The following is a 66715-nucleotide window of genomic DNA, read 5'->3' as shown; positions in this document are numbered from 1 at the left end:
TCCTCGGTGCTTAGATAGTTCTCGGCGAAGGAGATGCACTCGTAGGTTAGAAACCCCTTGTCCATGCTTGCGTGCGGAGCGGGCCCTGTTGCCCGGCCGTATCGCTCGCGGCACCGTTCGCGCTTCGGCGTCATGTTGTGGGAGGAACGTCGGGCGGAACGCTGTGATGTCGCCAACGACACCTTGGAGAAGGAGATAAGGGACGCATATATCCACGGAATGCGGGGCGAGTAAATCTCGAGCTCACATAGTATGCACCACGATCTCATCCTGTCGCATCTTCCAAGGCACTTGCCTCACGCCGATCGACCTACACCGGCGTGCGTCAAAAAAGTTGCAAGAGGCCAAACAGCGTATCACGGACGTGCCTCGTCACGTATCCCTCGGATCGCAGCGGGAAGTATACACGTCGCGGGCGCGTGGCAATCGTGAAACTTCATCCCGGTGAACCTCTTCTTCGCTACATCCGAGATATCTTCTTATATTCCCCGAGTAGCAGGCGAGGAACTTCACTCCTAGGAGGCACACGGCAGAGCTGGCCGAGCTGCCTGCGGACTGCCGTTGTGAAGTAGGCGGCGGGAAGCGGCACCCGTTCTTCTTAGCCCTTTCCGGAGACGTTGGGTCCACTTCGAATCGATCATCATCATCATCGTCGTTGTCATCATCGGTATCGGGGCTTGAAGGTCTAACACGATGCCAAAATGTTTCGGATCATATCTTGCTTTCGGTCCATCCTTGGACTTTTAAAGCGAGTTACAAGGGGGTGCCGAGCGAGACTCTACCCGGTGACGTTCTTACGTAATGTGCATGACATCGAGGTTGTGGGGCGTGTGGAGGACCTTCCGGTACTCCGTCGTGGAAAACGAGACCTTGCTTTCCCGCCACCACGAGCAGCGGCTGCGGCCTGGTACGCACCTTTCCGGCGGTCGGCACTCCTTCCATTTTTTCGAGAAGATCATCGGTTCTACGCGCCGCTCCTCGGGCGCGGGGGTCCATCGGGCTCATCTTTACCATTGAGCAGAGATCCAACTGCGTTTTCTCCACGGAGTGATCCATGCGGCAACCACCGCCGAGCACACGGGTACACGGTTTTGAAGCCCGGGATCCCGCCAGTGAGCTTTGTAGATGCGGGGTCTCGTCCATGCACTTGGGCAGTAATTACTTGTTCTCCCCGTTGGTACCGACTAAGGGGTCCCAATTTTGGAAGACGATACAGAAGCTCAAATGGTACTTCAAGCTGGGGGCTAAACATCACGTCCATGATGGGAGACGGACGTATTTCTGGCAGGACTGGTGGACGGGGAGGGCCCCTTTTGCATCTGATGTTCCCGCATCTATTTGCCTGCTGTGACAACCACTTCGGTACGGTGGCTGGGGTTAGGACAGAGGGGGGTGGCACATCAGGTTCCGCCGGACCTTTGGCACGGCTGAGGTGGTAGAATGGGAAAACCTTTGTAGGATTTTTTATCTACACCCACACTCCATGGGGGAGGACCAGGTCTCTTGGGGCCTGGAGCCGTCAGGGGTTTTCTCTACACACTCCCTATACCTTCGCCAGTCGCAAGGGGTGACTGTCACTTTCTTTAAGGAGGTGTGGGCTACTAGAGTTCCCCCAAAGATCAGAGTATTTCTTTGGCAACTCATTAGGGGGAGGCTTCCGTCGGCGGAACGAGTGGACAAGAGGCATGGACCCTCCGACGGGAGCTGCGCGATGTGCGCAATGCTGGAGGATTGTGACCACATTTTCTTCAACTGCCACCTCGCGAGATTTTTGTGGGCTGGAGTTAGGGAGCTCCTCTCATGTACCTGGAACCCAGCAGGGGTCGGGGATTTCATCTCCTTAGTGCAAGGTCTGTCCGGGCCCCTACGTAGGCTTGCTTGGTTTGCCTTTGCGACGTTAGGATGGACGTTTTGGAATACGCGCAACAAGCTAGCTCTAGAGGGGAAAGTGATCGCACATCCGGCTGACGCTATGTTCACAATGTCTATACACATGCAGGAGGGTACTGGTCAGACAGCGGGACAGGGAGCTTCTGGACGAGGCGCTGGGAGAGCTTAGGCGACTTCAGGCGAGGACAAGGACCGGAGCTACTCGACAGGCGGCGTCCTAGTCTAGTCTTTATCTTTCCCTTTGTCTTGCCGCGGGCAGCCTGGGAGGCGTCGAAAACAGAGTATGATGTTCTGCTCCGGGGTCCTCCTCCCTATCGCTCGCGCGCTCCCTGTCGTATACTTCGCACAGGAATCCGTCGGGTGGGCTTTTTATTTGACAGCCCATTTACGTCAGACGGGTATCGATCGCTGTCTAGCAGCTAGGTAGCCGGATCTGCAGCGGTGGTGCTCGTTCTGTCGAGCCAAAGTTAGGGTGGAGCTCCAATCGTGGTTGTGGTTGTGCGGAGCTCCGGTCGTAGGTTGTGGTGGTGTGGAGAAGTCCTCCCAGATCTCAGCGAAGGCCCACGCCGGGGTCGACGTCGTCTGTGGAGGAGGGCTAGAATGAGGAGGGTGCCGTCGTAGTGGCCTTCTCAGCTGGAGGATGTCCACGGCAACATCCCCACGGTGCTCCCTGCGGCCACCATCAACTCCATCAGTCGCAGCAAGGTCTGCCTCAAGGGTGAGAGGAACAGCAAGATACGCACGGTGAAAGTGCATAGAGCCCCCATGTGTGGTTTTGGTAATTAATAACAATCCCTATGGACTAATTTTTGCATTGAGTCACTTGTGTAGGAGTTGTCCATATACAATGCTTAAACCATAAATTGGCTTCAAGGTTGCAATACGAAGAAATGAGGTGCAAGTTTAAGATGAGTCAACTCGAAGAGCTCAGATGCTTTAAACTTGCCATTCATATGTGCCCATGGATATGTGAAGTTGCACCGAAGAAGAAGCTCATCCATAGTGGAGTATGGGGGAGCAGTCCGCAAGACCTCATCTTCATTAAGCAAGCACAATCAAGAAAGGTGTTTCATCTTGTTGTGATCAAGATCATCATCATCGAGCTCAAATGGAAGGCGCAAGGTTAAGGTTTGCTCTTGATAGGGTTTCTTTCTTACCGATCGCATGGTTTAGCTGGGAGACCGGTTTATAGGATAATGGTCGTTCTATCAAGGTGCTCTCGAGTGAGTAACTCGATCGTATCGTTCGGAGTGCGGTCAAACATTTGCATCCTTGCATCATCTTTCTTGGTTGTTATTTGGATCTTATCCATGTGGTGTTTTAGAGCTTGTGATTATTTCCATGATAAATCTAGTTCATCGAAAACGGATTTCGTGTATATCACTTGTTGCGTCTTCGAGTTGAGTGATTTTCTCGGTTTCTTGTATTGAGGGGTTGCACCTCTAAAATGAATAGAAAATCACCCCCCACTAGTTTCCATATTTTACAAGATTGGTTTCACTCGATTCGGAGCTCCCAATTTTAAGTTCTTGATTTTACAAGATTGTCATTTTAATCTAAATAGAAAAATAGGGGTGTGTGGGCTGGCCGGTAGTACCGCCCTTGCTGGGCCGGTACCGCCGCCAAGCCCAGCCGGGAATTACACTAGAAGCTATTTTCTACGCATGATGAAGAATAAAACTTGTGTAAACATGCTTCCAAAAGCAAAAAAGAAATAAATTACTTTACGTTGGACAATTTAGAAATCTTACTGATCGCTACAAATATTTTTTCAAGATAATAAACACAACATATATCCTTTGCTCAAGTTCAAGTATACAATATCCTGTCAGGATATATAACAAGGCCATAAAAGATAAATTTTGCAAAAACTTGCTTGCGCGGGAGGGCACCCCACATCTTGATTTGCAGAACATTAACTTCAGTTCCTGACGCTTGGTACGATTAAATTAACAGAATAACATTTTCACCCTAGGGAGGGTGGATATCGCTAGGCTCAACTTTGGCATTATCTCGCTTATCCCGAAAGTGAAAGGGGCTGATGATATTAAACAGTTTAGGCCCATAGCACTTATTAATGTTATCTTCAAGTTTATAGCCAAAGCGTATGCGATTAGGCTTGGACCCCTAGCCAACAGGACGATCGACAGGAACCAGAATGCTTTCATCAAAGGCAGGAGTCTGCACGAAGGTGTGCTGGCTCTGCACGAGATCACTCATGAACTGCGAGTTAAGAATCTTAAGGCTCTGTTACTTAAGCTGGACTTCGAGAAAGCTTACGACAGGTCAACTGGGATTTACTGAGGGAAGTTCTGCTGAGAAAGGGATTCTCAGCAATGGTGGTGCACTATCTGATGCAATTAGTCACTGGGGGACAGACGGTGGTGAATGTCAACGGAGAGATTGGTCCTTACTTTTGGAATGCGAGGGGCGTGAGACAGGGGGATCCTCTCTCGCCTATTCTGTTTGACTTCATGGCAGATTCGTTGGCAGCCATTCTCTCGAGGGCCAATGAGGCGGGACACATAAAGGGTGTAGTGCCACACCTCATACCGGGAGGAGTTACCCACCTTCAGTACGCGGATGACACAATGATTATGATCGAACCTTCACGATTGGGTATCGCAAACCTGAAGTTCATCCTCTTGTGCTTCGAGAACATCTCGGGGCTCAAGATTAACTTCAACAAGAGTGAAGCCATTGTGACAGGGGTCTCAATGGATGAGCAAAGAAAGGTGGCACACGCACTCAATTGCAAGATATGGAGCTTTCCTTTTCGGTACCTAGGCCTCCTGGTAAGCGACAAGAGGCTGACGGTAGCGGACTGGTCCTTTCTGACAGAGAAGGTCGGGCATAGGGTTGACCCCTGGCAGGGTCTCTTCCTGGCATCGGCAGGTAGAATAGAGTTGACGAACCCGCGCCTCTCGAGTCTTCCGATGTTCGCTATGGGTTTATACCTTCTCTACGAATCTACGCATGGAGCAATAAACACCTCGAGGAGCCGATTCTTATGGGAAGGAGTTGGGAACAAACGCGAATACCATATGGTGGGCTGGGCTACGGTGTGTACGCCTAAGGAGTATGGAGGGTTGGGAATCCTTCATTCGAAGAACATGAACATTGCTCTTATGGTAGGCTGGATTTGGAAGCTCTACCAAAATGCGGAAGGTCTATGGGCGGACCTCTTAAGAGCCAAGTACTTAGGCAGTAATGACTTGTTCTCCCCGTTGGTACCGACTAAAGGGTCCCAATTTTGGAAGACGATACAAAAGCTCAAATGGCACTTCAAGCTGGGGGCTAAACATCACATCCATGATGGGAGACGGACGTATTTCTGGCTGGACTGGTGGACGGGGAGGGCCCCTTTGCATCTGATGTTCCCGCATCTATTTGCCTACTGCGACAACCACTTCGCTACGGTGGCTGGGGTTAGGACAGAGGGGGGTGGAACATCAGGTTTCGCCGGACTGATGTCTACGTTCCCCCTCCTTTCCTGTAGACAGTGTTGGGCCTCCAAGAGCAGAGGTTTGTAGAACAGCAGCAAGTTTTCCCTTAAGTGGATCACCCAAGGTTTATCGAACTCAGGGAGGAAGAGGTCAAAGATATCCCTCTCATGCAACCCTGCAACCACAAAGCAAGAAGTCTCTTGTGTCCCCAACACACCTAATAGGTGCACTAGTTCGGCGAAGAGATAGTGAAATACGGGTGGTATGAATAAGTAGTAGCAACGGCACTCGGAAAAGTGCTTTGCCCGGAACGATAAACAAGCGGTAGTAACGCAGCGAGTAGTAGCGCGATAAAACGAGTAAACAAGCAGTGATAGCAGTATTTAGGAACAAGGCCTAGGGATTACACTTTCACTAGTGGACACTCTCAACATTGATCACATAACAGAATAGATAAATGCATACTCTACACTCGTGTTGGATGATGAACACATTGCGTAGGATTACACGAACCCTCAATGCCGGAGTTAACAAGCTCCACAATAATGCTCATATTTTAGTAACCTTTAGTGTAAGATAGATCAAAAGACTAAACCAAGTACTAGCATAGCATGCACACTTGTCACCTTCATGCATATGTAGGAGGAATAGATCACATCAATATTATCATAGCAATAGTTAACTTCGCAATCTACAAGAGATCATGATCATAGCATAAACCAAGTACTAACACGGTGCACACACTTGTCACCTTTGCACACGTGCGGGAGGAATAAAACTACTTTAATAACACATCACTAGAGTAGCACATAGATAAATTGTGATACAAACACATTGCAATCATAAAGAGATATAAATAAGCACCTCACTATGCCATTCAACGGTGAATAAGTATTACGTGAAATATAGCCTAAGAGACCCACACGGTGCACACACTTGTCACCTTTACACACGTGGGACAAGGAGTCTCCGGAGATCACATAAGTAAAACTCACTTGACTAGCATAATGACATCTAGATTACAAGCATCATCATATGAATCTCAATCATGTAAGGCAGCTCATGAGATTATTGTATTGAAGTACATAGGAGAGAGATGAACCACATAGCTACCGGTACAGCCCCGAGCCTCGATGGAGAACTACTCCCTCCTCATGGGAGCAGCGGCGGTGATGAAGATGGCGGTGGAGATGGCAGCGGTGTCGATGGAGAAGCCTTCCGGGGGCACTTCCCCGCTCCGGCGGGTGCCGGAACAGAGACTCCTGTCCCCGGATCTTGGCTTCGTGATGGCGGCGGCTCTGGAAGGTTTTCCGTATCGTGGTTCTTCGCCTCGAGGTTTTTAGGTCAGGGGCTTTATATAGGCGAAGAGGTGGCGCAGGAGGGCTGACAGGGGGGCCACACCATAGGGCGGCGCGGCCCCCCCCTCTGGCCGCGCCAGGGTATCATCTGGGGGCCCTGTGGCCCCCCTCTGGTCCTTCTCGCGTGTTACGGATGCTTCCGGTGAAAATAGGAACACTGGGTCTTGATTTCGTCCGATTCCGAGAATATTTCGTTACTAGGATTTACGAAACCAAAAACAGCAGAAAACAGAAACTGGCACTTCGGCATCTTGTTAATAGGTTAGTTCCAGAAAATGCACGAATATGATATAAAGTGTGCATAAAACATGTAGGTATCATCAATAATATGGCATAGAACATAAGAAATTATCGATACGTCGGAGACGTATCAAGCATCCCCAAGCTTAGTTACTGCTCGTCCCGAGCGAGGTAAAACGATAACAAAGATAATTTCTGAAGTGATATGCCATCATAACCTTGATCATACTATTTGTAAACATATGTAGTGGATGCAGCGATCAAAACAATGGTAATGACATGAGTAAACAAGTGAATCATAAAGCAAAGACTTTTCATGAATAGTACTTCAAGACAAGTATTAATAAGTCTTGCATAAGAGTTAACTCATAAAGCAATAAATCAAAGTAGAGGCATTGAAGCAACACAAAGGAAGATTAAGTTTCAGCGGTTGCTTTCAACTTATAACATGTATATCTCATGGATAATAGTCAACATAGAGTAATATAACAAGTATAATATGCAAGTATGTAGGAATCAATGCACGGTTCACACAAGTGTTTGCTTCTTGAGGTGGAGAGAAATAGGTGAACTGACTCAACATAAAAGTAAAAGAGAATGGTCCTTCAAAGAGGAAAGCATCGATTGCTATATTTGTGCTAGAGCTTTTATTTTGAAAACATGAAACAATTTTGTCAACGGTAGTAATAAAGCATATGAGTTATGAAAGTTATATCTTACAAGTTGCAAGTCTCATGCATAGTATACTAATAGTGCCCGCACCTTGTCCTAATTAACTTGGACTACCGGATCTTTGCAATGCACATGTTTTGACCAAGTGTCACAATGGGGTACCTCCATGCCGCCTGTACAAAGGTCTAAGGAGAAAGCTCGCATTTTGGATTTCTCGCTTTTGATTATTCTCAACTTAGACATCCATACCGGGACAACATGGACAACGGATAATGGACTCCTCTTTAATGCATAAGCATGTGGCAACAATTATTATTCTCATATGAGATTGAGGATATATGTCCAAACTGAAACTTCCACCATGAATCATGGCTTTAGTTAGCGGCCCAAAGTTCTTCTCTAACAATATGCATGCTCCAACCATGAAGGTGGTAGATCTCTCTTGCTTCGGACAAGACGGACATGCATAGCAACTCACATGATATCCAACAAAGAATAGTTGATGGCGTCCCCGAAACATGGTTATCGCTCAACAAGCAACTTAATAAGAGATAAAGTGCATAAGTACATATTCAATACCACAATAGTTTTTAAGCTATTTGTCCCATGAGCTATATATTGCAAAGGTGAATGATGGAATTTTAAAGGTAGCACTCAAGCAATTTACTTTGGAATGGCGGATAAATACCATGTAGTAGGTAGGTATGGTGGACACAAATGGCATAGTGGTTGGCTCAAGGATTTTGGATGCATGAGAAGTATTCCCTCTCGATACAAGGTTTAGGCTAGCAAGGTTATTTGAAACAAACACAAGGATGAACGGTACAGCAAAACTCACATAAAAGACATATGGTAAACATTATAAGACTCCATACCGTCTTCCTTGTTGTTCAAAACTCAATACTAGATGTTATCTAGACTCTAGAGAAACCAAATATGCAAACCAAATTAGCAAGCTCTAAGTATTTCTTCATTAATGGGTGCAAAGTATATGATGCAAGAGCTTAAACATGAGCACAACAATTGCCAAGTATCAAATTATCCAAGACATTTTAGAGTTACTACATGTAGCATTTTCCAATTCCAACCATATAACAATTTAACGAAGAAGAAACTTCGCCATGAACACTAAAAGATAAAGCGAAGAACACATGTGTTCATATGAACCAGCGGAGCGTGTCTCTCTCCCACACAAGCATTTATTCAAACAAAAACAAAAACAAAAACAAAAGCACACAGACGCTCCAAGTAAAGTACATAAGATGTGGCCGAATAAAAATATAGTTTCAAGAGAAGGAACCTGATAATTTGTCGATGAAGAAGGGGATGCCTTGGGCATCCCCAAGCTTAGACACTTGAGTCTTCTTAGAATATGCAGGGGTGAACCACCGGGGCATCCCCAAGCTTAGAGCTTTCACTCTCCTTGATCATAGTATATCATCCTCCTCTCTTGACCCTTGAAAACTTCCTCCACACCAAACTCGAAACAAACTCATTAGAGGGTTAGTGCATAATCAAAAACTCACATGTTCAGAGGTGACACAATCATTCTTAACACTTCTGGACATTGCTCAAAGCTACTGGAAGGTAATGGAACAAAGAAATCCACCCAACACAGCGAAAGAAGCAATGCGAAATAAAAGGCAGAATCTGTCAAAACAGAACAGTCCGTAAAGACGAATTTTAAAAGGGCACCAGACTTGCTCAAATGAAAATGCCCAAATTGAATGAAAGTTGCGTACATATCTGAGGATCACTCACGTAAATTGGCATAATTTTCTGAGTTACCTACGAGAGAATTAGACCCAGATTCGTGACAGCAAAGAAATCTGGAACTGCGCAGTAATCCAAATCTAGTACTTACTTTACTATCAAAGACTTTACTTGGCACAACAAAACATAAAACTAAGATAAGGAGAGGTTGCTACAGTAGTAAACAACTTCCAAGATACAAATATAAAACAAAGTACTGTAGCAAAATAACACATGGGTTATCTCCCAAGAAGTTCTTTCTTTTTAGCCATTAAGATGGGCTCGGCAGTTTTAATGATGCACTCGCAAGAAATAGTATTTGAGGCAAAAGAGAGCATCAAGAGGCAAATTCAAAACACATTTAAGTCTAACATGCTTCCTATGCATAGGAATCTTGTAAATAAACAAGTTCATGAAGAGCAAAGTGACAAGCATAGGAAGATAAAACAAGTCTAGCTTCAAAAATTTCAGCACATAGAGAGGCATTTTAGTAACATGAAAATTTCTACAACCATATTTTCCTCTCTCATAATAACTTTCAATAGCAACATGAGCAAACTCAACAATATAACTATCACATAAAGCATTCTTATCATGAGTCTCATGCATAAAATTATTACTACTCCCAACATAAGCATAATCAGTTTTATTAGTTGTAGTGGGAGCAAATTCAACAAAGTAGCTATCATTATTATTCTCATCAAGTGTAGGAGGCATAGTATAATCACAATAAAATTTACTCTCCATAGTAGGTGGCACCAAAAGACTACTATCATCATAATCATCATAAATAGGAGGCAAAGTATCATCAAAGAAAATTTTCTCCTCAATGCTTGGGGGACTAAAAAGATCATGAAAACCAGCTTCCCCAAGCTTAGAACTTTCTACATTATTATCAACAATGGTGTTCAAAGCGTTCATACTAATATTACTACTAGCATGCAAATAAGATTCCATAGGTTTTTTAATTTTCGCATCAAACAATCCATGTTTTAAATAAGGAAATAGAATAAGAAGCTCATTGTTGTCCATTATGCCAAACTAGTGTAAACAAGAAACAAAAAGATGCAATTGCAGGATCTAAAGGAAATATCTTCGAGCACAAACACAATGGCGCCGAGAAGAAGTACTGTTACACGGAGCCGGAGTATGAGTGCCTTTTTACCTTTCCTCCCGCAGCAACGGCGCCAGGAAAATAGCTTGATGTCTACGTTCCCCCTCCTTTCCTGTAGACAGGTGTTGGGCCTCCAAGAGCGAGAGGTTTGTAGAACAGCAGCAAGTTTTCCCTTAAGTGGATCACCCAAGGTTTATCGAACTCGGGGAGGAAGAGGTCAAAGATATCCCTCTCATGCAACCCTGCAACCACAAAGCAAGAAGTCTCTTGTGTCCCCAACACACCTAATAGGTGCACTAGTTCGGCGAAGAGATAGTGAAATACGGGTGGTATGAATAAGTAGTAGCAACGGCACCGGAAAAGTGCTTTGCCCGGAACAGTAAACAAGCGGTAGTAACGCGAGTAAAACAGATAAACAAGCGAGTGATAGCGATATTTAGGAACAAGGCCTAGGGATTACACTTTCACTAGTGGACACTCTCAACATTGATCACATAACGGAATAGATAAATGCATACTCTACACTCTTGTTGGATGATGAACACATTGCGTAGGATTACACGAACCCTCAATGCCGGAGTTAACAAGCTCCACAATAATGCTCATATTTTAGTAACCTTTAGTGTAAGATAGATCAAAAGACTAAACCAAGTACTAGCATAGCATGCACACTCTGTCACCTTCATGCATATGTAGGAGGAATAGATCACATCAATATTATCATAGCAATAGTTAACTTCGCAATCTACAAGAGATCATGATCATAGCATAAACCAAGTACTAACACGGTGCACACTACTGTCACCTTTGCACACGTGCGGGAGGAATAAAACTACTTTAATAACACATCACTAGAGTAGCACATAGATAAATTGTGATACAAACACATTGCAATCATAAAGAGATATAAATAAGCACCTCACTATGCCATTCAACGGTGAATAAGTATTCGTGAAATATAGCCTAAGAGACCCACACGGTGCACACACTGTCACCTTTACACACGTGGGACAAGGAGTCTCCGGAGATCACATAAGTAAAACTCACTTGACTAGCATAATGACATCTAGATTACAAGCATCATCATATGAATCTCAATCATGTAAGGCAGCTCATGAGATTATTGTATTGAAGTACATAGGAGAGAGATGAACCACATAGCTACCGGTACAGCCCCGAGCCTCGATGGAGAACTACTCCCTCCTCATGGGAGCAGCAGCGGTGATGAAGATGGCGGTGGAGATGGCAGCGGTGTCGATGGAGAAGCCTTCCGGGGGCACTTCCCCGCTCCGGCGGGGTGCCGGAACGAGGACTCCTGTCCCCGGATCTTGGCTTCGCGATGGCGGCGGCTCCGGAAGGTTTTCCGTATCGTGGTTCTTCGCCTCGAGGTTTTTAGGTCGGGGGCTTTATATAGGCGAAGAGGCGGCGCAGGAGGGCCGACGGGGGGCCACACCATAGGCGGCGCGGCCCCCTCCGGCCGCGCCGGGGTATCATCCGGGGCCCCGTGGCCCCCTCCGGTCCTTCTCGCGTGTTCCGGATGCTTCCGGTGAAAATAGGAACACGGGTCTTGATTTCGTCCGATTCCGAGAATATTTCGTTACTAGGATTTACGAAACCAAAAACAGCGAGAAAACAGGAGCGGCACTTCGGCATCTTGTTAATAGGTTAGTTCCAGAAAATGCACGAATATGATATAAAGTGTGCATAAAACATGTAGGTATCATCAATAATATGGCATAGAACATAAGAAATTATCGATACGTCGGAGACGTATCACGGACCTTTGGCACGGCTGAGGTGGTAGAATGGGAAAACCTTTGTAGGATTTTTGATCTACACCCACACTCCATGGGGGAGGACCAGGTCTCTTGGGGCCTGGAGCCATCAGGGATTTTCTCTACACACTCCCTGTACCTTCGCCTGTCGCAATGGGCGACTGTCACTTTCTTTAAGGAGGTGTGGGCTACTAGAGTTCCCCCAAAGATCGGAGTATTTCTTTGGCAACTCATTAGGGGGAGGCTTCCGTCGGCGGAACAGTTGGACAAGAGGCATGGACCCTCCGACGGGAACTGCGCGATGTGTGGAATGTTGGAGGATTGTGACCACATTTTCTTCAACTGCCACCTCGCGAGATTTTTGTGGGCTGAAGTTAGGGAGCTCCTCTCATGTACCTGGAACCCGGCAGGGGTCAGGGATTTCATCTCCTTAGTGCAAGGCCTGTCCGGGCCCCTACGTAGGCTTGCTTGGTTTGCCTTTGCGGTGTTAGGATGGACGCTTTGGAATACGCGCAACAAGCTAGCTCTAGAGGGGAAAGTGATCGCACATCCGGCTGACGCTATGTTCGCAATGTCTATACACATGCAGTGCTGGAGGGTACTGGTCAGACAGCGGGACAAGGAGCTTCTGGACGAGGCGCTGGGAGAGCTTAGGCGACTTCAGGTGAGGACGAGGACCGGAGCTACTCGACAGGCGGCGTCCTAGTCTAGTCTTTATCTTTCCCTTTGTCTTGCCGCGGGCAGCGTGAGAGGCGTATGTATGGATTTATGGTGTTATCAGTGTGAGTGTGTTTGGTCTCAGACGATGTTTGTATGTGGTGAATTGTTCGTTGTCATTAGAACTTTATATATGAAGCCGGGCCGAGGGTCTTATGTTTAAAAAGATGCCATAGCCTTCCACCGAAAACAGAGTATGCTGTTCCGTTCCGTGTCAAAGCAAGCAGGAGGTAAAAGGGACAGTAAATTTTGGGCCATAGATTTAAGAAGGAAAAAGAACAAAAGGCTGGCCTTATTGGTCCGGCCTACTAGGAGAGATATTTACATGCTGTGTGCGAATCCAGAATTATCATCTTCATCGGTCGTTTGGGATAATAAGCTGTAATGTCTGGATTCGTTTGTCGGAATGTGAAATAGGACTTGGTTTGCTCATTCCGCTAGTCAAGTCTCGATTCATTTGCCCCTAGGCACTAGGCAGCAGCCAGCACTGAGAAGGAATCGAAGCGGTGAAGGCAGGGCTACACCAAATAATGCATCACCGGCCCTGCTCCAAGGTGCACTGCAAATAAGTCACAAATGTGTTGCATGAGAAGTCAGAAATGTGTTCCCTGAGGCGTTGTCTGCTCGCTCGGACCTGGAGTGGCGGGAGATGAATGGCACAGGTGGTGTTGCATCCTTCCATTGGCCAGTGCAGGGATGAGGAAGGAGACCGTGGAGCCCAAGAGGTAAGGATAGCGAGGATGGCAAAGAGATGTTGCTCATGGTGAGAGAGAGGAGAGGAGAGATGAATGGCACCTGACAGTTGTAGATTGGAAAGCGCATACATGGAGATCTTATTGACCACGGATGAATGGCAGTGCATATATCGAAGAGAGATGCGTTTGCGGAGTTCGATCGATGTGGTTGTCACTACGACGGTTCCCCTTCCCGCAACTGCGCCGTTGCTAGGCAGGCAAGGGTAGCGTCCGTCCGTCTGTCGCTGGCGTCGATCCCGCCACTCCTCGCCTCGCTTCTCGCTGTGTCCGACGCGCCCGGAGCGTCCCCTGTGGATCGGGGACGGACTCGGAGCGCCGGACGGAAAGGGCCTTTGGGACGCGCGGCTGGGAATGGAAAAAATATCCGGTGCGCCCCAAATACCTTTGGGGTCGCTTTGGGGACGCGGCTGGAGATGCTCTTATACTGTTCTTTTGTCAGCTATTTGCTGGTCGATATGGACCATCAGAAACAAAATTACCTTGTGAAATTCATTCTCAGATCTCATGTCACTATTGTTTTCACTGTGTGCTCGTTTCTGAAACACTGGCCAGGTCTCTACAGTGATGGAGAGAAAGGAGCTATTCGAGCTGGTGCTGATCAACTCATGAAGAAGGTGTAGGAGGTTGCTGGAGCAAGATCGGAGTGTTCTGGTGATGGGGGAACTGAGAGGTCCAAGCGCCTGATGCTCACTGCAGGTTATGCTGCACTTGATGTTGGAGGGCGAGCATTCGCAGCAGGTTTCTGATAGCACCTCTTTTTTCCAACTTCTATTTCCAGTCCCTTTCTTTCTTCCTGTCACTTGCCTGTAAAAGACTTGTTATTTCCGTTATGTGAGTAATGGAAAGGGGCTAGTCCAGTTGGAAAAAAATCAAATGAGCATAGTACTTCTAAAATGTCCAGAAAAGGCCAAACTGACTGAATTGTCTGCGAGATATAAAATTCGGAACAAAACATATCAGCAGAAATTATAATCACAAAGTTCACACCATGCTTTCCACCTACAGAGCCAGAATAAACCTAAATGAAACAATACTTTAGATAGCAGAATATCATTACTGACTTCAATCAAAACCACAGAACATTGAATGCTCATGCTTTGACAGAGATAACCTTGTCCAAACAGCAGAGACACCCCAAAACCGAAGCTTGTGGCCATCTATGAAAGTGTATAAGTGTATAAAATTGTTATGTGAGAGAGAACCAAATTGGGCCTCTCTTAAATAGGTTAGGTGGAAATCATATATCATCATAAAAGACCAAGGGCAAAGCTTAAGATATTATCATGCTTATACACATTTCAAACACATGTGAAATGGTCAACATGGCAAACATTGTTCAGCTCTCAAACAGCCCCAAAATGGTACATTGAGAATCTGAAGATACGAAATGAGATCTTAGAAATTCTACGAAATGCTAATGTCACTTGTGAAGAACAAATAAATAGGTTACCATTTTTTTAGTGCTGAACTAAACTATATAGAAAAATATGGATGGAAAATTCACCCAAGTAGAAAATAATTCTTACATCGGGTAATGCATTATAAGTTTATAACAGACATGTGGTGGGCAACCCTAGCTCAGATTCCATAGATTTGATCGTAAGACCTTTTTATTAGGTGACCCTGCTGAGCACTACAGACTTTTTAATTGCACATAGACACGATAAGCAAATATTCATAGTAAGTGAAAAGTGGTTTCCATTCCATAATGCAAAACTAAGTGATGACATGGCTTCTAGCTAAATGGAAATTATTCACGTATATACTGAATTTGACTGTACAATAAAGCAAAATATTTGGTATAGTTCTAACGACTATGGTGTTAAAAGTTAAAACTAAGCTGAAAAGAGAAAAGTAGATTTATCTTTCTTATTGATTTTGTTTTATTATCTCATATAAAACATCAAGGAGAAACTTGCTGTCCAGTTTGATTTCTTCAGCAAGGAGACAATAATACAATTTCTTCAGCAAAGTTTTCCTTGATATAGTGGATGAGAAGTGCATACAGTAACAAATTTGAGCGGCTGGTCATGGTTATTAACTTCTCTCAAAAGCATTATGTTATGTCAAGGAGTTTGCAATCATAAGACAGATTACAGTGCAAAAGTTCACATCGCTTTACAAAATCTATATGGACTTAAGAGACAAAACTGCTTTGCTCAATTAATTCAAACGTGAAGAAATGGAACCTTAATATGAAGATACCAACCATAACAAAACTTCAAACCTACCGCAATGAAAACCTGTAGTTCTGCAGTATCAGCTAATGTTGTCCTGTGCTCCACCTAAACACAAAAATAAACATATTCAGAATAGTGCACAGTGACAATCATATCCAACCTTAGTCATCGAGGAAGATTATGGGAAATATTATTCTGTTTTTGTTGCCAAAGGGAAAGTAACACAAACAAGTCACCTGCACCAACTGTGATTTGGTAACAGTATATGCCTGCTCCTGGAGACTGTAAACAACAACAACCAGCCCAAAGAGACATCAAACAGATGATGAATTTGAGTAGTCTGCAACCAACTCTTCCACATGATTATCAGAATCACAAGACGGTAATAGCAACAAGGTTGGTTTTAACTCGGTACATTAACAGACACCCAGAAGGTCGGTCATATTATGATGATTCCGAAGGAGATAATGCGAAGATCAAACATAAGCAGCTGCCAGTAGCACATCATCATGTGACCTTAACCGATACTACTACGGTGAGGAAAGGAACCAGGGGGCTACTCGAACTTCTTGATGAGCGATAGGTCGTTGAGCATCTTGTCGATCCTGTCGTCGCCCTGGAACCTTCCCCCGGGGACGAGCGACGGCACGAGCGCCCTGGCCTCGTCGGCGGTGTCGGGGCAGAGGTTGCCGAGCGTGCAGAGCTCGAACTCGTGCAGGCTGTAGCGCGAGAGCGTCTCGCGCACCTGGCGCACGGCGTCGGGGTTCTTGTAGCGGCTGAAGCGCTTGACGTAGCCCTGCGACTTCTCGAAGACCTGCGAGACCTGGTCCGCCCCGCCGTCCGACGACATGTGCTGCAGCTGCTCGTACTTGTGCTCCAGGATGATCGCCACCTCGCAGTTCATCAGGCACTTGGCCTTGAGGAACTCTGCACGCCCGGCGCGCGCGCGCGCGCGCGCGGATCAAGGGTTAGGCGGATCTCGCTGGGGGAGGGATTTGGGGGTGAACCCTAGGGAGGGGAGGAGGGAGGGGGGGTAGGGCGCACCTTCGCCGATCTTGAGCTCGGCGGCGTTCTCCTCCTCCTCGCGCGGCTCGCCGGACATGGCTCCCCGATGTGGACGGAAGGAAAGAAGCTGTCGTCGTACTCGTGGTCCTGCTGGAGAAACGGCGAACGGTGAGCAATCGCGCGGGGAGGAAGAAGGATAGCGAGGAGCAAGTAGACGGCGGCGGCGGATTCCGTCTCCGGCGAGGAGGGTGGTCACCTGAGCTGAGCTGAGCTGCGGGGAGTGGATTCGGGGACGGAAAGGGGAAGAGAAGAAGAGGAGGAAGGAGGTGGTGGAGATTAGTGGTGGGCTGGATGGGCCTGCGGCCGTTGGATTGGGAACGGGCTGGGCCGTGTGCCACCTCGATTGGCGACGATGAGCCCAGCCGTCTTCTCCATCGACAGATGCAAGTGTTTGTTATATATAGCGAGGCACCAAAATGTGTACGTCGATCGGGGGTGTAGCTCATATGGTAGAGCGCTCGCTTCGCATGCGAGAGGCACGGGGTTCGATTCCCCGCACCTCCACTTTTTCCTCACCTTTTTAATTTTTGCTGTAAACTTGCCGCCTGCTTGTCTAACAAAACTTGAATCTTGAAAACCGCAAATTTCACGTAATAAATGAGTGAAGCAATCCAGTGAACAATTTATTTTGGGGGCATGTCCAGTAAACATTTTTTATATGTTCTCACAAGATAGGCAACCCTTCAACTAGAATGTTGGTTGCAGATACAATTGCACAAAGTTCGAACTATATTTTTGAAGGAAGTGATGCACTTCCTTTCAAGCATTTCCCTGAAATCATTACTTAGAGTGATCGGTTCTACTAGATCGGACAGCCGAGAGTCGTATGAAAGAACAAGATTGTCATGGATTTCATCATGTGGTCGATGGGAGGCTCATTGGCCTAGTTTTCGTTCACGGGTGTATTTTCTAGGTTGGGTAGGCCCATTTTAGCCCCGTTTGACACTTTTTTTTGGTTGACGATCGTGCTATATGTACGTAGACCCCACATGTGTCATCCCTGATTTGTGCAATTGTGTCTCAATTCTCACGGTCGTTTCTTGAAAACCGCAATAAAATGTTTACTGGATTGCCGTAAACTTGCCGCCTGCTTGTCTAACAAAACTTGAATCTTGAAAACCGCAAATTTCACGTAATAAATGAGTGAAGCAATCCAGTAAACATTTTATTTTGGGGGCATGTCCAGTAAACATTTTTTTTATATGTTCTCACAAGATAGGCAACCCTTCAACTAGAATGTTGGTTGCAGATACAATTGCACAAAGTTCGAACTATATTTTTGAAGGAAGTGATGCACTTCCTTTCAAGCATTTCCCTGAAATCATTACTTAGAGTGATCGGTTCTACTAGATCGGACAGCCGAGAGTCGTATGAAAGAACAAGATTGTCATGGATTTCATCATGTGGTCGATGGGAGGCTCATTGGCCTAGTTTTCGTTCACGGGTGTATTTTCTAGGTTGGGTAGGCCCATTTTAGCCCCGTTTGACACTTTTTTTTGGTTGACGATCGTGCTATATGTACGTAGACCCCACATGTGTCATCCCTGATTTGTGCAATTGTGTCTCAATTCTCACGGTCGTTTCTCACGGTTTTGCTCGAGCCCATGACGAAGAAACAAGATCTATACATAAAATGTGTCTATTTACATCCAAATCAGCGACATCTAATATGGAACAGAGGGACTAATAAATATGGCACTTGCATACTACCATATACTCTACAATAAAACTAGCAGCCTTTTAGCTTTCATAGGTTCAAGTTCACCGGAGGGCAAACTCTCGTGTTTGAGATCCATATAATAAGGACATCCACCAGTAAGATTAATTGTTTGCTCCTGGAGATTGTAAGCAAGAAGCAGGCCAACGGATGATGAACTTGATCAAAATCACAAGATCGTAGCAATAACTCCATACATTTGAAATCAGTTCAGTTGTTTTTTTTTCTAATACACTGTAGCAAGGCTGTGTTTAAACAAAGAGACTCTTGAGAGAGATAGCCTAGTTTCAGGACGACTTGCTCCAAGTTGAAATATGGTTACTAGAGCTCCACACACGGGATCATAGGTGACCACCTTGCCTTTGGACGTGGCAATGAAAATCACCTTGTTCTTCTTTCCCAACACTCTGACATGCCGTGGCCCAGTCAGATCATCTATTCCAACATGCTGCGCTGCCAATGCCAAATCGATGCGAAGCTCCAGCGACCAGCAGTCACCACCATTGCCGTACTTCCAGATCTCCAGCAGACCAGCAGAGTTATGACGAAGGTCCCGGACCATGCACAGCCTGCCATCGAGTTCTGTCAGGTGCGCCGTTCCTCTGCCGTCCCAGTCGAAGGGCGGTGGCCGGACCCAGCAGCCAAAGGTCTCGTCCGCGACGGAGAAAGACAGCACCGCCACAGGCATGCTCTCAGGCATGGTCGGGTTGACGAGCCAGTGGAGAAAACCGTCCACGAAAACTGGTTCCAGGTTGTCCTTGGTCGCCGTCAGCAGCGCAGCCCCGGCGAGCGTGGAAGGCACGACGCCGCCGTCAGCTGCAGTGGGGAGGGTGGTCTCCAGCGGCGGTCAGCTGGGCCGCTGCCGAGGGTGTACAGCTCGCACTTGATCGTGGGGGATTTGTCTCCGGAGCGCTCGCCGGAACCGTTGAACAGCCGCACCACCTTGTGCGTCTTGGCCCTGGCGTCGAACCCGAGGCCGGCGGTCGATGGATAGAGCGCCACCCAGTTACCCCGGCAAGAAGGCGGCGGCGGTAACTTGGCGCTCGCTCGCGTGGTCGCGTTGAGGACATGGTAGGGTTCTGACATCGACAGGGGCTTGTGCAGGAGGCTGAGGCCGCCGCACGGCGCCGGCGATATGGCCGCGAAGTGCCTTCGCGTGTCATCGAGGGTGAAAAGCTGCGTGCCGCCTCCGGTGCGCACCTCCGTCGCCCCCCTGGCGTTGCACGACGGCAAGGAGAGGAACAGCAGCTGAGCCGCTGGCTCCATCTCCGTCGTCGTCGACTCGTCAAGCTTCATCCACGCCGAGCAGAACTCATCTGAGGATAGCAGCGCCGCCCAGCGGCGGCACACAGCGCTGAAGCGGAGGATGGATTTCGCGGGCAGACGCGTGAGCACCTCCAACTCCATCTCCTCAGGCAGCATGGACAACACGGTCCTTGCCGTCTTCTTGTTCCGCGTCATCGTCGCCATGTCCGATCGGCGTACCAGGGGATGCGAAACCGGCTATGTACTCTCAAAATCTTGTTAATGGTCGCAAAAGTTAGGTCAGAGTATATACCCTAAATATAAAAGATGGGTCTTACCTTACGACACCGGCCGTATTCCGATCGAATACGTATGCCCAGCCTGCCGCCATACCGATTCACTCCGTGATATTGGACCTTTTAGTTAGGTGTGTACCTTGCGAGAAATAATTGTAATTCTACGCAGAAAAAAGAAGAAGAGAAATAATTGTAAATTCTGACAAGGTAAATAATTGTAATTTCTGCTTTCTTTTTTGTGCCATGCTGTGTAGTAAAAATCATCGTGATTGTGTCTTCCATGCATGTATGGGCAACAGACACTGCGGCAAAACAAGTCTTTGTCGTGCAACTATTTGCACGGCAAAGGGCCCTATATGTACGGTAAAGGTTTTGCCGTGCAACGTCGTGCGATAAAAATTGCAGGGCAATGCCATTGAATGTAAAAGCTTCTTTACCGTGCGACTCGCCAATGTTGCACGGCAAAGGCTTTGTCGTGCGACGCCGCACGATAAAGATTCTAAACTGGTTGTTCTGGGAATCGAACCTAGGGCGCAGAGTAGGGAAAACATCTACAGCATCTTGCCGATGGGCATACACCATTGACACGGTTATGACACCGATACGCTCGGAGCGCCCTCGTCTTTTTTAGACTACCTCGGCACTTGACACTGTGCCGTGCTTGCTGAACAAGAATTGCAGCTCAGAGCTATTCACTCTTGGAGGCAGATTACGCACTAGCTATCACCCTGAACTGTAAGGTTCCTCTAGGATTCAACACAGGTTCACATGAATTCGAGATACAACTGTGGATTCAAGTCCAGAATGGGGACGAGGAAGGGAGCAGGAGGTGAGATTTCAGAGTCGTTCGTCGTTCTGATCCAACTGGATAACACCGCAGAGGAGCGTTACAGAACTTGTAGCTTCACCGAGTCCAGGCTGGGTCGTCATACTTCGAGTTGGGCTTCATGGGCCTCTTGGACCGTCGAGGTGAATTCGCATCTTCCGCGCCTGGCTTGACGAATTCACCTGCCACTCTGCCAGTGCCTTGCCTCGCTTGATCTGCGCCTTGTGGTCGTCACGTCTGACATGAACCAAGGCTCGTAATGCCTCGAGATGTTGGTCATGCATGCTAGAGCTTTCCTTTGTCGCTTCTGGTTTGGTTCCAGAGCCTTTCGCGACATCTTGGAGATTTCCTGATACAACAAAATATAAGTGTTAGCTTTGTAGCACTACAGGAATCGCAGAGTGTGCCGACGGCCCAAAGCCCTCGATGTCCCGATATATGAAAAGACTAATTCTAACTAGAGGTAAGTTTAAAATGTTTTAACAGTACATATTTGAATTGGAGACATGGCAGCGGGTTGGGGAAGGATCCAGGTGCACTTCTCGGTGTCCCACCCTCGAGGCACCCGCTCAACGAACTCCGTCTCGCCGTCGCCGAGGTTGTATCTGAACACACCGAACAGCTCCCCCGGCAGAGCCTTACTATGGTTGTAGTACACGAAGTAGACACACCCGGCGTGGCCACCCAGCTGCGGCGCGACGTCCATGGCGAAGTTGTTGGGCGATCCTAGGAAGAACACGCGATCGGAGACGCTAGGACCGTCTTTTCTCACCCATCGCATCTTTGCCGGCGCCGATGCATCTTCCTCTAGGTTCGTCGGCCTAGTTTTATACGATGTTCACGAGTGTATTTTCTAGGTTGGGCAGTTCCATTTTAGCCATGTTTGACACATTTTTTTTTTGTTCACGATCGTGCTATCCGTGCCTAGACCCCACATGTCATCCCTGATTTGTGCAATTGCGTCTCAACTCTCACGGTTTCGCCAAGCCCATGACGAAGAAACGAAATCTATACGTAAAACGTGTCTACATACATTCACATCAGCGACATCTAATATGGAACGGAGGGAGTACTAAATATGACACTTGCATCCTACCATCTACTCTACAATAAAACTAGCAGCCGTTTAGCATTCATAGATTCAAGTTCATCGGAGGGCAAACTCTCGTGTTTGATATCCATATAATAATGCGGACACCACCGGTAAGATTAACTGTTTGCTCTTGGAGATTGTAAGCAAGAAGCAGGCCAAACGAGATGATGAATTTGATCAAAATCACAAGATCGTAGCAATAACTCTATACATTTGATATTTACGTCAAGATCTTATGATCATACCATAGGAGGAGATAATGTGAAGATTAAACAACACCAGATTAAGGTACTAGAATCTATCTTGCCCCCCCCCCCCCCTTTTTTTACGAGTAATAACATCTATCTTGATTTCCTAACCTTCATTGGCTGGGTGGTAAACAAATCAGGAGCCTTTCAGCTTTGTTATCTTCAGATTCATCAGAGGGCAAAGGTTTGGATTCTGATTCTACTATGGCCTCAACATCTGCTCCGGCTATGGCGCTACAAGAGGTTATTCTCCTGTCTCAAAAAAAGGGATAGGTTATGTTCAGTCAGACTAAGCAAGACGAAAGAGTGTCTCATCACTTCGTACACATCGATCGGGGGTGTAGCTCATATGGTAGAGCGCTCGCTTCGCATGCGAGAGGCACGGGGTTCGATTCCCCGCACCTCCAAAATTTTATTCTGCTGGATCCCTGCTTTGCTTTTTTGCCTGTTAACGAAAACTCTGCAGTTTGTTTCATTCCTTTTTCTAAAAGTTAGATCTGTTGAACAAGCCGATAATATAAACACCGAGATGGAGTTTACGCCAATGAGCCATCAACGTCATCGCAGTTGATCTATTGAATAAACTTTGAAGAAGAATTATTCGCTAGTTGTTGTCGTTGCTGCCACCGAAGTGGAGAAAACCAGAACTACCATCTGGTAGATTGGGGCCTCCCCGCACTCCTACACCGGTGAAGCCCACAGAGGAGGAGGGAGGTGTTGCGGCACGGTGCACCTAGAAGAGCGCCTTCTAGGGTTTTCTCTACCTCGAAAAAGTTTATGTCTGACCTGTTTACGCATAGAAAGATTTTTTTTCTTTCGCGCAGGCAAGAGAAATAGTACATGCTTCCTACTAAATTATGTCGTACTTTCTCATTATTATACTAGTTTGATAGTTAAGTAGGATTTGTTGTGCTTTCTTGAAATACATTTCTTGAGTTCATGTTTGTCGTGCTTACAACTTAGAGCTGAAAAGAACGGATTATGAAAAAATATCAAACTATCTAATTCACTCTTCATGCACTACATTGCTTTTTTTTTTTGAATTGGCACTAACCTTTGCTCAACTATTTTTTTGAGTCAAAAGACATGTAGACAATGACTCATGTTGTGGCAGATCTGGTTTTGCTTCTTCTTACTGACGATATGATTATGCTAGTGGAAACTACACTATACCCAGCGAATACACAAAAAATCATTGAGAAAGTGTTCACCACAATGCCCAAGATGGTATCCTCCTCCTCTTTCTTGTTTCACCGTTAAGTTGTGGGTTCCAGCATGAAGGTCCTTAGGGGGGCGTAGCAGTCCTCCGCCAACTAATTTTATGATGCTTTTGTTATCACCAGATTTTGGCTAAATCAGGAGGTGGGCCGCGATCAAGATGGGCTTGGAAGATTACACATTGAAGATCTATGAAGCGGCCTTGCACGGAGAATTTGGGCTAGGTTGCCCGTGTATCTTTAATTATAGTAGATTGTATCTAGATTAAAAGTTAGAGTTTATCTCGTGCACGGTTTAGTGCACGACCACATTAGAAAGTCCGCTGGACTATAAATATGTACCTAGGGTTTATGGAATAAACAACAACCAACGTTCAACCACAAACAAATCTCGGCGCATCGCCAACTCCTTCGTCTTGAGGGTTTCTACCGGTAAGCATCATGCTGCCTAGATCGCATCTTGCGATCTAGGCAGCACAAGCCTGCCCACGTTGTTCATGCGTTGCTCGTATCGAAGCCTTTTTGATGGCGAGCAACGTAGTTATCTTAGACATGTTAGGGTTAGCATTGTTCTTCATATTACATGCTTTCGTAGTGCAACCCTTGCATGTCTAGCCGCCCTTACACCTATCTTAGGTGTAGGGGCGGCACCCCGCTTGATCATAGTTTAGTAGATTTGATCCGTTACGGTTGCTCCTTGTTCTACAAGGATTAGTTTAATATCTGCAATAGTTAGGCCTTACAAAGGGGGGGAGGATCCAGCGGCGTGTAGGGTGGCGTTTGCTAGCCCTAGAAAGGATGTTCCGGGGATCAACCTCGTGTTGGTTTTTAGGCCCTGTCTAGGATCGGCTTATGATCACCGTGCGCGAGCGCGAGGCCCAACCTGGAGTAGGATGATCCGATTATGCGGTGAAAACCCTAAATCGTCGTAGATCTCATTAGCTTTACCTTGATCAAGCAGGACCACCATATATTCGGACACCTCGTCTGAATCATGGGTGGATCGGCTCTTTGAGCCGATTCACAGGATAGCCTGAGAGCCGATCGAGGCTCGTATTTAATGTTTACGTGTGTGCCCTGCAGGAAACTAAGCGAGGCATCATCCACACCTTCCTGACCAGGTATAGGTCAGGTGGCACGCCCTTGTGATAAACATCGGCGCGTGCGACCAGGAGGCTTTGCGGGCCGTCGCTCAGAGGGACTGGGGCCAGCCGCAGCCCTAGTTGTTCCCGGCTCTACCGTGTTGCCCGTCTCTGCCCGCCAGGGGGTTTCTGACGTCAACAGCTTTATAATCAACTTTGTTGCATTCCATTTTAGACTGATGTAACAAAGTGATTTCCCCAAAAAACAGTAGAGGGTAGTTCATTCATCTTAGGCAAAAATAGGCAGCACTTGATCAACTTGGATTATTAAGTCAATAAGGGAAATATCAACAATAATTTGATCCATTATCTTAGGCAATAAATACACACTTGTAAAAATATAATGGATGTGTGTGTGTGTGGTGGCCTGGTGGGTGGTGGGGAGGGGGGGGGGGGGGGGATTGCCCCTGCCTCAATGAAGTTGCGCCAACAAAGATGTGAGTGCACTGGTCAACGTTATTGTGAGGAAGTCGGTAGATGAGTGGAGTAAGGACACTCGTAAACTAGGTCGATCTTGTGAAATTCAATGTTATTGGTTATTGAAACCGGTTTAACCACTACAAGATATTGCAACACAATTTGCAACATGGATTAGATGAGATTTTCCTCCGATATCTGCATGAAAAACATGAAAAACACTTCCACTTCATGTGATAGAGTCATAGAGCACATTACGTAATGATCAAGCGATAAAATGTTATTCCACTTTCCGTCGATAGAGCTCATTACATATAGATCAAGGCTTGTGGCTCCCATGACAATTTATTTGTATATTTATAGTTTCGTTGTGCCACATTTTTACCACCAAGTTGTGAGATGATGTTTTAGTTAAATACTCTTTAATACTTATAATACAATGTATCTGCGCACTTCTTTATGATGAAATATTTCCTCCCGTTAAAATAAAACTACTCTCATAATGTTGGCACGAACACATTACACAATTTTATCCGAATAATACTATGTCTTTTATATGTTATACTCATTCACGCCCTTATTTAACTTCAAGGGTGGCTAATTTGCCTGGCAATATTTTTGGGAATGAAAAGACACTACGCCTAGCCGAGTGAGGCAATGCAATATGTGGCCCATGGTTCATCTTTAGTCTTGCAGGTCCCATGGAGACACATTTACAAGATAATCTTGCTCTCATCTAATCATAATTCCACCGTAGCCACGTTGGCACGACCATGTTGGTAGCCCCTTCAGGTTTCAGGAGACATTGTCCACCAACAACAAGGCACGCCATGAACAAAAGAACAATCACGTACACGCAATGCCCTCGTTCATCGAAATGTTTTTTTTCGACGAACAAGATCAAATGCAATATGTTAATCAAGAACCGTGTATCACATGGTATCTAAAGGTATAATTGTTGCACCCCCATGGGGCATGGAGAGGCTATCCACGATAAGCACATCGCGCCGATGGATTGGCTGCTCGCTCCGCTCCATCTCTCACCGATTGGGCCACGTGTCGCTAGACAATTGGCCGTGGCGGTTGGGTGTGAGACAAAAGTCACAAAACCAGAGACCCCCAAGCCAAACCCTACCCATTTGCTTGCAGCCGCCGGGTCTGGCCGCGTCCTCCTCTCCCCTCGCGCCCCCTCCCATCCCCGCCGCCACCTCCCTGTGCTACGGCTCCTCCTCTCCGCCGGCCTCCTCCTCTGCGCCGGCCTCCTCGCTCCCGTGCGTGTTGATGTCGTCGTCGCTGGACTGCAGATCATGCCCTCTCTCGTCCTCTCCTCCTCCTCCTCCTTTACTGCCTCTCCCTCTTCCTTTCATCCTCCCTCCCTCAATCCCATCTCCAAGGTTGAGCTCGTTGTTGTTGAGCATGGGATGGCCAGGAGGGCCATGGCTGCCCGCATCTTATCCCTTCCTCCACCGTGAGTTCCACCCCATGGGTTCCCAACTTCTCTCCTCTCTCTCTCTCTACTCCTTGCCATGCCTTAGCTCGTCCCTCCCCAGAACAGTAAGAGTTTCTGGTCTAGGTGCTGGAGAAAGAAGAAGAGATGGCAAGAAGAGGAGCAAGCGGAGGAGAAGGAAGAATAGAAGATCAACACCTTCCCTGTCCGATTCCTCTTGATCCAGCTCCAAGGGTGAGTTTTCCCACCCTCCATTACCCTCCTAGGTTCTGTAAATAGTGTTTCTCAGGTGCTAATAGCAGGGGATTAGAAAGATCATGTGGAAATTAGAGGAACCATGTTTCTATATTCCCGTTTCTGGACATACAGGTTCATAGATCTTCAGTTTCGACTACCCAGTTGGCCGAATTAGAGGAAGCTTATTTTGAGAAATTTGTAGATCTCGTTCCTGCGATCGTTTTGAGTGGTCATTCGCTTAATTTGGTTCAGCGGTTTAGCTGCAGCGTTAAAAACAAGTTACTGGTCTATTTTTGGAAAATAATATTTTTGTGTATGGTCCCTTCCTCTCTATACCGTTGTTTTTTATGCAGAAGAGCGCCGACAAGCAAGGTATACGCAGAAGGTAGCATGGTCATTTCGCTCGCTCGTGCGACCTCTATGGCGGTGGGATTTGACCTTATGAGGTTTGCCACGCTCGAGTTAGACCGTATGAGGAAATCAGTGGGAATCAACCGTCGCATCCAAATCAGGAATCAACACTTGTGAAGGTGAGCTTGCCATATCTCTTGTGATACCATAATTTCCCACTGATACATTAAAAATATATTCTGCATTATTTCATTATTTGTGCTCCCTGAGGTGACACTAAGCGCGAGTTTAGTTGTTGATTCATTGCCTTGCCAACATAAGGCGGTGTTAACTTGTGTATGTTGGTTGGTAGAAAATTAGGCGAAGAATTATAACCTATCATTTGTCTCATGTTGTGCTTCAATCTCTTTCTTGTTAATATGATTTTTCTTTTCAGTTATTCACAAGAAATGACTGTGACTTTTGCCTACTCACAGCCATTAGAGGTGCTCCTTCGGCAAAAGTTAGCTCCATGGATCCTGCCAATTTTTGGTGGCTGTTGATTCAGGTAAGATTAATATTATTTATCTCCCTTCAGTTTTGCATATATTTACAATATCTGGAGGCCTCACTTTGGATTTTTACTTACAACACCAACTATTGCAGTAAGTGATTATCTGAAAATTACATTACATGCTTCCCTATTGTGTATTTGCAGTATTGGCTTTCAATAGATGATGCAAATATGCACTTGATTAATAATCAAACTATTTTCCAGTCAATAATGAATGTGGAAATATGGTAAGTTTAACTGATGTGCCCTGCCATTTCTTTGTTGTATATTTCTCTTATTATTCTTCTAACTTTTTTCTTCACCTACATCGACTTATTTATGTGCCCTGCCATAATCTCATTTCCTTACGATTCTTCTCCGATTTATTCACATAATCGATGGAAAATGACACACCTTGGTGGTTCTCTGTTTGTCTATATTCTCTGTTTGGAACCTTCTCTTAAATATGTAACTCTAGCAAAGCGAGTAGTTCAGATCTAGCGATAGCGATTCAAGTGTTTGAGGCTGATAGAACGAGCATCAGAACATGCACGTCCAGGTATTGTGGACGGCGTGGTTAGCAAGGTCTAGGCCTCTAGGGAGTGCCTTGCCATTGAGCAAGAAGGTTTTCGTGGTGGCTTGGTTAGTATAGCACCACGTGATGTCTACTATGTAGTGTCACATGTCAAAACTGAACTGGTTTGGTTGGTCAGATAAATATGTTCATTGTTTGGTCTAACGGTGTTAGAATGCATGCCTTTTTTTAAACGGAAACAGTTCATGCATTTTTTTCGTTTGAGATATGTGCTTCAGGCTTTCAGTAAACTTCTATTAAGTGGTTCATTTAGCTGCAATTTGTTTTGTTTGTTGCAGAGGTAGTAGCATTCCCTGGTTATATTTTGATCAATGCAAATTGTTTCTCTATGTAGTCTGGACTACTGCAGTTTGTGGAGCTATCAGCTGGTACAATGATGTTTGATCTTTATGTAGTCTGCTAGATAGAGACTGTCTAATATCGGTTTGTATGCCTTTCCTATGTGGTTGTTAGTAATTTGGTAATATTATGGTTTTCTGGCTTAGGATAAACTGGTATGGGAGAATTATGAATTTCACCTGCTGACCATTGTCCATTCTGTGGTGTTTAGTACGTCATATCACAATTGTAGGTTATTTTATATATATGCTGGATTAATAGGTCACTTCTTCAGATGATGCTCTCTTATATTATGTTTGCATTTCGTTTCAGAAAAGCTGATCTCATGTGGATTTTATGGTAAAGATTACAATAAATTTATAATATCTTGGCAGTATTAAGTATTAACTTCTACAGTATAGTAGCAAGCCGAGCCAGAAGGTGAGCTCATTTCTTCAATACAGAATCTCACATGTTTATGTTAGAATTTCGTTTTAAGATTTCCTATTTTCTTTGTTCTTGTGGTAAAGCTTAGAAAAAAATTATGTTCTCTAATGAATATTGCCTTCTATAATTTTCTCAAGGTGAAGCACCAGAAAGTAATGTTAGGAGATGGCCTAATGAATATTATTTCCGACGGCCTGCTCCTTTTAGTGGAAGGGGAATCTGTTTGATGGAGACGGATATGCGTTGTGTGGTAATATTGTCCTCGCTCTTCCCGAATATTGCCTTCGCTTTATCTCGCTCCTGTTGCAGTTTGCTGGTGAGGTCACCAGCTAGCGGTGGCGCATCGTCTTGCACCTCCGTATCCTCGCGAAGTAGAGGTCGGACCCTAAGGAGCGCGAGTGCCCACAGTGTCAGCTTTGCAAAGAGGGGGAGGAGAACTCCAAAGGTGAGGTACCTAGATAGCTTACAACGATCAACACTTACACAATTGGTAAGTTGCTGCAGCTAGCTATGGTTCTATTTGTAATTACTACTTGTGGAACTCTATTTGTGCATTACCAGGCCACCGGCCATGCCATGATTAGTTAGGATTGTACAGGTTTGAGAGACAATACAATTCACGAGTTTATCAATTGGTATAAATATCAACATTAGGAGGAGATGTATGCTTGGTGCCACTTGGGAATATTGCACCTCTGGCATTGTTTGACATTGTTCAGATTATTTCCGGGTTTGTATATTTGGCCACATAAAAGAGCATATGTATTCGGATAAACAATCACTATTGCCTGGATAACATCGTTGGCATGTGAGGAAAGACGAGCTGTCATGTAAATTGCACAATACTATCACTTTGCGGATTTAGTGTTTTTTTACTGAATATTAGGACAGTTTTGTATATTTTATAGTGTCACTATTAATTTGTTTGTTATCTTAGCTGGAAGCTCCTTTTTATCTAAATCAGGAAGGTATTAAGACTAACACATTCAGTTATTTTCCTCTGGTGGCTTTTCACTAATGACACTCTTTTATTGGTACTTCAGCTCATGGCCGGTCTTCTCAATATTATTTGCTTTCTTAATTCCTGTGATTTCCTATAGATGTTATATCTCATTGCAATGTCTTAAATCTACAGGTTTTGTGGTAGGAGCAAAAAAGACATAATTGATCTCACCGTGGGCTCTAAAAGGAAATCACAGGAATTGGAGAAGCTACTAGGACACTTCTTGTAGACTAAAAGGTATGGCTGATGAATGGCCATTATGGTTCAGAGTTGGATTTCTGTTTTTAGGCATTTTAGATTGTAGTTTTTAAATCTATCTCATGTCTCAAAAAGTTATCCTTTACTGATTGATTTTGATGCTTTGCTAGATTATGGACAATGATTATTGTAGCTAATAATATGTTTGTTTCATTTTTTCAGCATAGATGGAGAACCATTTTACCACATGCGGTGCCCGAGCAATGAGTTCCTCGCTTTACTATCTTCAGGTGCATGCCCAGACCCATCTTTTGTCTTCTTGGATAGATGGTCTTGTGGTTAAGCATATATTTTGTCTTCTTGGATAGATGATCTAGTAACTTTTAGAAGCATCGGCTCAATTCATCACCACATAAATGATCAGTGCACGTTAGCACGTATTGCACTGGGCAAGTATCTAAGGACTATCCTCCCCGGTCAGAACGAAATATGTCACAAAGATCCCAAGACTTCAACTCATATTAGACACAAAAATTTAGGTAGAGGGCACATGCCCCCCCCCCCCCCTCCACCACCACCACAAATTTATATGCTTTAAATCAACTAACCAATCGAGGGAGAAAGATCGGTCGCCTATCCCGCGCGCCTTTTCTTTCATGTGTTCCTCGTCTGCGCATGGAAGTGACTAGCTCCCTTCATACCTAGTTGTTGCTACTAGCTAGCTTTTCTACCTAGCGTCAGCGCCTTCCCGGGGAGTGGTCCGTGTAAGGGCATCTCCAACCGGGCGATCCAAACCGCGCCCGCGCATCCGGATGGGTCCAACCGGACAAAAATGCGGCCCAGCGCGCGGACCCATCCCTAAAACGGATGGCCGCGGCGTCCGGGACGACCCAAACCCGACCCAAATCTGGGACGAGTTTGCGTGGCCGCGGACGCCGAAGGCTGGTCGCTCGCGTCCTCCCCTTGTCCGCCCCTGGCCCACCTGTTTGTCTCCCAAAACAGAAACACTCCACTCCACTCACAAAACCTAGAGATGGCCGACGAAGTGACTGCCGCCGCCACCGCCACCACCGCCACCATCGGAGACGAGGCATAGCTCGCGGCCGTTGCCGCTCCTCCCGTGGCGGAAGCTCCTCAACTGGACGCTCCGGTGGTGGTGGAGCCCGGGCCGGCGACGAAGAAGGCGAAGCTCGACCTCACCGCGGAGCAGAGGGCGGTGGAGACCAAGAAGCGGGGCGACCGCCACAGGGCGCTCGAGCAACGGAAGAGGGATGTCGCTGCCGCGGAGGAGCGGCAGCGGGCGGCGGAGCAGCTCCTCCAACTCAAGACGGAGGCGAAGGCGAACGTCATGCAAGAGCATGCCATGCTCTTTTACGGCCACGCAGCGCTCGCTCAGCACTTGATCCTCCCGGGCGCCGGCACGGCCTCGGGGGGGGAGCTTGGCCTCGTCCGTGACCCGGCCCCTTCCTCCAAGGTCAACATCCCAGCCGACTGCCCCGTTTGGGTACTCGCCCGACGCGGTACGCGTACCCGTCACGGGATGGGTCACCGGAGGTGGGCGAGTCCATGTCACATTTTGTTTTACTTTTAAAACCGTGTGGTACAACCGTACAGGTGTACAAGCTAGCTAGTCTATGTACTAGCACTAGCTAGCTATTTTTGTCTTCTAATCATGCTCTACTAGCCAAGATTATTTTGTTAAAATAGCTGGTGATTTTGTTATCAATTAATCTATTGCAAAAGAAAAACTTTTCCATGCTACAACCATATTATGTTTGTTGTAATAATTTGTGATTTTTTTGAAAGTTGTTGATGATTTTTGTAGTAAATCAAACTACAGCAAAAAAATGTTTGTTTAACAACTTATTTTTGTAGCATTCATTTATAAAAATGTTTACACAATTTTTTTTGTAATAGTACATGTATTTTTATATGTGGGGTGATGATTTTTTTTCGTAATAGTATATATTATTATACATTGGGTGATGATTTTTCTGTTGTATTAGTATATATTTTTTATATATGGGGGATGGTTTTTTGTTGCAATAGTATATATTTTTTATACATGGGGCTGATTTTTTTTGTTGTAAAAGTATATATTTTTATACGTAGGGTGATGATTTTTTGTTGTAATTGTATATACTTTTTATACATAGGGGATGATTTGTTGTAATAGTATATGTTTTATACGTGGGGGTGACTTTTTTATTGTAATTGTATATTTTTTTTATAGATGCGGGGTGATGGTTTTTTGTTGTAATACTTTCTTCCCTAAGTAAACTACTCCTAAATATTTTATTGAAAAAATAATATAAATGTGATTAGTATTTTGTTCTTACATTTCCTCCTGGAATATATTGTGCAATATGAAATAAAGTTAGTGCAGTATCAATAAAGATTTTCAATTTTTTTTTGAGGTTAAACAGTAGGTTTCCCCACTGTGTATTTTATTTATTTTATAAAAAAACAAAGTATCAAAGTAACAGGTAACGAGGTGCTAGAGGAAAGCACCACATAAAATCACTAAAACAAAAAAAAAGAGCTAACTAAAGCAGAACTCCAAATCCAACTCATATAAACAATTTCACCCAATCTGCAAGCCCTGCATAAGATTTTCTTTTCGCCTTGTACACCAGAAGATCCAACTCCTCCTTGAAGAATTTCTTGCATCTGTATAAATTAGGGGTGATCTCCTTGAAAAGGGAGTCATTTCGAACTCGCCAAATAGACCAACATCCAAGAATAACGATGTCCAAAGAGAAAGTCTGCCCAATAGCTGTCAAGAGCGAGCTGATGGTTTCTTCATGATAAGAGGCCTGTCCTGAATCCACAGGAATAGACCACCCCGGGCAAATGTACTGCCAACACATGAGGGCAAAAGGGCACACAAAGAACAAATGAGTTCTTGATTCAAGCTGCAAGGAACCACACATAGCACAAGAATAATCTGGCAGAAAAAACCCTTTCTTTGGAGCAGATGCCTAGTATTAATGATGAGGTCTAAGACCCCGTTTGTGGCCCGATCTTGCGGTTGACCCGAAATCCAAGGAGGGAGAGAGGGAGAGCGCGAAGAACACGATGAACCTGAAGAACATGAAGAACTCACGCACGCACACCAACCCGATACAATCGATACTTACCCTCGTGGCTCGATGGACCACGCCAATAGAATCAACCCGGGAGAGACGCGGGGTAGAATCCCGGAGTGAGAGATCGGTGAGGGAGATGAATCAAGGAGTGGGAGAGAGAGTGGGTAGCACTAGAATCTCACACTCACAAATCCATACATCCATCAAGGGTTGCCTTGGATACAAAGGGGATGAAACCCTAGGGAGACAAAGCTCAAAGTCATCTCTAAGCCTAAATCTTGTCTAAAGAGGTAAGGGGCCGACCGGGGTGCTTATATAGGCATACAAGGCAGCTCGGGTCGAACGGTTACAAGTTGGTGGGTCAAACCCGTGAAATCCGGTCACAGGGCCGGTTGGACCGGGTCTGGGACCGGCCCATCCGGTCCAAACCGGATTCTGGACCGGGCGGTGACCGGGCGGGGCTCTCGGGGCCCCGGGACATGCTCCGGATGGCACAGGCGGAGAATCCGGTCGAAACCGGGTAGTCCGGTCTGGGGGCCGGTCAGACCGGGCCTGGGGCCGGCCTGGCCGGTCATAGGGCCGGTCGGACCGGGCCTGGGGCCGGCCTGGCCGGTCGTAGGGCCGGTCGGACCGGGCCTGGGGCCGGCCTGGCCCTTTTCCCCTCTTGCCTCTTCTTCCTCTTCCTTCTTCTTTGCACCATGATGAATGGCTCCTCTTCCCTTCCCTTGCTTCCTTGCACCATGGATGTTCCTCCTCTCCGGTCCTCGATGACTCTTGTACCTAATGACATATAACATGTCGACATGAGGTAGCATTCCATTCAAGGTGTCTACGAGGTCGAGTATCGAGAGGAAGGAGTTCACCTTGTCGCGTGTAGCGTGGGTGAGGGTTGAAGGTCCACTTGGGGGACTCTTTGGCCATGGTGTAGCGTCGACGATAGGCGGGGCTGTACTTGATGGTCTTGGTGTAGCGACGTCGGTGACCGGGGCTACATCATCTCCCCCCCCCCCCTTGGGGAAGAGTCGTCCTCGACTCTTGTTCCTCCTCACCGACGGTGTAGTCCATGGTGGGTGTCCCATGTTGTGGTAGAGGGATAAAGTCGCGGTCGAAGAAGAGCTTGGGGAAAAACAACTTGCAAATGGAAAGCTTGTGGATGCCAATTTTGTGATTGGCGAACAAGAGGCTCTCAATCAAATACGAAGCATCAAGTCGTTTCTCCAAGAGGCATTTGTCAAAAATGGGAAACAAAAGTGTGTCGATGTATCCAAAATTTGGAAGGGCAAAAATTTGTGCATGTAAGAGTTGTAAGGTGTCAAAAATGTGACGTGTGGCATTGTCCCACACAAATGGAACAATCAAAAGGCAAGTATTGGTGGCAAAATTTTGGGCAAAATTGTTATGTGCAATGGCAGAGAGGTGGAAACTTCTAGCTTGGGAAAGTATGGTTGGCGTGAGCCAAGTATGGGTATCCTCAAGTGTCAAAGAATCCATTTCAATTGCCAAAGGTGAAATGAGAAATCCAAAGAAGAGCAACTTTTTGTGTGACATGTGGCACAAGATGCATAAGGTGTCTCTCACATGTATGACATGGTCCTTGAGATTCTTGGAGTGTATGATGATAACATCAAGACATACAACAACCATTGTGCCAACAAGATGTGTCAAGATATGTTGCATAAGAAGCAAAAGAGGTGACGAGGCATTGGACCAAACCGGAAACTCGACAAGGCAAGTCGGAAACACATGAGGGCGAAGGCTTGTGGGAACATTCCCTTTGGTGTGATTCCCGCGGGTTAGGTCCTTGTTGGGGTAGCTCTCAATTGCGCGTTTTGTGAGCTCATGCTCCGTAGCGGTGGAAGTAGTCATTCGGGTACCTATACACACAAAAGAGAAAACAAAAAGCGTGTGTGCATGGTAGAGGAACACATCATCCATCATGATGTTCCATGTCTTGTGCACATCACCATTAGTGTCAATCAAGATAGTATGAAATGCATGGCGATGGTGCATATGGCAAGAAGGTGCATTCATGGCATGTGGTAACTCATGATCATCAAAAAGTGAGAAGGCTATGGGGGCCATCTCGTGAACAACGAAATAAGCATTCTTGCATACCAAGCATAAGAAAGAGCAATTGTTCACAATCATGGATGCAAGGATCATGGAATGGTGTAAGCATTTTGGACAAAGCATGCGGAAGCTAATGTCATCCTTGTCATTATCATTGCAAGCAATACATGGTAAAGGGCAAGTGGTCGACATATTGCAAGCAATGGTGGAAAATTGGAAGCTCTCATAGCATGGCATGGTCATGGTATCACAAGCGTTCACTTCCACATGATCAACAATGTTATCAAGCAAAGTATCGCATGGGAAAATGAAAGTAGCATGTGACGTAGCAAATGTATCATCAAGATCATGCATGCACTCATAAGTCATCATGTCCACTAGTGGGATCATGGCATCATCAACACCTATGTTGTTACCTTTGTAGGCCGACTCATTTGAGGTAGGTGTTGTGGAAGTAGGAGGATCCATGTGGTCGACATGTCCGTCTTGGAGCAAGCATGGTGAGATATCATCATCTTCATGCACCATGTACATCTTCTCCATGATCGGGAACTCGTCCTCCGTGGAACCTAGTGCAACATAAGAAGACACAAACGAGGGAGAGGTTAATGTGTTAGCAAAAGCGATGTCCTCCATGGACCTATCATCTACCTCTCTCAACTCACTTTGTGTATCACTCATGTCCTCCAAACGGAAGCACTCAAACTCACATATGGGGTGGAAGTCACTCAACTCACTATCACTCTCACTCAAGTGGGCTAAGTGGCTCTCATGCTCACATGGGATTGGTACCAACGCATCGATCAAGCATATAGGAGTAGGCTCGACTTTCTCATCTCCATGCGCCTCCTTGGTTGAAGGGAAATTCCCATGCTCAACCATCTCAACTCCATGCGCCTCCATAGGTGAAGGGAGAATCCCATGCTCACCATGCTCAACTCCATCGCCTCCCAAGTCATCCTCAAGCGGTGGCGCCATGGTGTTGATGAGAGCTAGGCTCGGCTCAACTTCACCCTTGAATTCACCTTGGCGATCTTCATCTTGAAGTGTTGGCGCAATAGGCATCTTGGGGACTTGTGCTTGTAGCTTGTCGAAGTAGAGCGTCTTGGCACTTGGCGTTGTGCATTGCCATGCCACGTGACCCTTGGCCTTGCACACCTCACATAGGAGATTGGGACATTCCCGTGGAGGGTGGCCTTGTTGCTTGCACTTGTAGCATCGGAGTCCATAGGCACGTGACGAGGTAGAGGCCATTGTGGTGGTGGCACAAGAGGTGGAAGTCGCCTTATGAGGAAGGTATGCTCGATGTGCACTTGCCATCCTTGGAGTGGTAGGCACCCTATCATGGTGTTTGTCGCCTTCACGTCGAGGCTCACGTAGTCGTGCTTCATCACCATGTCTTGATGAGTGTCGTCGAAGATCCTTGGGGGATGTTGGTCGATGGCGATCATGAAGTGGCTTGTGGCGGCGAAGCTCATGTGGTGACGTATGTCGATGTAGACCATGAGGTGGTAGAGGTCGACGACTATCATGAGATGGTGTGAGTCGATGACGGTCCTTGACGTGCCTAGATGATGGCTCATGCGGCTTGGCATAGTGCTTGTGGCGCCTTGTGGAGCTTGGAGAAGAGTGTCGATGACGATCATGTTGGGGACTGATACGTCTCCAACGTATCGATAATTTCTTGTGTTCCATGCCACATTATTGATGTTATCTACATGTTTTATGCACACTTTATATCATATTCGTGCATTTTCTGGAACTAACCTATTAACAAGATGCCGAAGTGCCGATTGCTTGTTTTCTGCTGTTTTTGGTTTCGAAATCCTAGTAAAGAAATATTCTCGGAATTGGACGAAATAAAAGCCCGGAGGCCTATTTTCTCACGAAGCTTCCGAAGTCCGAAGGAGAGACGAAGAGGGGCCACGGGGCGCCAAACCCTAGGGCGGCGCGGCCCCCTTGGCCGCGCCGGCCTGTGGTGTGGGCCCCCCGTGCCGCCTCTTGACTTGCCCTTCCGCCTACAAATAGCCTCCGTGACGAAACCCCCAGTACCGAGAGCCACGCTACGGAAAACATTACTGAGACGCCGTCGCCGCCGATCCCATCTCGGGGGATCCTGGAGATCGCCTCCGGCACCCTGCCGGAGAGGGGAATCATCTCCCGGAGAACTCTACACCGCCATGGTCGCCTCCGGAGTGATGAGTGAGTAGTCTACCCCTGGACTATGGGTCCATAGCAGTAGCTAGATGGTTGTCTTCTCCCCATTGTGCTATCATTGTCGGATCTTGTGAGCTGCCTATCATGATCAAGATCATCTATATGTAATTCTATATGTTGCGTTTGTTGGGATCCGATGAATAGAGAATACTTGTTATGTTGATTATCAAAGTTATGCTTATGTGTTGTTTATGATCTTGCATGCTCTCCGTTATTAGTAGATGCTCTGGCCAAGTAGATGCTTTTAACTCCAAGAGGGAGTACTTATGCTCGATAGTGGGTTCATGCCTGCATTGACACCGGGACGAGTGACGAAAAGTTCTAAGGTTGTGTTGTGTTGTTGCCACTAGGGATAAAACATTGATGCTATGTCTAAGGATGTAGTTGTTGATTACATTACGCACCATACTTAATGCAATTGTCCGTTGCTTGCAACTTAATACTGAGGGGGTTCGGATGATAACCTGAAGGTGGACTTTTTAGGCATAGATGCAGTTGGATGGCGGTCTATGTACTTAGTCGTAATGCCCAATTAAATCTCACTATACTCATCATGATATGTATGTGCATTGTCATGCTCTCTTTATTTGTCAATTGCCCAACTGTAATTTGTTCACCCAACATGCTGTTCGTCTTATGGGAGAGACACCTCTAGTGAACTGTGGACCCCGGTCCAATTCTCTTTACTGAAATACAATCTACTGCAATACTTGTTTCTACTGTTTTCTCTGCAAACAATCATCTTCCACACAATACGGTTAATCCTTTGTTACAGACAAGCCGGTGAGATTGACAACCTCACTCGTTTCGTTGGGGCAAAGTAGCTTGGTTGTGTTGTGCAGGTTCCACGTTGGCGCCGGAATCTCGGTGTTGCGCCGCACTACATCCCGCCGCCATCAACCTTCAACGTGCTTCTTGGCTCCTCCTGGTTCGATAAACCTTGGTTTCTTTCTGAGGGAAAACTTGCTGCTGTGCGCATCATACCTTCCTCTTGGGGTTCCCAACGAACGTGTGAAATACACGCCATCAAGCATCTTTTTCTGGCGCCGTTGCCGGGGAGATCAAGACACGCTGCAAGGGGAGTCTCCACTTCTCAATCTCTTTACTTTGTTTTTGTCTTGCTTTATTTTATTTACTACTTTGTTTGCTGCACTAAATCAAAATACAAAAAAATTAGTTGCTAGCTTTACTTTATTTGCTATCTTGTTTGCTATATCGAAAACACAAAAAAATTAGTTTACTTGCATTTACTTTATCTAGTTTGCTTTATTTACTATTGCTAAAATGGCCAACGCTGAAAATACTAAGTTGTGTGACTTCACAACCACAAATAATAATGATTTCTTATGCACACCTATTGCTCCACCTGCTACTACAGCAGAATTCTTTGAAATTAAACCTGCTTTACTCGAATCTTGTCATGAACAGATCAATTTTCTGGAATTAGTTCCGATGATGCTTGCTGCCCATCTTAATAATTTTGTTGAACTATGTGAAATGCAAAAATATAAAGATGTAGATGGTGATATTATTAAACTAAAATTGTTTCCTTTCTCATTAAGAGGAAGAGCTAAAGATTGGTTGCTATCTCTGCCTAAGAATAGTATTGATTCATGGACTAAATGCAAGGATGCTTTTATTGGTAGATATTATCCCCCTGCTAAAATTATATCTTTGAGGAGTAGCATAATGAATTTTAAACAATTAGATACTGAACATGTTGCTCAAGCTTGGGAAAGAATGAAATCTCTCGGTTAAAAATTGCCCAACCCATGGATCGACTACTTGGATGATCATCCAAACCTTCTATGCAGGACTAAATTTTTCTTCGCGGAATTTATTGGATTCAGCTGCTGGAGGTACCTTTATGTCCATCACTCTTGGTGAAGCAACAAAGCTTCTTGATAATATGATGATCAACTACTCTGAATGGCACACGGAAAGAGCTCCACAAGGTAAGAAGGTAAATTCTGTTGAAGAAACCTCTTCCTTGAGTGATAAGGTTGATGCTATTATGTCTATGCTTGTGAATGATAGGACTAATATTGATCCTAATAATGTTCCGTTAGCTTCATTGGTTGCACAAGAAGAACATGTTGATGTAAACTTCATTAAAAATAATAATTTCAACAACAATGCTTATCGGAACAATTCTAGTAATAACTATAGGCCATATCCTTATAATAATGGTAACGGTTATGCTAATTCTTATGGAAATTCTTACAACAATAATAGGAATTCACCCCCTGGACTTGAAGCCATGCTTAAAGAATTTATTAGTACACAAACTGCCTTTAACAAATCTGTTGAGGAAAAGCTCAATAAAATTGATATTCTTGTTTCTAGAGTTGATAGTCTTGCTTCTGATGTTGATCTTTTGAAATCGAAAGTTATGCCTAATGAGAATCATCATAATAAAATTGTTACTACAGCAAATGCCATTCAAGTTAGAATTAATGAGAATATAAGATTAATGGCTGAACTGCGTGCTAGGTGGGATAGAGAAGAAAATGAAAAACTAGCTAAAGAGAAGAATATAGCTAAAGTTTGGACTATTACCACCACTAGTAATGCTAATGCTACACATGTTGCTGCACCTCCTACTCATACTAATAAAAGAATTGGTGTTAGCAATGTTTCCACTTCTAATGCAAAGCGCGAAAAACTGCTCGAAACTGCTAAAGCTACTTGAAACTGCCTGCGATAAAGCTGCTGAAATTTTTTCCAACATTGGGGATGATGATCCCATTGCTTTAGATTATAATGGTTTGAATTTTGATGATTGCCACATCTCTGAAGTTATAAAGTTCTTGCAAAAACTTGCTAAAAGTCCTAATGCTAGTGCTATAAATTTGGCTTTCACGCATCATATTACAAATGCTCTCATAAAAGCTAGAGAAGAGAAACTAGAGCGCGAAGCCTCTATTCCTAAAAAGCTAGAAGATGGTTGGGAGCCCATCATTAAGATGAAGGTTAAAGATTTTGATTGTAATGCTTTATGTGATCTTGGTGCAAGTATTTCTGTTATGCCGAAGAAAATTTATAATATGCTTGACTTGCCACCATCGAAAAATTGTTATTTGGATGTTAATCTTGCTGATCATTCTACAAAGAAACCTTTGGGTAAAGTTGATAATGTTCGCATTACCGTTAACAATAATCTTGTTCCCGTTGATTTTGTTGTCTTGGATATTGAATGCAATGCATCTTGTCCAATTATATTGGGAAGACCTTTTCTTCGAACTCGTTGGTGCTATTATTGATATGAGGGAAGGAAATATAAAATATCAATTTCCTCTCAAGAAAGGTATGGAACACTTCCCTAGAAAGAGAATGAAGGTACCTTATGATTCTATCATTAGAACAAATTATGATGTTGATGCTTCATCTCTCGATGTTACTTGATACACACTTTCTGCGCCTAGCTGAAAGGCGTTAAAGAAAGCGCTTATGGGAGACAACCCATGTTTTTACCTACAGTACTTTGTTTTTATTTTGTGTCTTGGAAGTTGTTTACTACTGTAGCAACCTCTCCTTATCTTAGTTTTGAGTTTTGTTGTGCCAAGTTAAGCCGTTGATAGAAAAGTAAGTACTAGATTTGGATTACTGCGCAGTTCCAGATTTCTTTGCTGTCACGAATCTGAGCCCACTGCCCTGCAGGAAGCTCAGAAAATTATGCCAATTTACGTGCATGATCCTCAGATATGTACGCAACTTTCATTCAATTTGAGCATTTTCATTTGAGCAAGTCTGGTGCCATTTTAAAATTCGTCAATACGAACTGTTCTGTTTTGACAGATTCTGCCTTTTATTTCGCATTGCCTCTTTCGCTATGTTGGATGAATTTCTTTGATCCACTAATGTCCAGTAGCATTATGCAATGTCCAGAAGTGTTAAGAATGAGTGTGTCACCTCTGAATATGTCAATTTATATTGTGCACTAACCCTCTAATGAGTTGTTTCGAGTTTGGTGTGGAGGAAGTTTTCAAGGATCAAGAGAGGAGTATGATGCAACATGATCAAGGAGAGTGAAAGCTCTAAGCTTGGGGATGCACCCGGTGGTTCACCCCTGCATATATCAAGAAGACTCAAGCGTCTAAGCTTGGGGATGCCCAAGGCATCCCCTTCTTCATCAACAAATTATCAGGTTCCTCCCCCGAAACTACATTTTTATTCGGCCACATCTTATGTGCTTTTTCTTGGAGCGTCGGTTTGTTTTTGTTTTTGTTTTGTTTGAATAAAATGGATCCTAGCATTCACTTTATGGGAGAGATACACACTCCGCTGTAGCATATGGACAAATATGTCCTTGGTTTCTACTCATAGTATTCATGGCGAAGTTTCTCCTTCGTTAAATTGTTATATGGTTGGAATTGGAAAATGATACATGTAGTAATTGCTATAAATGTCTTGGGTAATGTGATACTTGGCAATTGTTGTGCTCATGTTTAAGCTCTTGCATCATATGCTTTGCACCCATTAATGAAGAAATACATAGAGCATGCTAAAATTTGGTTTGCATATTTGGTTTCTCTAAGGTCTAGATAATTTCTAGTTTTGAGTTTGAACAACAAGGAAGACGGTATAGAGTATTATAATGCTTTCAATATGTCTTTTATGTGAGTTTTGCTGTACTAGTTCATCCTTGTGTTTGCCTCAAATAACCTTGCTAGCCTAAACCTTGTATCGAGAGGGAATACTTCTCATGCATCCAAAATACTTGAGCCAACCACTATGCCATTTGTGTCCACCATACCTACCTACTACATGGTATTTTCCAGCCATTCCAAAGTAAATTGCTTGAGTGCTACCTTTAAAATTCCATCATTCACCTTTGCAATATATAGCTCATGGGACAAATAGCTTAAAAACTATTGTAGTATTGAATATGTAATTATGCACTTTATCTCTTATTAAGTTGCTTGTTGTGCGATAACCATGTTTATCGGGGAACGCCATCAACTCATTGTTGAATTTCATGTGAGTTGCTATGCATGTTCGTCTTGTCGGAAGTAAGGGCGATCTACACTGAGTTGAATGGTTTGAGCATGCATATTGTGAGAGAAGAACATTGGGCCGCTAACTAAAGCCATGTTCCATGGTGGAAGTTTCAGTTTTGGACAAACATCCTCAAATCTCTAATGAGAAAAGAATTAATTGTTGTTGAATGCTTAAAGCATTAAAAGAGGAGTCCATTATCTGTTGTCTATGTTGTCCCGGTATGGATGTCTAAGTTGAGAATAATCAAAAGCGAGAAATCCAAATGCGAGCTTTCTCCTTAGACCTTTGTACAAGCGGCATAGAGGTACCCCTTTGTGATACTTGGTTAAAGCATATGTATTGCGGTGATAATCCAGGTAGTCCAAGCTAATTAGGACAAGGTGCGAGCACTATTAGTACACTATGCATGAGGCTTGCAACTTATAAGATATAATTTACATGATGCATATGCTTTATTACTACCGTTGACAAAATTGTTTCATGTTTTCAAAATCAAAGCTCTAGCACAAATATAGCAATCGATGCTTTTCCTCTATGAGGACCATTCTTTTACTTTCAATGTTGAGTCAGTTCACCTATTTCTCTCCACCTCAAGAAGCAAACACTTGTGTGAACTGTGCATTGATTCCTACATACTTCGCTTATTGCACTTATTATATTACTCTATGTTGACAATATTCATGAGATATACATGTTACAAGTTGAAAGCAACCGCTGAAACTTAATCTTCTTTTGTGTTGCTTCAATACCTTTACTTTGAATTATTGCTTTATGAGTTAACTCTTATGCAAGACTTATTGATGCTTGTCTTGAAGTGCTATTCATGAAAAGTCTTTGCTTTATGATTCACTTGTTTACTCATGTCATACACATTGTTTTGATCGCTGCATTCACTACATATGCTTTACAAATAGTATGATCAAGATTATGATGGCATGTCACTCCAGAAATTATCTTTGTTATCGTTTTACCTGCTCGGGACGAGCAGAACTAAGCTTGGGGATGCCGATACGTCTCCAACGTATCGATAATTTCTTGTGTTCCATGCCACATTATTGATGTTATCTACATGTTTTATGCACACTTTATATCATATTCGTGCATTTTCTGGAACTAACCTATTAACAAGATGCCGAAGTGCCGATTGTCGTTTTCTGCTGTTTTTGGTTTCGTAAATCCTAGTAAAGAAATATTCTCGGAATTGGACGAAATAAAAGCCCGGAGGCCTATTTTCTCACGAAGCTTCCGAAGTCCGAAGGAGAGACGAAGAGGGGCCACGGGGAGCCAAACCCTAGGGCGGCGCGGCCCCCCTTGGCCGCGCCGGCCCGTGGTGTGGGCCCCCCGTGCCGCCTCTCGACTTGCCCTTCCGCCTACAAATAGCCTCCGTGACGAAACCCCCAGCACGGAGAGCCACGATACGGAAAACATTACCGAGACGCCGTCGCCGCCGATCCCATCTCGGGGATCCCGGAGATCGCCTCCGGCACCCCGCCGGAGAGGGGAATCATCTCCCGGAGGACTCTACACCGCCATGGTCGCCTCCGGAGTGATGAGTGAGTAGTCTACCCCTGGACTATGGGTCCATAGCAGTAGCTAGATGGTTGTCTTCTCCCCATTGTGCTATCATTGTCGGATCTTGTGAGCTGCCTATCATGATCAAGATCATCTATATGTAATTCTATATGTTGCGTTTGTTGGGATCCGATGAATAGAGAATACTTGTTATGTTGATTATCAAAGTTATGCTTATGTGTTGTTTATGATCTTGCATGCTCTCCGTTATTAGTAGATGCTCTGGCCAAGTAGATGCTTTTAACTCCAAGAGGGAGTACTTATGCTCGATAGTGGGTTCATGCCCGCATTGACACCGGGACGAGTGACGAAAGTTCTAAGGTTGTGTTGTGCTGTTGCCACTAGGGATAAAACATTGATGCTATGTCTAAGGATGTAGTTGTTGATTACATTACGCACCATACTTAATGCAATTGTCTCGTTGCTTGCAACTTAATACCGGAGGGGGTTCGGATGATAACCTCGAAGGTGGACTTTTTAGGCATAGATGCAGTTGGATGGCGGTCTATGTACTTTGTCGTAATGCCCAATTAAATCTCACTATACTCATCATGATATGTATGTGCATTGTCATGCTCTCTTTATTTGTCAATTGCCCAACTCGTAATTTGTTCACCCAACATGCTGTTCGTCTTATGGGAGAGACACCTCTAGTGAACCGTGGACCCCGGTCCAATTCTCTTTACCGAAATACAATCTACTGCAATACTTGTTTCTACCGTTTTCTCTGCAAACAATCATCTTCCACACAATACGGTTAATCCTTTGTTACAAGCAAGCCGGTGAGATTGACAACCTCACTCGTTTCGTTGGGGCAAAGTAGCTTGGTTGTGTTGTGCAGGTTCCACGTTGGCGCCGGAATCTCCGGTGTTGCGCCGCACTACATCCCGCCGCCATCAACCTTCAACGTGCTTCTTGGCTCCTCCTGGTTCGATAAACCTTGGTTTCTTTCTGAGGGAAAACTTGCTGCTGTGCTCATCATACCTTCCTCTTGGGGTTGCCCAACGAACGTGTGAAATACACGCCATCAACTACTATGAGATTTACTTAGGTCATTACGAAAAAGTACATAGACCGCTATCCAGCATGCATCTATGCCTAAAAAGTTCACCTTCGGGTTAGCATCCGCACCCCTTCCAGTATTAAGTTGCAAACAACAGACAATTGCATTAATTATGGTGCGTAATGTAATCAACACAAATATCCTTAGGCAAAGCATTGATGTTTTATCCCTAGTGGCAACAACACATCCACAACCTTAGAACTTTTTGTCACTGTCCCAGATTAAATGGAGGCATGAACCCACTATCGAGCATAAATACTCCCTCTTGGAGTCACAAGTATCAACTTGGCCAGAGCCTCTACTAGCAACGGAGAGCATGCAAGATCATAAACAACACATATATGATAGATCAATTAATCAACTTGACATAGTATTCCATATTCATCGGATCCCAACAAACACAACATGTAGCATTACAAATAGACGATCTTGATCATCATAGGCAGCTCACAAGATCTAAAGATGATAGCACAAGAGGAGAAGACAGCCATCTAGCTACTACTATGGACCCATAGTCCAAGGATGAACTACTCACGCATCAATCCGGAGGTGGGCATGATGATGTAGAGTCCTCCGGTGATGATTCCCCTCTCCGGCAGGGTGCCGGAGGCGATCTCCTGAATCCACCGAGATGGGATTGACGGTGCGGCGTCTCTGGAACTTTTCTCGTATCGTGGCTCTCGGTAATAGGGTTTTCGCGACGGAGATAATAAATAGGCGAAAGGGCAGAGTCGGGAGGCGGCCGAGGGGCCCACCCCACAGGCCGGCGCGCCTCCCTCCTGGCCGCGCCGCCCTAGGGTGTGGGGCCACCTTGGCCCCTCTCCGTCTCTCATTCAGTGTTCTGGAAGGCTCCGTGCAAAATAAGACCGTGGGCTTTTGTTTTGTCCAATTCCGAGAATATTTCCTGTGTAAGATTTCTGAAACCAAAAACAGCAGAAAACAGGAACTGGCGCTTCGGCATCTTGTTAATAGGTTAGTGCCGAAAAATGCATGGAAGATAAGAAATTATAGATACGTTTGAGACGTATCAGGGGGCGCCGGCACATCATCCTCCATTTGGGGTGCTGCTCCCACACCGGTGCCCCCCATACGGCAGCCCCGATAGATCATTTGAATTAAAAACTCAAAAAAGAATAGAAATTTGAATAGATTTTCGAATTTAAAGTTTGGGCCAACACACGGCAACCAAATCACCGTCATAGTCCGGCTGCAAAAAAATTCCAGCTTCGAGGCCAAATGATCAGATGAACAAGGTCATGGGCGGCTCAACCTCGACGACGTCTTCATCGTCGACGAGCCCCGGTGGCAGCTCCATCGCTCGAACCAGATCCACAGTCAGTGGGGAGGCATGAACATCGACGGTGCCGGCGGAGTCATGAAGGTCGACGGTGTCGGTGGAGTCATGGACGCTGACGCAGCTCACGGCGCCAGCACCTCTTGGCAGATGCGCTTGCGGTACATCTCATGCCACGCCCTCACCAATGGGTCCATCTTCGCCATGTCAGCCATCAAGATCTTGGATTCTTGAGACATCTTGGCCAACGAAAGCTGCATCGCTTCGTTGGTGGCCTTCATGGCGGCGGCATGAGCTTCCATCTTTGCAGCCTCCACCTTCTCCCTCTCCAACTCAATTTGCATGTCTTGCTTCTCTAGTATTGCCTTCCACACGACGGCGGCCCCATCTACCGCTTCCTTGTTCTCTGTTGAGAAGGAGGATATCATCTTCTCAAGGGAGGCATCCATGGCGGCCAATGCCGGCGCCACATTTCTCTCGACCTCGACCTTCTTGTTGCCAATGGGGTGTTCGGTGGAGGCGCCGGCGGGATCGACCAGCCATCTTCCCCGACGCCGTCGTTGTTGAGAGTGTGGCGGATGGCATCCCATTTTTTTGCAACCTTGTAGTTTTTTGAAGCAATGCATGAAGGGGAAATCTTTGTCCTCGTTTTTGCTCCTGTACATCTTGAGGGCGTCGAGCATCTACATGATTCATTAACAAGATATAGAACAAGATGCATGGACATCATCAAATAGATACACTATGATGCATTATGAAATTGACATCATCAAATGGACATAGATCATACCCAATCCACCATCGTCATGCCGCTCTCCTTCCGGATCTTAATCTTCTCATAGTAGCCATGGAACTTGCTACACGCCGCCTTAATGATGTTCCAACGGTGAGAGGGGCACCCTCATGCCGGATCATGTGGATCGTGGCGTACTCACCATAGTTCTTCTTCTCGTTGAATGAATCAAGGATGCACTTGTAGTACTTGCCGGATGATTGATTGGCGCCAGTGATGGGGCAAAAGCTCACTTGCTTCCATGCGTCGATGAGACATTCATCCTCCAAAGACCTCCACCTAGTACCATAAGTGCCGTTGGTCCTCCTATTCATCGTTGTCGTCGTCGTCGTGGTCACGCCGGTGTTGGCGTCGATCAACTCCTCCTGGACCTCCTCCTCCTCATCTTCATCCTCGTCGACCTCTTCTTCATACTCATCGACGGGGGGTTCATAGGCGCGGCCATGGCGTATGAAGCCGGTGAGGATCTCGGCGCCACCGGCAATCTACGCAACAAGTAACCTACTTTTAGTCGCCCTCGGAGCCGAATCCAGCGAGAATGACGTATTGGGCTCGAAGTTCATGTCGCTGTCGGCGCACTCGGGGGAGTAGCGGGTGCGGCCGTCCATCTGCGACAGGCGCATCTGCAAGAGCGACAGCCCCTCCGCGTAGTACCCCGGCGACGAGGGTGAGCTCGAGAACCCGCCACCAAAGTTGCGGCCAGCGGGTTGCTGGCTCCCTTCAGGCAGGCCGCCGCCCAAGCTAAGGCACACTTCGGCAGCAGCGGCAGCTTTCGCGGCTTCGAGAGCGGCGATGCGGTGCCTTTTGCGGTCGGCCGTCACCGTGGAGCAGCAGCGTTTCTCCTCGCCCCACGCCTCCTGCGACATGTTTGTCGGCTTCTCCTTCGGCGCCACGGTGCGCGGCTTCGGCGGCACCTTCGTCGGCGCCTTCGTTACCTTCACGGGAGCCTTTTTCTTCGGCGTCATGGTGGCGGCGAGGGTTTTTCGGGTTGGAGCCTGGATGGGAGATGGAGCGGCGGGCGGGAGAAATGAGCGGCAGAGGGGAAGAAGTTTTGGGGGAAAAGATGTATATTTTTTTGGATGTGTGGCTGACATGTGGGTCCTGCGCCCAAAAAAATTCGTGTCGCGAGGCGCCGGTGCGCCCTTCGCGAAGGGGCCGGCACGGGGTTGCCGGCGCTTTTATTGGGCTCGTCCGACGTTTTTTGGGGCGCGCCGGTGTGATTCCATTTTCGATGCCCCTAAAAATGCTATCGAGGCCGCTATCGAGGGCGCCGGTGAAGATGCTCTTAGTGTACCAAGTGTACAATGCCCTCTCTCTAAAAATACGTGTCTTAACTTTATCTAGATACGTACCTATTTCTAACTAAAATGTATCAACATATATCTATGTCTAGACAAAAGTAAGACACCTATTTTGAAACGAAGGAAGTACCAAATTTCATCGAGTTTTATCATGTTTTTCGTAGACTGCAGATCGGGAACTGGACTAACAAAAACGGAGTGTGACTTGATGAAACATTGCACGCTAGCTAACGAGAATGCATTTTTCGCATACTCAATCAACCAAGCTGTGCCGCCGATCGCTCCTTGGGAGAACTTGCTCCGATGCCAACGCCCAACGGTATATGAACGAGCCATGCATCCAGCAACGTGCAACAGGCTCAGGCGCGATGCCAGTGAGTTAAATGCCCATCACATTCTGTCTGGCGTGCGCTAGAGCTTGACATTGGCAGCTTCCGACGAGCAGACCGGACGGAGCGCCGACCGAGGCGTCTTAACTGCGATAATGGGCCTGTCTCGTCGTCGTCGGCGCCCCGCCACGCCGTGGTCCAGGACGACGAAGCTGCATATGGTTGGCCTCTGCTTCGCTCCGCTGCCTCGCTCAGCGTCAGCAGCAGCCTAGTAGTACGTCGGCGTATCCCGTATTCGGCATCCGCGCCAGCCCCAGCGCGGCTTAATTGCGGTTTGGCCGTCGTCGGCGGCAGCTACCACCCGGCAGCGTCCAGTGAGCCAGCAGACGGGCCGACCGGCGCTAGCTCCTCTCGTCTGCACGCCCGCGAGCGGAGGAGAGCAGGCGACGGCCACCGCATCGTGCTCGGCTGCTCGCCGCCCTGCACCGGTTTCTGTCGTCTTGTTTCCGGAGAAGCCGGGCCGGATAAGTTGTTGTCACTCGTGATGCGTCGTCGTCGTGGTGAACCACCGCTGCCACTGCTTTGTTGCGTCGCTGTTTAAACCTTTTATTTTTCCCTTTCTTCGGGAAGCCGTGGACAGTGGAAGTAAGGGCATCTCCAACCGAGCGACCCAAACGGACGCGTTAGGTCGTCTGTTTTAGGCCGTTTGGGTGGCCGAGCGGACACGCGAACGGAGCCCCGCGTCCGCGTGTCCGTTTGGGTCGCGCGGTGCAGCCAACGCTGCAGAAATGGGTCGCGCCGCCGTATTGTATGTTTTTGCTTGTAAATTGGCTATAAACGTCAAATAAATTATAGAAAATGGTTCAAAAGCTCAAAATTTATTACACAGTACATTGTCCACGTAATCAATGATAAAGTATTATTCAAATAAAATGTAAAAACGTTACAAATGCTTTAGGCTTCGGGATTTCCATCATCATTGTTGTTTGCAGCATTGTTGCCTACATGCTGCCACATGTGCTCGATCAAATCAGCCTGCAGCTGGTTGTCTACAGCTAGATCTCGAATTTCATGGTGTGCATGAAGAATGTCCTGGAATGATGCCGGACCACCTTCAGGAGTAACCAACTCTCCCTGGCCCCCCAGTCATTATCAAAGAGTGAATCATCTCGCTCCACCTCAACAATCATGTTATGCATGATTACACAAGCGGTCATCACCTCCCACAGAGTTTGCACATCCCGAGCTCGGCGGTGGTGTCTGACGATAGCCCAACGAGCTTGGAGGATGCCAAATGCCCGCTCGACATCTTTCCGGGCTGCCTCTTGCTCTTTTACAAACCTTGCCTCCTGCTCTGAGTTGGGTTTTCGGATTGTCTTCACGAGTGTAGCCCAAGGTGGATAGATACCATCAGCAAGGTAGTACCCCTTGGTGTAGTGGTGGCCATTGATCTCAAAATCCACATCGGGGACCGACCGTACGCTAGCCTATCAAACACCGGAGAGCGCTGCAGCACATTGATGTCATTGTGCGAGCCAGCCATTCCGAAGAATGAGTGCCAAATCCATGTATCCTGTGAAGCAACAGCTTCAAGAATGACTGTGCATCCCTCAGAATGACCGCTGTATGCCCCCTGCCAACCAAAGGGGCAGTTCTTCCACTCCCGGTGCATGCAGTCTATGCTGCCAGGAAACCCCCTGGAAGCGTTGATTGACAACAGACGAGCTGTGTCCTCTGCAGTAGGTTGCCGGAGGTACTGTTCTCCGAACGAACCGATCACTGCTCTGCAGAACCTGTACATCGCTTCCAAGCCGGTAGACTCACTCATGCGCGTGTACTCATCTACGAAATCACCGGCAACGCCATATGCGAGCATCCTAATCGCTGCCGTGCATTTCTGGTACGAAGAGAGGCCTACCTTGCCAATTGCATCCACTTTCGCGCAGAAGTAGTCGTCGTAGAGCTTGACGCCATCCATTATCCGGCGGAACAAAGGCCTGGACATCCGAAAACACCGGCGAAACATAACCGGCGTGAACAATGCCTTGGGTTGGAAGTAGTCGGTGAAGAGCTGGTCGTGGCCACGTTCTCTTTTGCGGTCCAAGGCGGTCGCGCACCCCGGCAAGGACCCCCGGTGCACGGGGATCTGCGAGACAATGTGCTTGTGGATGATCAGCGCAGCATCCGTGAAAAATTCGTCGTCGGAGTCCTCGTCAGACGACGTGTCGATGAAGTTCTTGAAGAAGTAGTCGTCGTCGCTGTCCACCATGATCTACAGATGAAAAGGGACAAATTTTAGATCGTCCATTTCATCGAACACCTCGCAGGCGGAGGCCATCCAATGCGTCCGTAGGGACCTGCAGGCAATGGCCGTCCCGGCCGACTTGCGGTCTGGAAACGGTGCACGAGAGCTCACCTCCGGCGGCAACGGCGCAGCTGCTAACGGCGGGAGGTCTCGCGACGGTGAGAGGACAACAGCGTCGGCGACGCGTCCTCTGACTCTGCTACGAAGCGGCGAAAGCAGCGCGGGGCCGCGACCTATGCTTCCGCCCCGCTTGCCGGCGTCTCGACGACGGTGGCCGGCGTCGACACCGCTCACAAATCGCCGGTCCTTGGCTGGCGGCGGAGCGGCGGGAGATGTGTGCGAGGGGTTTGTGTTTTGGGAGACAGACAGGCGGGCCAGGGGCGGACAAGGGGAGGACGCTAGCGACCAGCATTCGGCGTCCGCGGTCACGCAAACTCATCCCAGATTTGAGCCGGGTTTGGGTCGTCCCGGACGCTGCGGCCATCCGTTTTAGGGATGGGTCCGCGCGCTGGGCCGCGTTTTTTGTCCGGCTCGACCCATCCGGACGCGCGGGCGCGGTTTGGGTCGCCCCGTTGGAAATGCCCTAAGGGCATCTTTCACTCGCGCCATTGAGCCCAGCAGTGCTATTCATTCAGTTTGCGATAGACATTTTAACCCATTGGCTGAAGACAACAAAATAATTTCATTCAAATAAAAGTCAAAAGCGCGCAAAATTTTGAAACGATTTTATTCATTCATACATAATTTACATATCAAATATATAAAAGAAAATTTCTAAGCCTTACCTCCTAACGTTGGAGTCGACGATATCGCCGCCCTCTTCCTCGTCGGTGATGAGGTCAACAAACGGGGGAGGTGTCAGCAGGGTGTACTGCACGGATGCGGCACCTACTGTAGCTTGATACCCATGATTAACTGTTGCCGCATGGTCAACCTTCTACCGTCGAGTCACTTTCATGCGGACCCATGATACACGCAGGAGGATACACGCACCGTCTACGACGCATCCACGTAGATGCACCCGCTCCCCAAATTTAGCGAACGAACGGATCACGCCATGTGGGTCACGCGCTAGAGCATGTGTGCCCGATCGGCCTCTTGTTCACGTGGACTGGTTCGGACGCGACAACCGTTTGGATCGCGCCGGCGGAGATGCCCTAACAAACCAAGGAGTGGAAACCTAGCTGCCGTGGGAGTAGGATATTACGTACTACGTAGGGGTATTACCTAGAGTCGTCCGTAAAATAGGTTGTAACCCCTCTGTCTCAAATTATGTGACTTAGTTTTATCTAGATATGTATATATCGACAATGGATAATACGTGCTATCTAAGCAAAGATGAGTTAACTAAGTTAGGAGGGCCGGCGAAATCCGGGGCTCTGTGCGAAATTCTATAATGGGGCCCTATCTTACAAGAAAATTTAAAATATTTCACAAATATAACGTATATGTTTAATATCTTACACAACAATTAGAAATAAGAACCATACCTATTCCAATCCTGGCTGCATAATGTTTATTTAAACAACATCGTTCTTTTGGGGTTCTTTGAAATAAAATCTTCAATGATATCCTCATAATCAATCTTCTCCAACACTTCACTCTCAAGTGATATTGTCATTAAATCATCGAGTCTTTGTTGTGTCATCGTAGTACGCATATATGACTTCAATAGCTTCAGTTTAGAAAAGCTTCGTTCCGCTGATGCAATAGTCACGGGAATGGTCAACATAATTCTATATGCAATACTTGCATTGGGAAAATAATCATGACACTTGAAATAATTCAGAACTTCAACAGGCCCCATAGTTTCTTTTGGAATGAATTCTCGAAGAAACTTTAGCTCGACATACAGATCATTGGCATCAATGTCAGATTGTTCATCTTTTGTGAGGGCAGCATCAAGATTCTCACAAGAAGATTTCAAGCTATTATTATCCAATGACTGCAACTTTTCAAAGGTAAATAAGAAACCAAATATTTTCTGGTAACCCTTATATTGCTCAAACCTATCCGTGGGTGAGGAATTGCTTGATCAACAAGAGGTATAAAATAGTTGACTCAGAATGATTCCTCCGCAGACTTGTGGCAATATTTGTGTCATTTGGATTCTCATCAAACTGCTTCTTTCTTTTAATTTCTCACTTTTCACGAAACTTTGGCTCTCTCAAGTGCAATTCCTTTGGCTCTCTCCAATGCCTCTAAGAAACCAGTATCCATGTACCCCTCGAAGAAAGACATAAGCCCTTGCACTTGTTGAATTGCAACGTCAATAAGCATATCTTTGGATTGCAAGTTTTTGCTTACTAAATTATCTGCAAGCAATACGTCATACCAAATGACTATTGCCACTATAAATTCATAGTCTCCAAGTTCATTTTTTGCCAAACCTAAAGCCTCACTGCTTGTCTTTGGATCTTTATCAGTTTCGAAACCTGGAACAGAAGAAGATAAATAAATGTTATACTTGGATGCAGATAAAGCCGAAAGAAAAGGTAACAATGTCCTGGTCAAAAAATATCGTGTGCCTGAAGTAGAGCCTCTCGAATGTCCGCACATTAAAATCGGATAGATTTGACACTTTCAACACGACTCTCCCAACATGTAGCTGACACTGATTTGAGAGTCCATCCTGATATATTATCTTTCAGAATATGTCATTTCTTAGTAGAATTGGCAAACGTTGTATAGATGCGTTGAATGATTCCAAAGAAATCTTTAGCTCTACCATGAGCCTTGGCCATATCACAAAGTGTCAAATTGAGGCTATGGCAACCACAAGCAGAATACATTCAGAAGTTTTCTTTGTACCCCTTGATGCTTTCCTTTCATATTTGACCCATTGTCATAACCTTGTCCTCGCACATCATTTATATCAAGATCAAGAAGCTTTAATTCATTCTCTAGCACATCAAAAAGTCCTTGCCCACTTGTATCATTTACATTTAAAAATCCTAGAAAGGATTCTTCTATGCAAACATGACTTGAAGATAAATCCACATATCTTATAATCAGAGACATTTGATCTTGGTGACTTGCATCAGGGGTACAATCAAGTATGACAGAGAAATACTTTGACCTCTTTATTTTCTGAACAAGTTTAGCCCTAATTAGTTAACAGTAAAATGGGTCTAGCTAGGGGCTCTTACAGCGATTTAGAGCTCTGCACCGTTCAATCATGGTGTTAGATGGTCCAGATCTTGCGAAGTTACCGAATCGTCTTTTGCGTCAGTTTGCGTCGTCAAGTCGTAATAATGGGCTGTCCAATTTTACCGGGCGGCTACTCCACAGATTGAGTTAGACGTTTTCCCGTGAGTCGGGCTGATTAGGATCGCGCGGCCCAGCTTGTTCTCTCTTCGGCAGTTCGGCTGGCCCGGTGCCCTTCATCGGCAGTTCTGTGACCTGTTTCCCTTTTCTCCTCAGTCTGTCTGGTGAAGCCCACGACCGCGCCGTAATGTCGAGCGTGAACGTCAATCGTCATCCTCCCATAAAGTGCAGCGTTACTTTCCCATCTCTCCTCGTCCTGTTTCCTAGAACTGCCAGTGATGGCCATGGCAACAGAGGGCGATCTGGAGGAGGCGACATCGACGTCAATAACCCAAGGACCCAAATGAGAATGAGGAGGACGCGGCGGCCAGCGGCTACGGCTCGCCGACGAAACAGGATGCGGTGGCATCTTGCTGGAAGACAACGAGGAAGCAGGGGCGACCGCTCGGTTAGCGTCCTCGACGGCGTATCAGTGACGGTCCACATCGATCGTCAATCAGATAAGTCTATCCCTAGCTATTCACCTTTATTTTTCTTTGAGCCCTAGCGATCTATACAATTGGGATCTCTCCTGGTTAACTTGGTCAAATGTTCAACGTACTGGAGTCGCATGCGCAGCCGCCGGCCGGATTTGCGTCGCCGCCGGACGGAATCGAGCCGCCCCCGGCCAGAATTGAGCTGCATCCGCCTGGAATCGACCCTCCCCGATGCCTGGAACAGCTAGCAGAAAGGTAATTGGCTAATTGCTTGATTTAATTTGCTTTCTGATCTGTTGGGCATGGGTGTTAGCGTATATTGCTGCAGGCATGTCATCCAGAGGCCGCCAATGTTCGGTTGGTGGTAGTGCAATCAGCAATACTATGTATTTTGCAAGTACCATAACTTCATAAACATTCTGGAATTGATGAATGGTGATCATTTAGTCATGGAGGACATGAAAAGGCAACAAATGTGGGACGCGAATTTTTAGCTCCTGGGTGCTGGCGCACCCGATTTTAGCAATAAAATCGAAAAAATACTAAAATTGATTCAAAAAAATCGGCATAAATCATGTGTGTGGGGTACATATGTAGGTATGTGCGTGTCAATTTTCAACTTAAAATATGAAAGTATGTAGCCTACACAAAAATAACAAATTGTACTGTTCATAGTATATTGATTATACGTATACTATTCACAGCATAACAAAACTTCATTTTCACTTTTTTTTTATGAGTCACGTACTGCCGTATTTTTTTCTGAAAATTTTCCCAGGTAAGTATTGAGATGAGATGTACGCGAGGTAATTATTTCAACTTTTTTTGAAACATCTAAATGACGTTTTTCGAATTTTTTGAAATCAGGTGCGCTGGCACCCAGGTTCTCCACCATATTTTCGAACAAATGTGGCAGTATTTTGATCTTATCATCTCAGTATCTCACGCATTGATATTTTCGGTCTGAATCATGAATTTCTCATCATACAAGTCTTAGTTTGATGTCATTTATTCCTCTAAAAAAAGTAGTGGATATTTGTATGATGCATTGCATTTTTGCATAATGTAGAAGTTCTTTCAATATTTATCTTCTTACTATGACAAAGAATAACCCATGAGCAAGTTGTACGAACAAACTTCTGGAACTAAGTCTTTGAGTTTCACGTTATTAAGTTCATCTGAAGAAGTGGCTCTATCTTCTACAAGGTGCCAAAAGTCTAAAATGATACTCCCTCCGGTCCTAAATATAAGCCATATAGTTTTTGGCACGGAAATTAAGAAACACACTCTTGGGTAAAATTACACCTTGTTTGGTTAGGATTAACCCTAGGCAATTAACTTGAGCTAATAGAGGACTTTGCATAAGCTAAGAAAACATAATCGAATCACTAAAAATATTTTCCATATAAGTGGGGCAACGTAGTAAACCTTATATTATGAAATTTTTCTCAAAACACTATATGACTTATATTTAGGACCGGAGGGAGTATCTTAAAATAGGCACAAATGTGGAGCTGCACATTGGGCAACTAATTTGACTGATGAGACCTTTTTACTTGACGAGTAATGGCAGAGTACGCGAGTAAAAGAATGCTGGCAGAGAATACCTTTGCCATCTCTTTTCCAAATCTGGTAAAAAAAATCGTATATTCTCATTTGACTATTCCATTTTGCTAAAAAAAATATTTTTTTTAGAATTTAGATATTATAGCATAAGAAATTTAAGTACTGTCAGACCATGAACTAATGGGCTACTCACAAGTTAGAATTGCATATATTCACATTTTTCTTGTTGTTATGCCTCCATAATTAGATGAGACCTTTCATGGTGAAAGGAATCTCTATTACATGCATATGTGACATTTATTGTGTAGAGTTTTCCTACTTATATACATAGTTATTGGTTTGATATGTTCGCAGGGGTTGATAAGTTTGATCTTATACAACTTCTTTTGTTGACAAGGCAAATTAATGCCAATTGTGCATCATAGTTCGTGTGAAATCCATGGATTGATTGCCGCTAGGAAAAGGCAATCGTGTGTACTTTATTACTCCTTCATATGTCATGGAGTTATTTGCAGTCATTATGTGCTCATGTTTCGCATATTATGTCTTGTACTCACTTTGGATATTTGTAGTTTTGGTGTTGCATTTCAATTGGATTCAGCTTCACTCACTAAAACAGATATGTATTAGTGCTCATCGTTGCTTCAAATATTCAGATAGATACTTACATGTGATCAACTTAATCACAGTTCTCCTGTTAGAAATTTACCTTTTTGCACATTGTTCATGTCTTACAAAACCATGCCAATACCATCCACATATCTTCACAATCATTTTATGCAGAATTAATTAACCGCATGTATATACTTACATGATCATGAATTTATGACTCACTATTGCTACTTCGTATCTAGAAAAAGTTGCGAGGCTTTTTTAGGAACGGAGGGAGTATGTGTTTGTGTAAATAAAAAATATGTACCATCATGAAGATTTAATATTTAGATTATATATTTATTTAAATTCCTATCGTTCTATCCTCAAAATTGACAGGTGCAGCTACGCGAGCTATGATGAACCGGGACGGAGGGAGTAATGAGGAACTTGGGTTCAACTGCACAGATATAAATGTTCTTCGTGAGGAGATGATGATATAAATAGCTATTGGTTCACCTTCCTTTGGTACGGAAGGTTATGTTTCAGCATGCTATGGTTTGACATGGATAGGTTTATTTGGTAACCTTTTCTTATTTCCTTGTGTTTTTAAATGCTTGCATTGATTCAAAATTTCAGAAAATGTGTACATTGTTTCAGAAAAAGAAGCTCCCTTTCTGGAAATTGATTCAAAATTTCAGAAAATGTGTACATTGTTTCAGAAAAAGAAGCTCCCTTCCTGGAAAGGGGCATTTAGTATGGTTTGCTGGGTGATGAACTTTTCCAATCTCACCTAAATCAGATGCAGGCTTGCAATTTTTTTTTTTGAATTCAGCGGTTTACTATGTATACATTTCATGATATAGCCAATTCTATGGATGTAACCCTTGTACTCTCAAGAAGCTGACCTTCCTATAATATTTGAATTGTTGAATCATGTACAAGAGAGGAAGTTCTAATTTTTTTGGTCCATCCTATTTTTACTCCATCCAGTTTTTGCATCATCATCACATGAAGCGATACGGAGAAAATGTAAAAAGGAAAGCTTTTACGTAAATTTATAAGTTCTGACTTAATATAAACAAGCAAAACTTGCAATTTAAATTATTTAATTCTTTCAAAAATATTTACATTACTTCACTTTTTCTGCAAGATGGACGGGCACAGCAACGCGTGCCTTCATGGTCTAGTAGAAGAAGAAAGCAAGTGTAGCAACTCATTCTGAATCTTATAATCAAGATAATGGGCATGAGTTTCTTCATTCAATATGCGACTAGTCATTACAGTCTAATGCCAATATGCGACCAGTCATTACAACCCTCATTTGCCAACTGACCTTTTCGATGCCCTTTTGTGAGCAATTTACAACCAAAACAGAAGACTCTGTCGAGTTCCTTAGAATAGACAAGCCAATCTCTATCACAATGCTCTCCATTTGATAGATGCCTAGTATAGTATAATGAAGAAAACATTCTCTTGAATCTATCCTTGGGACCCTTTTTAATTGACAAGTCTCTTCTTGGACCCTTTTGTTCTAAAATATCGATCTTTTTAGAATCAAGAGAATTTCAAGATCTTGGATCAAATATATCAGGCTGAAAAGAATCATCAACATCCGCATCAGGTGAAGCATTGAGGTCAACATCAATACCATCTTCGTCTACCTCAACATTAATTTCTGTCTCAGTGTGACCATATGTATCATCATTGTAAGGGATAATATTCAGTGCAAGCGTGAAAGGACCAACCGATTGATTGTCGTAAGACGCTTTTGTTTCTTTTATAATGAACTTGTCCATAGCCCCCTTTTGAGATTGAATTAGAGTTCGTTCCTTCTCTTTTCTCTTGCGCTTTTTGGCACCAGAATCATGCCCCATTGATTTAAAAACTACATACAAAAAGTAAAATAACAAAGTAAAAAAATCAGGTACATGCCGCAACAATGATCAGCGATCAGTCTACATTCGTAGGAGATGCGGAAAATTCAAATTACCTCCTGTAGTCATCTGATGGAATACAGATGTGTGGTGGTCGAGCTTTCCGTCGCTGTTGTCCGCCGTCGCGGGAGGCAAAGACCGAGAGTCAAAAACAGGGCCTGGTCGAAAACGAAAAGATGTCGCTCGTCGCTATCGTTGGAGAAGAGCGTCGTACCGTGAGGCATTAGGCGAGGAGTCGAGGACGGTTCGTATGCTGGCGGCTGCCTCGTGACTCGCGTGTGAGAGTTAGGATCAGAAGCGAGTTATGATGATTGATGACGCACGTGCGTTCCAATGCCCAGACGCCCAGGTAAGCTTCCTTCATGTACGTAAGTAGTAATATTTTTCTATTTTTTCCTATATAAATATACAGGTTTGTATAAAAATCTGGGGCCCCCCAAAATCTTGGGCCCTGTGCAGCCTGCACTCTTGCACATCTGCCCGCCCGGGCCTAGTTAGGAGAGAGGGAGTATAAAAATTACTACTCCCTGATACGTTTCCAACGTATCTATAATTTCTTATATTTCATGCTAGTTTTATGCCAATAGCTACATGTTTTATATGCACTTTATATCATATTATGGCATTTATTGGACTAACATATTAACAAGATGCCACGATGCCGGTTTCGTTTATTATGTCCGTTTATTGCGGAAAAGGCCCAAAAACCAAAGTGCTCGGAAAAATCGAGAAAAATTACAGAAATTCTATTTCGCCGGAAGACCCACGGAGCCGAAGGGCCAGGCCGGAGGAGGCCCACGGCCTCCTCCCCATCCACCGGCGCGGCCGAGGAAGGGGCGGTGCCGCCCTATGGGGTGGGCCCCTCGGGCACCCCTCGCGCCGCCCTTTCGCCTATATTAAGCTCCTGCCCTGAAAACCCTAAAGAGATCGACGATTTCTCCAGAAGAGTTCCGTAGCTCCGCCGCCACCAAAAACCCTAATTCGGGGGATAGAAGTCTCTGTTTCGGCACCCTGCCGGGACGGGGAATTGCCCCCGGAGCCATCTCCATCGACTCCATCGCCATCTTCATCGCTGTTGTTGTCTCCCATGATGAGGAGGGAGTAGTTCTCCCCCGAGGCTGAGGGCTCTACCGGTAGCTATGTGGTTCATCTCTCGCTCCCATGGTGTGATCTTTATGTGATCATGAGCTTTGTAATCTAGTTGAATATGTAGATGTTACTCTTGTCTATTATGCACTCTAGAGGTTACTTTAATATGAACTCCGGAGTCACTCTCCACAGTGTGATGGTGACAGTGTGCGCATCGTGTGTGATTCCTTTATGACGTTGTGGAGCTTGTTTACTCCGGCTTGAGGTGTGCTTTTGCAGCCCTACTCAGTGAATGGTGTTTGTTATCCAACAAGAGAGTGTTTGAGAGTAGCATTTATTTATTCAATTATGTGATCATTGTTGAGAGTGTCCACTAGTGAAAGTATGATCCCTAGGCCTTGTTTCTAAGCATTGAAACATCATTTCCAACAAGTTACGCTACATGTTCGCTTGCTGCCATTTTATTTCAGATTGCAATTAGTACTTATAATCATCCATATTACTTTCACTATTTCTTCGCCGAACTACTGCACCTATACATCTGACAAGTGTATTAGGTGTGTTGGGGACACAAGAGACTTCTTGTATCTTAATTGCAGGGTTGCTTGAGAGGGATATCTTTGACCTCTACCTCCCTGAGTTCGATAAATCTTGGGTGATTCACTTAAGGGAAACTTGCTGCTGTTCTACGAACCTCTGCTCTTGGAGGTCCAACACTGTCTACAGGAATAGAAGCGTGTGTAGACATCAAGCTATTTTCTGGCGCTATTGCCGGGGAGGTAAGGTAAAAGGTATTCACATCCTCCGACTACTAAGCTATTTCCTAGCACTATTGCCGGTGTGTGAGTGCTCTATTTCCTTTAGATTCTGCAATTATATCTTTTTGTTTCTTGTTTTTATTTCACTAGTTAGGCTTAATGGAAAACAACAACAAAATTAGAGATCTTTATAAAATTTATATTGAATTAGGACATGATGCTTTTGAAGAGAAAATTAAAAAACCTATGAAAGTTTGTCTGCATAATCTCTACTAATATAAAAAGGAAGAGAGAGGCAGATCCAACAGATCTAGGCCCTACACTTGCCAGATCCAACGACCCAAAATCACCCAATGTTGAGCAACTCAACGCGTTGAGCGCAGAATCCCGTCTCCACTAATCCCGTCTCCACTAATTAGGTACCGCATAGAGCGGTTCCACGCCCGAGAGAAACAGGAGTCGATGCCGCCGCTGTACGGAATACACACGGCGCCTCCTCCCGCGCGCCGCCGCATGCCGCTGCCGCCGTCGACCATCACACCGCGGCGCCGCTCTCCACAGTAGCAGTCCCCCCGCCCCGCGTCCCCCGCCGTGGATGCCGTCCCCGCGAACGCCGCCGCGGATGCCGTCCCCGCGGTCCTCCGCTATGTCACGCCATCCCGCCGGCCGCCGGCCCCTGCCTTTCATCACCGCCCTTCCCCTGGTTGACCACATCATTCTCCTAGACGACAGTGTCCCGCCACCGTTGTTCCCCCGGTCGTTCATCTCCGCCACCGGCGCCACCTGAGTGCCCCACGGATTCAGTTTTTGCAACTTCGCCAATTTCAGATCCATCTCTGAATACGCCGCAAAAAATCATTTGATTGTTCATTTCCCTTTCATTAATTGCAAATCCAACTCTGAAAGTGGAGGAACCGCACTATTGCAAGCACCGGATTGCTACTGTTTTTCTTTTCATCCCTTTTGTATAGTGTTGTTTGGTGAGATGTCTTTTCCCTGGTAGATTAGATACGTCGACAATTTCTGATAAGTTAAAATGGTTCTGGGTGAACTAAAGATTCAGAAACATCCATGTTCCATTGGATTCGTGAATTAACTTCGAAGTTGAGTGGATGTCAACATGGTGTAAAGTTGTACTGCTATCTCCTGCATATGCCGATCCTTTTTGTGAATAGGGATGCCTTGGTTTAGTCCAGGTGTATGTCCAGATTTTATTCAGAAATTACATATGATTCATACAACTTCATGCCGTGATTGCTTTAAGATATCTTGCAGGCAAAGAGTTTTTCTGAAGAAACTACAATAATAATTAAGATATCTTGTCGTGTTCAATTCAGAATTTGTTTCCTCTAGACAAGAGAAGTACCCCAATTGTCGGGTCCATCTAGGAGCAACAGTCAATTGATTTGGCTCCCTGATACCCTAAAAGCTTTGAAAGTTGAAAGCAATTCAACTGCTATGTCACTTATATCATTTTTGTTTTGTTGATTATTATGCAGATTCTAAGTGGTCGTTGAAGAGCTGGAACTCTGTTACTGGTAGTCTGCAGTTTAAATCATCTAGAAACAAAGGTCTGCATTCTTTGAACTGAGATATTGTGAAACTAAATATTAAGTTGAAAGCAATTCAACTGATATGTTATTTCTCACATACCGGTTCTTCATTTTGTTGATTATGAAGATTCTAAATGGTCATGGAAGAGCTGCAAGTTTGTTATTGTTAGTCTGCCGCCGCCGGCTCCCTGCATGCAAAGCCCCCTCCCTTCACGGCGCCACAGCGAATCAGGCCACCGCTGGTGTCCTGCACGTGAAGCCACCGCCTGGCACGCTGCCACACGGAACCCTTCCCGCCGTCGCCGCGGAGGACGTTGCCCAGCACGCAGTCACGGGTCTCCGCCTGCGCTCCAACCGCCCTGCACAAGAAGCCACCACCATCGCCTGAACCTAGCTCTGGACGTCCCTCTTCTACATTGCATCTTTTTAGTCTGCAAGTACACTCGATTTTCAGGTTTGCTAATTAATACTTGGTTTTGACCAGCAAACAATGAATAAATAGTTCCAATTGGTTGAAAATATTATTTAGGTTTGCTAATTCAGTACATGGTTTTGATCATTAACCTATACGCATGTTGGCACACAATATTTGTTTTAATAGATCGATGGTCTGGGCAAGCAGAGATGCTAACTCTTGGTTCTCATGGACTCATGGTTATCATCACCTCAATTTGGATCAGGTTGGGCAAACAGGACGAAGTGTCATGTATGCATTTTTTAGCATTATGTTACTGAAAAGATGCCAGTGAATAAAAATGAACGGAACTGCGATCCAGTTTGAACTAAAGTGACAGACACTTATTATGGATCGGTGGGAGTAATATTTATAGGGACATTAGGAGTCTGTAAGTTCACATTTTCCTTCACGGAAATTCTCTGCTTTGAGTGATAGTCAAATTCCCGACTTCAGATCTTTTTACGCATTTTGCATCCATCAGATTGGAATTGTTTTAACCTAAAGAAGATTCCAAATGTGATGTTCATGTGTTTCATCAGTAAGCACCTAGCAGAAATATTTGTTTTCAGATTTGTGTCTACATATGATGAAAAAAAACAGGTTCAATCTTACCCATCAATGTGTCATTGATATGCAAAAAATGTGTGTATAGCAGAGACTAATATATTGCTTTTTTATAATGCATTTACCCCTCTGCATATCATATTTTTAAAATAGCTATTTGCAACTAACTTATTTAGATTTGGCAATGAAGCTTGTCTTGAAGTAATCATCAATTTCTTTGTATATTCGTCACTGATTTATGGAGAATGGAGACATCGGAAATTGTTGGCTACACTTGAATATGTAGTTGCTTAAAGATTTCTTATAGCCCTTCCCAATTTTAGTTTGTTCTCTCATACAAGAGCAGACCTATAGAAACTATCAGTTTGCGCACTGTCCTCTTTCGATGAATAATTGTTTGATCTATTTTACTAGAGTTGAACTGTATCAAATCTCACAATTGTGTAGCTCCCTTTTTTTCTCCCTGCTACACAATAATTTTGGTTGAGGAATGGTTACGATTTTGTTGATAGTGCTAGATTTTTTTTAAAAAGGTTTAGAGATATAGAAGAATCATGTACTCTTTTATTCATAATTAATTAATATTTCCTGAATGCTAATGTTCATTTGAATGATCACTATAGCATCTTATATTTTCCTGCCAACAAAGGAGGTATTATGTATACCTGTGAGTAGCAGCCAGAAAATACCAATGTCAGCAATTTGCAAGAGGTAAGTTCACTACTATACTGGAGTATGACTTTCGCTGTTTGATATATGAATGGTATCATGCGATCTTGATGTTATCCACAAAATTACTACTGTTGTACTAAATTACTACATGTTTGAATTGATGTAATGTATATGGACCTAAGATTTTAATTGTATCAAGTTTGCACCGACAGGTAAAGACCATATAAGGACGGTGCTATGCAGCTAAATCCTACTCCATACTCTGCCAAGACTCATATCCGACCAATCAAGAAGGTAGCAGCTTCTGGTTTCTTCATTGCTTCATCTATGCTCTACCGTGTGTCCAACTTCCATGAGGACCATTCTGACTCTAATATAGTTCAGTTATTTGCCTTCTTGATAAACTTGCTCATCACTGGTGTTTGATCAATTAACCAGTTTTATCTTTGGTGTATATGTATGTGAGAGCTCTTAAAGTCACATTTGTGCAGTGTATACAAGTTCGGACGTGGCTCTCTTATTATTTTTTTAACTTCTGTAACGATGGCACCAACGTGGAGGATGAGTGGGCCGACAAAGTGAAGGAAAACGGTCGTCGATGTTTACTGTCAGGAGTGCCCCATTTACTACGAGATGCTCAAGACTCGAGAGTCACTACAACAAGACCCCTCCTACAACAACGCATATATATGTATCTAAATGTTCATTTGAGCGTTGCTAAGGCATATACCAACGGATAAAAATGCGTTGCGTTTTTGGGTGTTGCAAGGGTACAAGGCAACGCATACAGGTCCGTTGGTAACCAATGTGGCAAGCGTTGCAAAGTAGCTACGGTGTACGAACAACAGTTGCATCCGTTGGTAGAGACATCTCACGCGGATGTGATTTTTTTTAGAAAATATTATTTTCTTGCCTGGATTGTTTGATCACTCTAGTAGTTGATAGATTTTTTTTCTCAGCGAGGTGACAAAATTTATATACGGCATACAAAATGAAACTCAGAAACTCAAAGAATATGCATGTATTGCATGACAAGGAATTCAATATTTATTATTGCATGTAACCACAATCTGATACATGAAAATGGCCTGAAAAGTAGAAAATTTACAATCTTTCATCAACATATATATGATATTGTATCAAGTCCTATATATTCTTTCTAATATTTTGCGTAGCACGCTCGACGCTGCTATCCAAATTTAACAAGTCCTACTGATGATGGGATCTTGTATGGCACCTGCAAGTACAAAGTATCGATTTCAGTAAAAAAAAAGTAACAGAAAGTTGTGAAGGTTAGTAAATTATACTAAATTCTTCCTTACAAATTTGTACGTACACTCACGTTGGATGGATGCCAAAGCTATGTCAGTATGCAATAAACTTTTGCTATCCTTTTCTGTTAAAATAGGTCATCAAGCACACAAGCCATAGCGGCTACCACACAAATGGAAATACATGATGAAATGCGGATAAGAAATAAACTCGATGGGATCTGAATGAATGAATCTACGGAAGATCGACCAATAATTTTTCATTGACTGATCATGCATGTAAGAGTATATATATATGGGGTCTCGCTAAAAAAATCCAACCTTTTTTTCTGTGTAGTATTTCAGGTGAACATACATCTTTGTACGGCCACAAAGCCTTTTACCGTCCCTTTGCCTAATTCCTGTAAAAAAAAGGAGTGCTTGGGAATCACAAAAATATAATAAAACAGGGAAGTATAAAAACAATTTCCAAGTTTGATGATATTTTTATCCACCATACCTGAAGAGACTCTGAACGACCATGATTAGCGACGGGATTGTATCTCCTAAATCCTAGACTGCATTAATCTGTCAGCTGTACCTCATGTGGTTCTGCATCACCACATCCGAAGGATAATCTTACCTTAACGATCAGAACACACTCCTTTTTGACAGATCTCACATTGCAAGAAACCAAGAACGAATGGTCTGGACTTCTTGTCTGGTTCGCCCTTGCCTGCATCAGACGTATAATATGAAGGATATTACTGCGGCAACAAGAAATACTACAACCTGAACTTCACGCAAATTCGTCGCCACCAAAATCAGAAAGCCTCCTAGCTCCCACATGAATCGGTAACTCACCTGCAGTAACGGGAAAAGAACTCAATCCTGAATCACTTCATCTCCACGTCGTCTACATAGCTGTTTGCACCATCTCAGGATAGGCCACATCGACATTCATCGACACGCCCTAGAGATCCGGCACGCCGCCACCATGGCAGTAAGGGATCGTACAAGTTACTACGCCAGGGACCCCTTGGCGCCTCCAGAACGTCCATCTTGTAACCTGAGGCCACTGGTCACCGGCGGGGAGGGATCACCGCATCACGAACTGCCGTGAGGTGAGTTAGATGAGAGGGAAGAGGCGGCTAGGTTTGGGATTGCAAGGGGTTGGGACTGCAGCGTGCGGTTGTGCGCTAATCCCT

General features: G+C 45.1%; 1 protein-coding gene, 1 long non-coding RNA gene and 2 other non-coding genes across 4 annotated transcripts; 2 read left to right on the top strand and 2 right to left on the bottom strand.

The window, feature by feature from the left end:
- Positions 1–16441: 16441 nt before the first annotated feature.
- Positions 16442–17214, bottom strand: LOC124686274 (DNA-directed RNA polymerase II subunit 4-like). The gene is made up of 3 exons (XM_047220248.1): positions 17161–17214; positions 16944–17051; positions 16442–16826 (listed from the first exon to the last, which is right to left on the bottom strand). Exons 2-3 carry the CDS (start codon positions 16999–17001, stop codon positions 16456–16458), a joined length of 429 nt encoding a protein of 142 aa, XP_047076204.1. The 5' UTR covers positions 17002–17051; positions 17161–17214; the 3' UTR covers positions 16442–16455.
- A 181-nt stretch (positions 17215–17395) lies between these two features.
- TRNAA-CGC lies at positions 17396–17468 on the top strand. Its single transcript has one exon. It is a non-coding gene; the product is annotated as a tRNA-Ala (tRNA).
- A 5255-nt stretch (positions 17469–22723) lies between these two features.
- Positions 22724–22796, top strand: TRNAA-CGC. The gene has a single exon. It is a non-coding gene; the product is annotated as a tRNA-Ala (tRNA).
- A 42658-nt stretch (positions 22797–65454) lies between these two features.
- LOC124686273 lies at positions 65455–66215 on the bottom strand. The gene is made up of 3 exons (XR_006997771.1): positions 66028–66215; positions 65850–65929; positions 65455–65494 (listed from the first exon to the last, which is right to left on the bottom strand). It is a non-coding gene; the product is annotated as an uncharacterized LOC124686273 (long non-coding RNA).
- Positions 66216–66715: the final 500 nt, after the last annotated feature.

Source organism: Lolium rigidum, chromosome 2, assembly GCF_022539505.1.
Source record: "Lolium rigidum isolate FL_2022 chromosome 2, APGP_CSIRO_Lrig_0.1, whole genome shotgun sequence".
Classification (NCBI taxonomy): Eukaryota; Viridiplantae; Streptophyta; class Magnoliopsida; order Poales; family Poaceae; genus Lolium; species Lolium rigidum.
The sequence above is the reverse complement of the archived record's forward strand: the minus strand, read 5'-3'. Positions and strand labels throughout refer to the sequence as shown.

Excerpts from the sequence above, each read along its gene's own strand:
- LOC124686274 (XM_047220248.1), bottom strand. The coding sequence starts at position 17,001 with ATGTCCGGCGAGCCGCGCGAGGAGGAGGAGAACGCCGCCGAGCTCAAG. Across the intron at positions 16,827-16,943 it reads CGAGCTCAAGATCGGCGAAG|AGTTCCTCAAGGCCAAGTGC; the intron begins GTGCGCCCTACC and ends CCGGGCGTGCAG.